Genomic DNA, 72089 nt, shown 5'->3' with positions numbered 1-72089 from the left:
TTTAACATATGCCATTAGTTGGCCCTTAAATGTATTTGTTGACAGCTAGCATTATATGAAATGAAAATAAGAAAGAAGGAAAACTGAAAAAACACCATCAACTAGCTAACATTAATCTGGTGCATATAAGATTACTTGTTTTCTGACTCCTTATGAAATATTGTAAATAGTGTTAGCCCTCGTCTTCTCATGAATTAAATAGTTTGGGGTTTATTTTCAGCTAACTAGCGACAGATTTTAGATATTCTTTTCTTCCACCACATAAGCTAATTATAGCAGGCTAATATTAGGAACCTTGGAAAGTCTTTCACGTTATCATTATATAATATATCTTCTCTATTTTTTCTTTTTTTCTTTTCTCTTTTATATTTATAGATCTTTTACTTAATCCATGATTTCGTAGTGGCTTTCATTTTTTATTGAAAGTTGAATTATGCATATAATGAATTAAAAGAAATGCAATCTTGAATTTTTAGGAAAGTGAAATGCAAGCTTGCTAATTAGGCACGTGAATAGTTAAGGAAGTCATTTATATGTAATGTTAGCTTTCAAATACTTCCACAAATAAGAACCTAAATGTTAGTCTCTAACTAAAAGTAGGACATAAATGAACATACAATATATTGGCAATAGTATGTGGACAAATGACCAGTCTTATTCACATCTGCCTATGCCATTTTTTTTATTCTACAAAGGTATGAATATTATTTATCTGTTAAAGCAACTTTGTTTCTATAACTCAAGGACACCTCTGCTACTAGTGGTAATTACACCCTACACACCAAACGCCTCACACTACAACACCTAACACCTCCCACTACACCCCTTTGATGTGTGTTGTATTTGCTGTCCTGTGCTGTGTTTATTGGATTGTTCCATTATATGTCTTTTATTGTTCTGTCCTCTCTGATTTATGTATTATACTGTGTATTGTACACTGCCCACTTTATCTCTGTCTTTTTTGTTTGTTTGTTTGTTTGTTTTTGGCCCTACAGGTTGCCGAATGCATACACTGCTCTCTTTGCCTATTGTAATGTCACACCATGGCCTTGGAGAGCACTATTTCATGTTCTACTCTACACTTGTATGGCTAGAATGACAATGTAATCAATTAGATCCTTCTCATCGTTAATGTGCTTTATAAACATCATATTTCAGATTTAGTCCAACTTTGAGGTTATAATTAGCTTCATAATAAGCTCTGGGAAGGTTTATTTCTGTGAAGGGGTTTCTGTTCATTCAGCTATAAGAACATTACTGAAGTCAGGCAATAATGTTAGGTGATGAGCCCTGGGGGTGCAGTCAGCATTCCAGTTCATCCCAAAAGTGTTTGCTGGGGTTCTTCAGGGTTCTGCTCAGGCCACTGGAGTTTTTCTACACTAAACTTGGTAAAGCATGTCTTAATGAACATTGTTTGGTGCGCATGGGCATTGTCATTCTAAAACAAGTTTGAGCTTCTTAGTTCTAGTAAAGGAAACATTGAATGCTACAGTATTCAAAGGCATTGTAAAGAACTGTGCACTTCAGACATTTTGAGAAACACTCACATGTATGGTGATGGTCCTGTGTACACATTTTTTGCCTTAGTGTATGGGAAAAGTCAAACAATCTCTAAAGAAATGGGAAAGGCTTGCAGCAACACACATCATTTATGTACAATGTCATGCTGACATTCATGCTACAAATCCGAGTCAAACACTATGATCAAATAAACTGATTTTTCTATTTCTATTAAACGAAATTTTGCTTAGAATTCTGTTTTGTCATTATCTCCGCTTTAATTTTAGTGTGTAAATGATGATTAAATATTCATTTGTGTATTCGTATATAAGCGTGTGCTGCTTTGTCATACAAAATAAACCCATTTATTTACATGCATTATAAGGACAAAATAAAAGTAAATAAAATGGTGCAACTGATTTTATTGTTTAAAATTACATGAATTATTTAACTATTAAATAATTAAATAATAATTATATTTAATTAAGTCTTTAAGCAAACTCAACTGCAAGCTGTGCAAGAGTACCAAATGCATTTCAAGAAAAATAAATTCTTTCATGAGTATTAATCACCTGTGGCTAGGGCATGAACTAGGTTTGAGGGTAGTTCTATGTGTTCTATGTGCGAGAAGTGACTCAAATTGGGTTGGCAGTTTTAGGTGTACAAGGCATTTTTCATGTTTCATACATCTATTATCTAGTAGAGTATCTATAATAGCACTAGAAGTAGGTGTCCATACAAAATTTATTGCCAAAAACCATGTAAGATTAAGTAGATACAAGGATAAACACTGCTTCATTGTTCCTTCAGACATGCACACAGTGATGTATCCACTTTTCTAAATTCTAAACACCAAACCTGTAATACAACAACATCATTATGCTAAATATGTAACTCATTGGCAGGTTTAGTGTGTGGCATTGAAGAGAGTGGGACAGAAATTGAGATTAAAAGTGTGTGTGTGTGTGTGTGTGTGTGTGTGTGTGTGTGTGTGTGTGTGATGGGGGGGGGGGGGGGAGAGAGAGAGAGAAAGAAAAATGGAAGTGTGCATTATGATAGTATGTGTAGAGGGAGTCCTTAGGCTTGGACTCTTGGGGATGCCTGAATTGAATCCTTCTGCCGCTGAAGTGCTAATTCAGCCAGGCTCTAGAGGGAAGATGCCCAAATTGAAACATCTTTGACAAGCCTGACGAGTCTAGTCATTGCCTTGTATGAGTAAAAGAGAGTTATGCCCATAGGTCTAATCTTATATTGATAGAAGGTGTGAATAACACAAATTGAAAGAGAGAAAAAAAAAAAAAAAACACTTTTTAAATCACATTATAGCCAGCTCCAAAATTAGCACGTAAAACTAGAAAGGCAATAATTGATTAGAACAGATAACGCTGGCTAATACTTTTGCACCAGGATAACAAAGAAGAGAGTTTTCAACAAGAAACATGATTGAGAAGCAACAGCAGTCAAAATGGAAAGACAGAAATGTGTCTTTAGGTAAGAAAATTGGACAAGGTCATAATGCTGTTATTTCCTGAGCGGACAAGGCAATTTCATATGGGTAGGGCAGACTGTGTAAAATAAATGAAAAAGGATTGAAAAGCAAGTATCCACCCGACAGACTTCAATAAAACACCTCAGTTATTGAGGGCTTAAAAGCTTTGGCTATACATAAGAAAAATGTATAGAAATATAAGCGTTTTGCTGAAATGTTAGTGCCTGATGGGACAGATACTCAGTACGACTGATGTTTCAATTGGCTCTTTATAGCCTTAACCCCAGTACTCTGCCTTATCACAATATGTCCCAAAAATGCTTTGTAGATTGGGAATATAAAACACTTTAGCAGATCATGCGGACTCATGAAGCTTGACTTTTATACCACCTTTTTCAAATGTGACAGTATAACCCTGCCAAAACAAAACAATTATTTACTATTTTAAATACTATCAGCCACAATTTAAAAGATGGACGTTTGATGATGACCAATTGGGCACACACACACACACACACACACACACACACACACACACACACACACACACACAAAACTAAATTCAGTTGTTTATTTAAGCATTTTTTTCACCTTTTTCACTTTAATTTGTTTGCTGCCAGTTGTCACTCATCAGTCCGCTATTTTTTATTACCCAACAGCTACCAAACCAGAAGGCTGAAGGTTACCCCATGTTTCCTCCAAAACAAGTTAAACTAGCCAACCACTTTTTTGTTTAGTAATGCTGTTTATGCTGCATCAAAAGTTCTATGATTTTATATATATATATATATATATATATATATATATATATATATATATATATATATATATATATATATATATACAGTGAGAAAAATAAGTATTTCAACACCCTGCTTTTTTGCAAGTTCTCCCACTTAGAAATCATGGAGGGGTCTGAAATTGTCATTGTAGGTGCATGTCCACTGTGAGAGACATAATCTAAAAGAAAAAATCCAGAAATCACAATATATGATTTTTAAACTATTAATTTGTATGATACAGCTGCAAATAAGTATTTGAACACCTGTCTATCAGCTAGAATTCTGACCCTCAAAGACCTGTTAGTCTGCCTTTAAAATGTCCACCTCCACTACATTTATTATCCTAAATTAGATGCACCTGTTTGAGGTCGTTAGCTGCATAAAGACACCCGTCCACCCCATACAATCAGTAAGAATCCAACTACTAACATGGCCAAGACCAAAGAGCTGTCCAAAGACACTAGAGACAAAATTGTACACCTCCACAAGGCTGGAAAGGGCTACGGGGAAATTGCCAAGCAGCTTGGTGAAAAAAGTTCCACTGTTGGAGCAATCATTAGAAAATGAAAGAAGCTAAACATGACTGTCAATCTCCCTCGGACTGGGGCTCCATGCAAGATCTCACCTCGTGGGGTCTCAATGATCCTAAGGAAAGTGAGAAATCAGCCCAGAACTACACGGGAGGAGCTGGTCAATGACCTGAAAAGAGCTGGGACCACCGTTTCCAAGGTTACTGTTGGTAATACACTAAGACGTCATGGTTTGAAATCATGCATGGCACGGAAGGTTCCCCTGTTAAAACCAGCACATGTCCAGGCACGTCTTAAGTTTGCCAATGACCATTTGGATGATCCAGAGAAGTCATGGGAGAAAGTCATGTGGTCAGATGAGACCAAAATAGAACTTTTGGGTCATAATTCCACTAAACGTGTTTGAAGGAAGAAGACTGATGAGTACCATCCCAAGAACACCATCCCTACTGTGAAGCATGGGGGTGGTAGCATCATGCTTTGGGGGTGTTTTTCTGCACATGGGACAGGGCGACTGCACTGTATTAAGGAGAGGATGACCGGGGCCATGTATTGCGAGATTTTGGGGAACAACCTCCTTCCCTCAGTTAGAGCATTGAAGATGGGTCGAGGCTGGGTCTTCCAACGTGACAATGACCCGAAGCACACAGCCAGGATAACCAAGGAGTGGCTCTGTAAGAAGCATATCAAGGTTCTGGTGTGGCCTAGCCAGTCTCCAGACCTAAACTCAATAGAGAATATTTGGAGGGAGCTCAAACTCCGTGTTTCTCAGCGACAGGCCAGAAACCTGACTGATCTAGAGAAGATCTGTGTGGAGGAGTGGGCCAAAATCCCTCCTGCAGTGAGTGCAAACCTGGTGAAAAACTACAGGAAACGTTTGACCTCTGTAATTGCAAACAAACAAATATTAACATTGACTTTCTCAGGTGTTCAAATACTTATTTGCAGCTGTATCAAACAAATAAAAAGTAAAAAAATCATACATTGTGATTTCTGGATTTATTTTTTTTAGATTATGTCTCTCACAGTGGACATGCACCTACGATGACAATTTCAGACCCCTGCATGATTTCTAAGTGGGAGAACTTGCAAAATAGCAGGGTGTTCAAATACTTATTTTCCTCACTGTATATATAAAACTTATTACATGCATCTTAATCGCACATTTTAGGAGATAAAGAATATGCCACACACACACCCCTCCCACACCCTTCAGTTCTGCTCTCTTGGCTTCCTGCAATAGATTGCTGTGCTATTGTCAGGATTGAAACTCTAGAAATGGTTGATTTTTCTAAATCACTATAAGGTGCTGTATTCCTAATCACCAAGCTGTAAGAGGTCTGACATTTAGCCACAAAATGAAGCACATAAACTTTATGATAATTAATTCAAACTACATCTTGTGTTCAAACAAATGGTTTGTGTAGCGGCATGTTTAGTAAAAAAAAAATGGGGCTGTATAGAAAGCCACCATGTGCACTAGAAGCATTGTGAATTTCGTAAAACTTGACAGTTTCACAGTACCTGTCTTTTACAAACACAATCATAAATGTACAAATACACCTACTGTCTAACTTAAATAGTCAGAAAGTCAGTCAAATTCACAAATATACATAGTCATAAACAGTTACAACTTCTTTCACAAATAAATGCTTAGTTATTCATATCTTCAGCAAAAATTTTTTAAATGCATAGAATAAAAATACATTTAAGCACATTTCCGAACTATAATGCAATACACAAATACATTATACTGTTTTTTATGCAGTGCAATTGAGGCTCACAGCCCCAAGGAGTTTCGCAAGGGATACGAATTACTTTGCATTTATCTGTGGATTGTGCCGTGACCATTTGTGACTGGATGTACTGTACATTCATGCATTTTGCAAATTTCTTTCTGGAATTTGCTGTCACTGTTTGAGTCTGCATGTTTATTTGTGTGCTTTCCCTTCATGAATTGAATCATAAATCCATTAACAGCAAAAGGTGTTTTTTTTATTTTCCAGAAATGTTAAAATTTGGCCACACATTGATAACCATTCATTTAGATTTCATAAACATTTTGCAATTGTGTCAGATTTTGAAATGTTATAAAAGCATGTGGGGTGACCTTAGGTATGTAAAGGCTCTTGAATAGTGCATGAAGCAGTGATCCTACAAACAGAAACGCTTGTGGGGTTGTTTTTTTTAATCCCATTCTCGGCCACTTCTACAACCACTCTTGTAGCCCTGCAGAGTTTGAGTTTTTTTTATAATCCACTAAATCTAATGGTGACTCTGCACTAAGAGCACAATTCTACAGTATGTCTCCCTTGTTTTAGTATTGGCCACAACATAAACACTGGCAGTAAGTGACACTTGCAAAATTCTAATTGGGCTGAGGATTTACTCCGATGCAACAAAATCTAGTTCTTGAAAATTGTGCTTGTTGTGCTACAAGGCATTTCTTGCTGTTGTTGTCAATTTTTGTCAGACCCGTGTCACTCCGTCTACTTGCCCTGTATATCACTAGGCACACACATATCCCAACCATCCCTTTGGCCCCATTCTGTCAGACCCCCCATGGCTGATGGCAGTTGGCTGTCAGGAGTCGGAAAAAAGGGATCCCTCACCTCCATCTGTCTGACTTCTGCGCAAACTACAGATATATGATGTCACCACTACACACTAGCTGGGTCAAAAAGAAAAGTGTATGTGGCAGCTAGACCTGTGCTGAAGCAACAGGAGTGTAATACATCAACTCTCTGCTTAGGACATGGGCAGTGTTGTAGTTCTGCATTATGCAAGTAATAAAGCATGTTGTTATTGGAACGTAATTAACAAAACATTGCAAAGTGAAGCTATGTTTACCAATTATAAGTACATAAGTGTCTTTTTAAATTTTACAAAGAACAACATGTAGTACTTATGTTTATAATTATGCTTAATGATGTGAACAACCACAAAATAAGTTCCTTTTGTTGTTTTCAATTTTGAAGGTAATAAGACAATATTGTCATATTACAGAGAAACCAAAAAATCCTTCTTCTCACTAAAGACCTGCGTATCAGCAGATACCTACATTTCAGTGTGATTATATTGAAGTTTTGCCATGCAAAGGCCCTGTGTAATTTGTTATTATAGACATGGTTACTTCTTATAATTGTGTGCATTAATTACTGTATATACCTGTGCTTTGCTTTGCAGTCAGAGCTGGTGTTAAAGGTAATGTTAAGAAACTGACCAATCCGATTTGAGCATTTAACAGTGCTTTTGTATAAATATAATGGAGCCTATAACAGTATACATCCTCATGAGGCTACTATTCTAGATATTATTATTATTATTATTATTATTATTATTATTATTATTATTATTATTATTATGCCACTTCTATTTGTGAGATTTAGAATTAGGTTAATCGTTTTATGACTTAAAATGTTGCTTACAGCATATCAATGAACACTATAATGAAAACTGATCAATTTCTCACACATTTCAAACAAAACTGATTTATAGCAGAAATAGCTATAACACCATGATTACTAACACCATGTCCTGTGCACATTTTAAGGATCAGGATCTCAAAGAAAAAGAAAACAGTGTTCAGTGTAATGATATAATGTTGATTATAGATCAAATCTTCTCAAGTATATTCACTACCATAGGGTTCCTGCTTTACAGATTGTGTCACTTTTACTTGTTTATCTTTATTCCAGGAAGAGGAATAAAATAACACAACATGCCAACACAATCTGATTGGTGACATTGATGTGTCATGTTCTTTATTCCTCTTTTTGTGATAAAAATGCTAAATTGGTTACATCTATGCAAATGGCTGCAAAACTAATCTGGTGAGATGAGGTGTAGCCTATCTTCCCAGCTATTTTGCCTTTCATTGAGCTGGATTTGCATATTATAATAGTGTTGATATTGGCTTGTTACTTCCCAATGCACAAAACAATACATGTTAAAACATTTTTGCTTTTTTTTTTTATTATTTAATTTTAGACTTCAGTCGCAACTTAAAAAAAAAGAATAATGGGAAAAAGAAAAGAATATAGTTATTTGAAGAAACCCATCTTATCACCATGTTAAACTAAACTTTAACTAAACCAACCAAATGTGAATTCAGACTTAGTCGTATTAATTGAAACTGATACTTAGGTATATAAATAAATTGTGGCAACCTAAATGCTGTTCTAATCCTTCAATACTGATTAGGTAAAAAATTTGACCAGGGACCCAATTTTGTGACACCTGGAAATAATTTTTAGCTCTAACAGAATGGGTCAAATAAAGAGAAATGGTGGTTTTATGGAAACTGTGAAACTACACAAGCCTGTGCAGATTTTTATAGGAAAGTACAGACAGAACCCCAAGTTTGTAGAACGTTCTTACTTTTTTATTTTCAATCATATATATTTAAATTTTTAAATCATTTTGGCTGCTATTTTTTCTTATGTAATATATAACATGGTTTTGTGTAATCATGGATTTTCTTTGCTTCAGAAACAAGAAACAAAATTTTGCATTCTCTGATCCACTCATTACGAATGAATCAGGTAGGCAATTTAAACATTTTTATGAAATTTGCAGAAAAGGAGACATGTATGATGATGATGTCGACTGAAGGAAAAAGCTAAACAAATGACCACACAGTGATCAATCTAAAGCAAACAAATCTGATTCCTATATACCTGAAATTATGCTGAGTAATTTCTGCCTTACCAAAGTGGATCATAAACTTTAGCTATGTCAGTGATGATCCAAGAGATTGTTTCAGGACTATGCTCATGTTCACGCCCATCACCAAGGCTCTTGTGCAATCTCAGTGGACTCTCTGCAATGGCACACTGTGAGTTTGCTTTTGAGTATGGAATCATTTGACAGCTCTAAAATGGGCTAACGAGGCAAAGCATTTTGTTTAATCATTGAATGGTCAGCATTTTTTTTGGCAGGAACCAGATTCATTATTGTATTCCTGTAAATACAATATGCCTACATCAGCAAAAGTACACAACTTTAAACCGTAGCACGATTCATATCATTGGCTTCTGTGCCCATTATCTCTGAGACACTTCTTGTTATGGCTTAAGGATGTGCTTTTGTTAAAATGTGTACAGTTACACTGTTACAGCCATGGACAATAAGCTTTATGGATCTTTGTTTTCCTTCTCCAAAATCACAGAAGATGGCTCATAGACACAAGCTCATGCACAAGAACATAGAGCACCTTCCTCTCTCAACAGCTGCAGTAAAGCTGCACTAGACACAACACAGTAATGGCCCTCAGGGTCAATTATGCCTCAAGGCTGAATCATGTTTCAAATCTTCTACGGCAATAACGCTGATAAATAACTCTGGCGGAAAGAAATACAGCTTTTCATTAGTGCTGATGGTGTTGAGAGATGTTAAAGAGGGTTCTGTTTACTTACATCATTTATGTGTGTGTTGAATGTCTTAATGCTGTGCTCTGAATTTCATTTCGACAAATATTTAATACTCTAAAAATATCAAGCTTTTGTAATATTTTAGCACATCCAATTTTAACCTTGGTGATTGTCGAGTGTATGTTTGTCTGTTGTTCTAGACAAGTAGGCAAGTGCTTTCTGCTTCACTCTGCAAATTTCTTAGCCTGAAACTCGGAGAAACTTCATGCCAGAAATGCTGCATGTTAAAATTTTGCCCCAATTAAAGTCCCCACTGAGCCCCCAAACTCTGATTAGACTGGGAATTTCATTACAGCGCTCTCACAGAGGCAGTCAGCTGAGAGACAGAGTGTTTGGCGAGTAATGAGAAAACTTGCTCTATTCTCAGTCATGTTATAAACTCAACTTTAAAAAAAATGGCATTATAGGTCATAAATATAAAATTTTCTTTGTCAGTTTGCAAAATCATGATATAACCTAACAAGATATATTTGAAAGAAAACAATATTTCATGTGCACATTTGTGACTAAACTAAAAAACAACTACAAATGAATAAGCTTTAAGTGTCCTCAACACCTTAATTCACCAAATTGTATTTTTTTTAGACATTTCTCTGAGCTTGTGATGCTGGGTGAACACCTCTCTCAAACCTTTCGATCCAACTCCTCCCAGAGCAACAAGATTACGTTAAGGTCGGGTGACTAGGCAGGCCATTTCATTACAGAAAAGCCCCCTTCGTCTCTGAATATCTCTTTCCCAGCTTTGAGGTGCGTTTGGGGTCACCAAAAATCGAACATCACTGTGGAAAAAAAAATAAACTTTCCAAGATTAATGAAGCCCTGACTGCAAAGGGCATCTTATGAATTGTTAAATAGTAAGGCTAACAAGAGCTAGTATTTCTAATGCATAATAGAATTATATGTTTTTCTAGTTACTAGGGTCAGCATTTTCTACTGAAGTTGAGATACTACAGTTTTTATTTATTCAGATTTTTAATTCACACTGACTTTTCTCAAGCTGTAACAATACAAAAGAGTAAAATTCACCAGAAATGTGTGTTGCAGCGTTAATTACATTTGGCTCTTTCTTTTCATATAAGATGCATAAGCACAGTAATGTATAATTCAAGAAACCGTCTTACAACATCAAAACGATTTGAGCACAATGTACTTAATCAGCTTCAATTATTATATCTATAAGCTCCCACCCATTAGTCCCTTATGTGCATGTGATATGCATACTGCACCCTCTAATTTGAAATAAACCCTAATTAATAATGCTGCATATAAAGACAGTTATAGGCTTTTCTTTTTTTCTTTTTTTTTCTTTTTTTTTAAATACATTAATTAAATTAAATACATTTTTAAGATTAATTTAATTGCTGCCTAAGGCCATAATCAGGTTGTTAGCTGTACCATTTTCCAACTTTTACATTTTGTGTTTATTTTATTGGATTCCGATTTACCTTTAATAGTTCAGATTTCAATTTTTCATATTATTCATATTTGATATAAATAGCTTTATAGTTAAGCCCAAAGCCCTAAAAATATTATCTGTCATACATATATATTTCATATATAAATGGCAAATAAATTTCAACAAACTGCATAACTATGCTAAACATTCCTTAAAATCCAGATCCAAATATTTCATTTTCATACATTATCTGCATTTACGATTTCATGCTCATTTCAATTTTCTATAATTATTTTTAATTAAACATATAATTTTTTGACATACCTTCCCGTTTTTGGAATACTTCAGGATGAAGGAGTTTACACTTTCTGGATAATAAGACACAACATTAAATAACACTTTTAATGTGCAATGTGTTATTCCTTAATATATTAAAAAATTTGGCTAACTGTTCTGTGATGAGTGGAATAACACACTTCAAACCATGCTGTCGTATGAAAAAAGGGCTATAATCACACCACCCTGGCATGACTTATTTTTGTATTTCCATGCAATCTGTTATGTGTTAATCTTTTTATTTTAAAACAGAGAATAAACAGAATTTTAAGTGGTGAATGTTTTGCAATCTGCATCTTTCAGGTTTTCTTTCAAAGTATTACTTTTACAATACAAAATGTTTGCATTAATAGAATACCACAGAAAACAAGCTGCATGTTGGCGTCTCAGATTAGCAATTCAGTTTCAGACATTTAAGTAGAATCCAACTTTCAAAAAATAGGTAACAAATGGTGTCATTTTAATTTGCATGTCATCTAAAGCTCACAATTATATGGGTGAGGAGAAAGTTTGATGGTAATTGCTTTTTTTATATTATGCCTGAATTCAGATAAAAGAAAAGCAAGCAAGTGAAAAGCAACATTTTTTCACTCAAGAGATTGTGAGTTCATAATAACTACAGACTACAGCAATAATGTACTTGCTTCCTAAAGTAATTTATGGCTTTCCATTTCAGCCCTGTACATTTAAACACACACACACACACACACACACACACACACACACACACACACACACACACACACACACACATTCTTTTCAAATCAGGTTTACACATTACATGAATGAAGTAAGAAGTTGTTATTCACTGGTATATTGGTTAATGTTGCCTGTGTGAAATGAAGTAAACAAAAAAACAAAAAAATGAAGCTATTTAGACATACAGATGAGGAGAGCAGATTTAATATTGTTCCTGCTGAATGGGAAAAAAAAAAAAAAAAAACAGCACATTTCACAACATGTGCAGACATGTTTATACACTGAATGGGCAAAAGTATGTGGACATCCTGACCATCAGCTATAGGAGCTTGTTGTACATCCTTCCTGCACCACCCACCACACACACATACACCAAACTTTTCTGTCAGACTCCAATATTCTGGTAACACATTGGAGTCAGACTCCAATATTCTGGTAACACATTATTTTTTAAAGTGTGTCTGTGGGAAGTTAAAAGAGCCTTTGTGATGTCAGGCACTGATGGAGGATGAGAAGGCCTGAGTCTCATTTGATGTTCAATTCATCTTGAAGGTGTTCTGGTGTTCTGTGCAGGCCACTTAAGTTCTTCCACACCATACTTGAAAAACCATGTCTTGTTTATAGACTTGATTTGTGCACATGGGCACATGGGAGTCATGCTGGAATATGTGAAGGGGCCTTCACTGATTTGTAAGCATGGTGCGTTTTAAATATTCTTTGTATTAAATGCTGTAGCGTTAACCTTAGCCATCACTGGAACTATGGGGCCCAAATCCTAAAAGCAGCCCCTCTTCACTATCTCTCATTTACCAAGCTTTATTATTGACACATCATGATAGGTCATATTTACCTGGTTTCCACTAGATCAGGATTCATCCCAGCCTGTCTGATGGAAAAGCATGATTTATTACTCCAGAACATGTTTCCACTGCTCCAGCTGATGCTTGGCTTTGCTCAAAGTGCTCCTCAGCTTGTGCGCAGTTGCTGAGCAATAGCACCCTATTACACAAAACTCCTGATGCACAGTTATTGTGCTCACGTTGCTTTCAGAGGCAGCTTAGATCAAACCCAGGCACTCTGTAGACCATTTTCACGTGCTACCCACTTGACCACGCACTGTAAGTTTGAAGCTGACTCCTAATGCTTCTATTTTACAGTAATAGCACTTATAGTCGATTTAAGCAGATCTAGTCGGGCAAACTGATTCATGGTAAAGGTGGCACCTTGTGACAGTGCTATATTTATATAGTCACTGAGCTCTTCTGTATGACACATTTTATTGCTTGGGTCTGTCTAAAAAGATTGCGTGGTAACAGTATGCATCTGAAACCCCTGAACCTAAATATTTGAAGGGGCATCCACATACTTTTGTCCATGTAGTCTAGTAGGTAAAAAAACTATTTAACAATTTTTAATTAAACCAGCTATGCTTTATGACTTGATCTGGTCTTGACATCCACTCCTTATAGCTTTTCTTGAGTTTCAGGAATTCTTTATTTAATCTTAATTTAAAAAAAAAAGATTAACATGCCTATAAACATAAAGCTTTTGACTGGGAAGAAAAGAAAAATAGATGAAAGTGCTAAATTGAGTTATCTGTCTGTGGGTCTCACTGATAACCTTGACATGCCTGAAGATAGAGTGTGTGTGCGTGTGCGTGTGTGTGCGTGTGCGTGCGTGCGTGCGTGCGTGCGTGCGTGTGTGCGTGCGTGCGTGCGTGCGTGCGTGCGTGTGTGTGTGTGTGTGTGTATGTGTGTGTGTGTTCCTCCTGATCTAAGAGGCCTTGCCTGAGACCTTGAGCTTGCCGAAGTATGGGGGCATGGATTGTCTCTTGTCTGGGAGAGTGCGAGACCCTGAGAGATAACATATTTGCAGGCAACAGAGAACACAGCGTCCCAAACCCTCGGCTTCATATCTCCAATCCTCTGGCCCTCTGACGTCCACACCTTAGATAGCACATCATCTGCTCAGGAAATGTGCCTTCAGCATACAAGGGAGTTGGCGCCAGCTCCAGCCAATGCATTATGGCATTGGTGTAAATTCAACAGACGTTGTTTTTTTTTTTAGCAAATTGTTTTGATTGAAGTGTGTATGCGGCTCTAGGGAGTGCAGGTGCTTGTGGAGGCCCAGAAGGAGGAGGAGGGGGGGGGGGGGGTGTGGAGGTGGAGGAAAAAGAGGAGCCAGTGAATAAAAGTTACTCTGTCTTTCTTAAACATCTTCAAGGTCTCTGGGAAGGAATAAATTCCCAAGTGAGAGAGTTTCCTTGGAGAAGACTGCCCTGGCACTTGACTTGGTAAGCTCTGCTTGTTTTTCTGACTTTCTAATGTTTTTACCAATAAATTAAATGCAAGAAAGTACGGCTATGCTGAGTTAATTTAGGTTTAAAAAAATCTAGGTTTACCGAAAAAAATTTATAAGAAGGATTTATATTAATCTATTATATTAAACTGCGATCTCCAATAAGTAATCAAATCTTTGTTTGTTAAATGAGCAATGTGGAACTTAGGTGTGTCTGGGTATGAATTGTTTTCCTGAGTTAATCACAAAGATTAAAGTCTTCTCAATGATGTTAATCCTATATGAATTTGATCTTGTGCTTACGAATAACTTCAAGTCTATCTTTTTTGCTTTGTATCTCCGTCTCTTCAGGGCGAAATCTGACGAGATGACGCCTTGTATCCATGCTCGTTGTTCCTTTTTCCTATGCATATACCTCTTTGAGAAGTAGCATTAAAGAGGCATAGGGCATGGGAAAATGGGGCTGCAGAGGTGTTCCACTGGAGTTTTCAACGAAACCTCATCTACAGAGAAAGGGTTGATTAAACATGCTTTCCTAACCGCCTTCATTATCTGCCACTCTACCCAAAGGAGTGTACAGCTCTTAGCAGCATGATTGTTTTTATTTGCTACATGGGATGCTGTGAGAAAACAGTGATGGTGTGATCTTGTGAAGTGCTGAGTGAGAATTGCAAACCTAGGAAAAGCAATGCTCTGCCTGTCTGTAATTTAATAAAGAAACTGAATTGAATAGCATCCCCAAATGTGTCTGTGTTAAAATTTTCATGCAAGGTCTCTATTTTTCTCTTTCATTAAGTATAACAAAAATTCTTTTTGTTTTTCCTCTGTTTAACAATTCTATTATTTATATATATACACACTACAATTTTATTACTGGGTTTCACTGTCTGAACAGTTATTTATTCTCTATGGGTTTAATAGTTTGAGTAATCATAATTCATCAACAAAAAAATGCACAAAAAATACAGTGAATTTACAGTAGCCTTACTGTAGCACTATAATATGTGTTCCAGCATGGTTAACACATTTCAAATAGAATTTTGTATACACCATTCTACACCATTGTATACAACCATTCTCTCTCTCTCTCTCTCTCTCTCTCTCTCTCTCTCTCTCTCTCTCTCTCTCTCTCTCTCTCTCTCTCTCTCTGTGTGTGTGTGTGTGTTTGTGAAGAGGTCTTTTTGAGTATAAAAGACTATAAGTAGAGCTGTAGACAGACAATAAATGCATATGTCTTGCATGTACTGAGGGATACAAGTCTGGAGTACCATTATATTGAATCAAACCCAACAAGTGCCCACTACCTTCTCTACTGTCCCTGAAGTGCTCATTACTGGGGTAGTATGAAAAAAGAGAAATATTTACACAGCGGCCGTCCTCATCAAATATGGAGCAGGTTGCCTTGATCGATGACGTGTGTAGAGTGGCATGGGTAGTGTACTGGAAAAGAGAGAGACAACATGGTTTCTTTTTCAATGTTTAAAAATTTTAGGTAACCAAAAAAATTATAATAATCTTGCAGCTCAGGCGAATCAACTATAGACAAGATGAAATTTAAATAATTTGTTGTCAAAGCATAATGAACTGGTTATCTATATCTATTGGTGTATTGTAATATAGAGATAAATATTAATAACATTATCCATAAATATCCATCTATCTATCAAAATATAGTCAATGTGTATAATGAAAGATTTTTTTCTGTACAAATATGACGATTGTGAGACACTGATCTCTCTTTATTGCAAACATCTTATTAGCAAAAACAGAGTTTATAAAACAATAGGATAAAGGTGCAGTGAGTCATGACAATGAATGTCCCTGTTTTGTGTCCTTCTAGTGGAAACTCATGCATCCATGTGTCCCCAGTCTGCTGTAATTAGCACAAGGAACTCCACACTTCATTCCTCACATAAACCCTAGGTTCTCGGATCAGCAGCAATCATCCAGAGATTTGGTGGATTAGTTTTTGATGCCTTGGGTAGCCTTGCTTTAGCCCTGCTTGGGTAGCCACCCCATATAGCGTGGCCTCTAGCCTCGTGAAAATGGCTGTTAAAAATCTATTAATGTGTGTTTTAAAAGCACACAGTGCCTCCCTGTGGTGGCAACACACACACACACACACACACACACACACACACACACACACATGAACAAAAGAGATTCATATCAGCAGCGTAGGAAACCCATTGTACTATGTATAAAAGGGAAAGGTAAATGACTTGATTAGTAATTCAGCGTGCACTGAAGCTCAGATGTAGAGAACGTGGCACTGTGTTTTCTCATGCCTTTCAATCGGTTCTAGACCTTCTCTTTTATATCTGCATGGTTGGTTGAGCAGAATGAATTCCTAGACAGTCATTAGATGATACACAAGCCAAGATGGAAGCTTCATTATTGCATATTATCTCAGCCTTCCTTACTTAATTATACACTGACATATTTGGTTGTGTTTTTTTTTTCTTGAGAAACATCTTGACATCTAGGTCAACTGGAACTGGTCATGGTTAAAAATAAAGGAGGGTTTCCAACCACCCATGTACACTATAAGCATTCTAATTAAAACATTGTTTTAAGCACTGATTTCAACACAACCATTTTACTTAATCTGTATTGTCCATCCAGACATGCAATGTTTGTGGTTAGTATGTAAGCTATTAACACTTGGATGTAGCACCAAATTTTTAGGTAATTAAAATGTATATCCTTTTTAATGCTCTACATTTTATCTTATTTTTGTACGTTTACTATTGTTGATGGGCAGCATTTTGGTGCATTGTGTTAACATTTATGACTCACAGCTCCAGGGTTTGACCATGGTTTTGGTATGTGGAGGAAAAGTAATCAGTATGTAATTAGAAAAAAAAAAAAAGATGTAAGATGTAACTGATGATAACTGTAGTAGTCCAAATAGCATGTGTGCATGGTGCTGGGTGATGTACTGCTATCTCACAGGTCTTAGTGATCTTAGTGAAAAGTGGATGGTAAATGAACTCAGTGAAGCAAACATTGACAAGGGATGTATTATATAGCCTATTATCAATGTAAGCACAAAAACATAAATATATGTTTGTGTAGCCTCTGGATATTTATAATCATTCAAATTGTTTAATTTTAGAAGAGGGATCTGAACATACCGGCATTCTAATAACGCGAAAGTAGTTTTATATATCCAGCCTACACAGATGATATTCATTCTGTAAATGCAACATGACAGCAAGCTACTATTTCAAGTACATGCATCATGCACTGTGTAACAAAATGTAGTTTGGGGGAAACTGATCTCTGTATCCCAGACCTGAGACTGACGACTTCCTTCCATTCTGCTTGACAGTGGTGGGCTGTATACCGCGCGCTCTGGCTGCTGGTGGTCAGTGTAGCGGATACAGGTGAGTGGCGGATGGAGCGCGCTAATAGGCGGCCGGCAGACATGACGGCGCCACAGTTTAGCGCCTGTCCAGCGGGTGTGAATCCCAGCGGATTGAAACACAACGGAGCTCAAGTGATCGCGATGATGTGGCCGTTTCAGCCGCTTTGATGTGTCTTTGAGAATGCAAAGAGGTGCAGGATCGCCGTCGCGCCACTGGACGTCCGGCTGAGTGTATTTGCCCACAAACAGAGAAGCACAAAGTGTGAAAACCTGCAGAGACGAACAGGCGGACCAGCTCCCTAAACTATTTAACAACAAAAAATCCCACTCGATTAAACTGTAAATCCCTTTTTTTTTTTTTTTTTTTTTTTTTTTACATTTAGAGACAAAGTAATGGAGAGTGTGTTAGAGAAGTGAAGAAAAGAGTGCAGGCAGGGTGGAGTGGGTGGAGAAGAGTGACAGGAGTGATTGGTGATCGAAGAGTATCTGCAAGAGTGAAAGGGAAAGTTTATAGGACTGTGGTGAGACCTGCGATGTAGGACGTTTTGGTGACAAGGTGAGGGAGGCGAGATTGAGATGGTTTGGACATGAGCAAAGGAGGGACATGAGTTATATTAGTAGGAGAATGCTGAGGATGGAGCCACCAGGTAGGAGGAAAAGAGGAAGGCCAAGAAGGAGGTTCATCGATGTGGTGAGGGAAGACATGCAGGTAGTTGGTGTAAAAGAGGCAGATGTAGAGGACAGGGTGGTATGGAGACGGATGATCCGCTGTGGCGACCCCTAATGGGAGCAGCCGAAAGAAGAAGAAGAAGGAGGGACAAAGTATAGTATGTGTATAAACTGCATCGGCCCCAGAGTACATACTACATGCTCGTTTAGGACCGAAATGTAATTATACATGCCCAAAGATCATATTACCGAACAAGTGTTTTGGTGTTGATTACAGAAGAAAGGCAGTAAACTAATGTTTTCTCTATTTCTGCTGGCGCCTCTGGTCAAATAGGATAAAAACCATATGTGTGGATATGTACCATGTGGTATATAATGTGCATAGTATACTGTAGTGCAAGTATATTGTTCTAAGTCAAAGATATGTAAAACCTTTCTGGCGAATTTTCACTAGATCTTCCATTTCAGTCCTTGATAGTTGAACTACCATGTTATATAATGCCATGCTAATATACCAACCAACAAACAAAAGCTTCAATTAAAATAAAAACTTTTTTATTTTCACATAAAGAAGCATCTTATATATTTACATATACATTTGGTTTTATATAACTAATGATCTGTAATTACCCAAACATTGGGACAATTCAAAATATTCTACACGGTAGCTTATTTTTTCACACAAAAGAGTAATAGAAAATCAAATGGCAAGTTTGTGTTATACATATTGCGCTGAAGTTCTGTAAGTGAGTTCTGATCAGTAATAACAGGAGGAGAGAAGTGTGGGGTGAATGATGTCAGGTTGTGACGTGTGCTGATGCACAGACACTGTACGGTTGATTTGCGGGCTGTAGCGCGGAAACGTGACAGCATGCGCGAGGGCGATTCGCTGTCCAGGGAGAGCGTGGTGCTGAAATGGCGACAGCGGTGGTGGCAACACCAGAGGAGCGAGCAATGCCGGAGTGTAATATTCTACCCGGGTATCCTGTACATCACGTTTCAGCTTCATCCTTCTGTTCTGAAACCAGGTTTTCACCTAAAGATTAGCAAAGCGATAGAGAAATAATATCAGAATGGGTTACGCCTGAAAAACCTTAACAATCTAAATATGTAAAGAGTGGTGCAAAAAAATTAAAAAACAATTGCAGTGCCCCATTATCCATTACATTAATGTAAAGTGAAATTGGCTAGAGCTGGATAACCGCTGCCCGGATGTTATTTGCATTTAAGATTATATTTTCATATATTTTCAAAACGACTTCATATTGATCCATTTATACAACTGAGCAGATGATTGTTAAATGCCTCGCTCAAGGGCTCAGTAGTGGCAGTGGGATTTGAACTAACGACCTTTTTCTTTTCCAAAAAATGAACCACTGCTTTGTAATTTTCTTTTGGATGGTAGGTATGGTATGGTATGGTATGGTATGGTATGGTATGGTATGGTATGCTATGGTATGGTATGGTATGGTATGGTATGGTATGGTATGGTATGGTATGCTATGGTATGGTATGGTATGGTACTCAACACACAAATGACACTGACATAAGATTCTGGAACTCATTGTTTAGTTACATTGTTCAGAGATGAGTCAATATGTACAGTTACAAGGTACTGAACATGTACTTCATATTGAACTGGAAACTAGATGCAACTAGGCCTTACCTGGGTTTCTGAAAGATGCAGCTTTTTTGCTATTTTTCTCCTTTGATTTGCACCGAGGTATTTGTGCTTGTGAAAGGTTTTCTCAAGCCGTGTGATTTGATAGGACGTAAATTTTGTTCTGATCCGACGGCTTGCTACCAGTTCTGCCTCACTGTCATCACCCATCTCACTCTCCGAACCGGAAGTGTAACCACAGCTATCTGATACAGAAAAAGAACACTAATGACAAAACCAGAAACACGCATTTTCTTAAACACATATGATCGTATTACTATGCTTACTGGCTGGCGAGGATGGGATCTTGGTGACGTCCTTGACAGTGTCATCAGAACGTAGGCTCCCTGTGTGAGAAGCGTGTGTGGTTTGGAGTGCGAGCGCCGCCGGGCTGTGAACCTGAGCCACCTCTAACAAGGAGCTGCAGTCGGGCTGAGAGCTCTGCGACAGCCATGCCACAGAAAAGTTCTTGGCCATATTGTGGTTCCTCTTGACACAAAGTAGGGCTAAAACAAACGGTTGTATGATGATCCGCAGCAGTGGTCCATGTTGATAGGACTAGGACTATATGTAGGAGGCACTCAATTGTGTTTGCATGTGCAAAGGGATCTCGACGGAACGATAAGTGTTTGATGGGCGTTGTAATGGAAGTTAATAGATGTCGCAATTGCTGGTTTTCACACTTCGGGTATACTTCTTATATCCAGGCGCCAGTGTGTCTGAGCACTGAAGAGCTTATCGACAGTTGGCTCATGTTATCCCAAAAAAACTAAAGACTTAAAAGAGTGAATAATCAGTGATGTTGAGAGCAAATTGATATAATCATTTATATCGAATAAAAAAAAGCCAGTTGTTCAGAAAGCTCGCCTGATTTGGTCATGAACACTGATATATAACGATTTTTTTGTTTGTTTGTTTCTTCGCAAATTTTTATACAATATGCGAAAAATTCGAAGTTACTGTAAAGTAAAATGCAGCCTAGGTGGACCACTTCATAAAATCGTTGTAAGCCTAATCGATTCATTATACCTCGACTTTTAAATAAAAGCATAAAGGGTGCAAACAACAATGGATGGAATGAGCAGTGATTTTTAGCATTCACACAATATCTAATATTAAATAAAAGTGGGGTGAAGAAGTACTACAGTGGTACATCGTTTATATAAGTTCCATACTAGCATATTGCTTCCAGGTAAAAACAGCCTTTGGAGTCTCATATTAGTATGTTTATTTTTTCAGGTAAAAGTAAACAGTAGTTGGTACTTATTTTATACGTTTGTGTCGTTATACCTGGAAAGTGCATGTGGTGCAACTTTAATTCGATTTGAGCGCAAAGCTTTAAATCAGTACTCATTCATAACTAATGTAGATTAAATTATTTTTAATGAGGAATAATGTTGAACCGTCGAACAGGGCAAATTGCAGTTTGGTGCGTTTCATTCTGAGTGTGTAATCTATACACGCTTTTGTATTTATTCATGTTTTTACATTCCTAAAGGTTGCAGTGTCTAATAAATCATCTGCTCCAGGTTATCATTTGCACACAGGCTATTGTATTCATGAAGAGCCCAGTTGTCTGTCTCGGGCTCAGGTTTTAGCCTCATTGTTTTGCTCGATGGTGAAACCCCAAAGCAATGTAAAGGTGAGAGAGTGCCGTTTGATGTCTCCTAACAGGAGAATCTGAATTAGGCTCTGGCGGCTTATAACTTCAATACCCCAGGCCAGCTTCTTAACTGATAACTCTGGAATGTGGAAAACCAGATTTTGATTTCCCTCATTCAAAACACGTTAGTAGATTTTTTTTTTTCCCCAAGAAGACTGTAGGATATATATATATATATATATATATATATATATATATATATATATATATATATATATATATATATATATATATATATATATATATATAATGTGCTACTGATAATGCTTTAAAGTCAGGTACCGCTGCTTACTATTGCAGCTGAATTAAAATAGATTATTTTTCTGTTTTGTGAAATTCTTGATTCACACCAGCGTTTTGATGCAAACCTGGTTTCTCAATTCTTTTAGTTTCTCGACTAAATACAAATTCTTTGTCGTCACTGTAAGGAGGTCAGTTTTTTTTTTTTTTTCACAATCTCGGTTTCCCCCAAAACAACCACGTATATCCACCTCTTTCTATCCATTTAATTACATTAGCGAGTGATCAAATGCTGAATGGTAATCAAGTATCTTCTAGAGATCAGGCCTTGAATAGCACACAGACTCCAGACTTCATGGAGCCAGTCCCTTAGGCTTTTGTCAAGAGTGTAAACTCATCAATGGTCGGCTTAATTAGGACTAATTGTAGGCCATGATCTACTCGTTAGGTCGCTTTTGAAGTGCGGCTGCAGAGACAAACAGAATTAGGTGAGCTGCATATGAAAGCGCAGTGTGGGATCAGCGCGGATTTGCTCTCTCTCTCTCTCTCTCTCTCTCTCTCTCTCTCTCTCTCTCTCTCTCTCTCTCTCACTCACACACACACACACACACACACACACACACACACACACACACAGGTGCTACTTTAAATAAAACCTAAACACGACACTAACCCACATCCTCCCACATCAATAGTTTTCCACAAACTAGTGTGCTCAAATGTTTATACCCCATATTCTAAAAATATATATAATCCCAATTAAATAAGTTAGAAATTGACTTATCATCGTACCTCGCTAGCCTAAGTAAAAAATAAAATTATGTAATGCAAAGAGTCGCTCCAAGTTTGTTATTTATACATTGATCATACTGCAGGAAGTTTCACTAGGTTTTTATTGTGGCATTTTCTCTGGTTTTGGGACTTATAATATATATTGAGGTTAAGGTTAGACTTAGAGCATCGTCACAACTATTTGAAATCATGAAAAAATACAATTCATGGAAAAACTAAAAACATTACCTTTCATTCTGCCCCACACAGAGAGCATAATTAGATATTTCTACAGCAATCACATACGCCTCTGTAGACATTAGTTCATTTAGTTTTACACTATTTAAAACTCCCCCACTGATTCAATCCTACAATATAATGCCAATTATAATAATAGGCCATAGTTTCATCTTTAGTGAAAAGTTAGACTGAATGTTGCATCATGGTACTGCTTTCTAATCAGTGTCATGCTCTTTGAAGTGCTTGGTAAGTTAGATTATCACTGATCATAAAGATCCTCTTTCTAAGTCCTAAAGACCAGAAGCAATATCATCAACTCAAAGCAGCATGATGGCTGCTGATAAGAGCCTGTGCCTGGTCTGACTGACATTCTAATATGTAGTAACAAATACAACGATGAACACTAAATCCTGCACTAAACTATTATATAGAATTAGAAATCCCTGCATGTCTGGTGTGAACTTAGATACCTAAGCCTGTACTCAGTGAACAGTGAAACAATGATGCCACACACACTACAAAAACGTGCTAGGGTCACATTTTGTACCTTAGACTTTGTTACACAATTGAAGCTTAAGATCAGTAACCCTGCAATGTATATACTTTTGTTGTAGATTGTGGTTGATTGTTTATGATGCTTTAGTAGTTGGTATTTGTGCAAAAAAAAAAAACAAGACAACAGACAGACAACCATTCTGAAATCAAATATATTTAATTATTCTCAATAAATAAACTGTATGCCTTAAAACTCTATACACATTTCTTGATAATTCTCTATACAAAACTGTACATAATGTATATTGCACAATTAAACCAATGATAATAAAAAAGAAGTGTCCACCAGTTTGCACTGGGATTTTGTAAAGTCTAGTAATAATGCTGCACGGGGATCATGTGGTGGCTGTGCTGAGGAAGGAGCTGCTGGTGCGGGATGGCGCGGTGATGAACAGGGATAACGTGCGGGTTTGGCACGTGAAGAGCCGCGGGGAAAGACACGCGCTGTCCGGCGTAATGGAACGGGAGCGAAGGAATCGCTGGCATAAGGACGTGGGGTAAAGCAGGGAGCGTGTATTCGGCCCTCAACTCCTGAACCTCACGCTTCAGCTTCATCCTGCGATTCTGAAACCAGGTTCGGACCTGCATCAGAAACAGAAAGAATGTTGTTAAAAGACATGGACTTCAACGAAACATTGGTTTTTTTATTTAGTGAGGAACCAAATTTAGATGCTGAAACTGAAGATTGCGTCTTACCTGAGTTTCGGATAGGTTGAGTTTCTTTGCGGTTTTAACCCTCTCACTCGCATCCAGGTATTTGTGTTTACTGAAGATTTTCTCCAACTTTTCAATTTGGCCCGGAGTGAATTTGGTGCGGATTCTGCGCTGGGCGCCTCCGTCCCTCTCTCCCTCACTTCCGTCTTCAATGGAGAGACATTCAGACGCAGCGGCCTCGCTTTCATAACCAGAAGAGTAACCACTGTTTTCTGAAGCTGAATAAAAACAAAAGCACATCATTGATTTGAACCTCGGAACAGACTGGTTTGAGTAACTCACAGTTCAAACAACGCAATGATACTTACAGCTTGGAGAGGTGCAGTTTCTCTGAGCTGAGTGCGTAAACACAACGCCTTCCTTCTCCTTCTGGTCCTCTGGACTTGTGATCTCTTGAATCCGGCTACATTTCAGTTTGGGCTGAATGTACACTTTGTCGTAAGATGTTGGAGGCCGTGGCTGAACCAGACAAGGCACGTGACGCCTTACTGGAACATGAGAGGCCTCCACTGGTCCTGAATCATCTTTGGAGTCATGATAGCTCTGGGCAAGCCAGTCCACGGAAAAGTTTTTCACCATGTTTCAGCTCGAGGTGGTCCAAGTGTATCCAGCGAAAGTCCCAAGAGTGTTGTGACGGCCTAGAGGGAACCCTGCGTGTATATATACGCCCCCTCGACTCCAGTCATCATTAACATATGCACGTATGTGTTTTAACGCCTGCTCGACTCGCAATTATTAGGGCTAATGGGTCGTTATTGAAGTCTTTACATATCCTGTGATTGTGTGAAAACCTGGCGCCACTGAGTCTGTGAGAACATCTCCGTAGACATCAGATGTCTGCTTGTCCTTTACACTAATCCAACAGCTGGCAGAGAATAAGTCACATAGGAGATTTTTTGATTAAAAATACCCAATATCAATATTAGCCTAGAAATCGAAGTAAATGGTATATACAATTCTACAATGATGCACGACATATAAACTAGGTCATAGCTGAGATTTGTTTGTAAACGCACATTAATGCAAGATATTTATATTGCATTTAATTAAACCGGATTTTTTCAGTTATTTTTTAAGTTACTATCAAACATGCAAATATGCTGATCTGAAAGATTAATGTAAACAATACTTTCACATTCACTATGGGATCCTGTTTTCATTATACCAGACGGGGAAACGCAAGTGGTCTATAAACTTATACTACTTAAAATATTAAACTTTAAATGTTGCTAAAAGCTGGGTGATATCCCTGGATTTCAGAGAACCGGTGTTGAATCCTTAAACCTGATGTGTTCATACCTGACAAAGTCGACTTGAATGAAAGTGTCAATACAAGGAATGAATGGAAATGTATGTAAAGGACAGCCGTGTAACTATCGAATGTTGGTTAATCTCGCAGGCAATCTCGGTTCTGTGTTTCTAGTTTCCATGAGCACACCTTCCTTTTGTGAAGGACACAATGGAAATGACAATAGAGTTCAAATGACTTTGCAGTAACACGTCGCTGGTCCCCTGGAGAGCCGCTGGCGCCGCTGCCGTTTGGACAGAGAACATCAAACGGATTACAGTAGCAGCACAGTCAGAGCTGCTCGAGACCATTTCACATGCAAACTTCCCAAACAATACACTTCTCACTAGTAGCAATGCAGACAAATCCTAAAGCAATTCAAAAACCTCTGCAGTGCTGATCCGGCTTCATAATTATAACAAGATGCAAAAAACAAAACAAAACCCCGCAGATCTCAACACTCTTATTGCAAGTTTATTTATAATTCTATTAATCGCATTTCTTTTTATTAAACACAGACTTCAACACTTAAACATATAAGTAAGATATGGAATGTGAAATGCATTGGCACACAGACGATGTGACTGCCGGGTTAATCCCACTCATCAGGTTATAGCTCACTGTATGTGTTGACTCTCTGAGTAGTTTAATCCTTTTGAGCGCCAAAGCCGCCGCTGGCTAACAATGCGCTCCTAAAGGGACCGTTTAGCTCAAGTGAAGATGATAACAGCATGCTGGTTGCTTCCTTTATCTCAGATCTGTGCTTAGAGAGGTCGAAGCTCTTCGCCTCCCAATTAAGTGTGTTTATCTGAAGCGCTTTGAAGTGGCGACTACAGAGAAGCATCGACCTCCAGGAGCGCCTGTTTCCTCACCTCCGAGTGAGGGGTGACACACACACACACACACACACACACACACACACACACACACACACACACACACACACACACACACACACACACACACACAGGCAACCCGACAAATTGTAGTCGCATTAATAATAATAATTATAATCATAACAATGATAATAATATCCGCCTATGACTTAAAATGCTTAATTACGTTATTGCTTGACATATATAGAAAATACACTACTATCTGTATGCAGAAAAATATAACCATACCAATATAACCAAGTACAAATATATCTCTGTAGCACTAAATGAGAATTTGCCTACTTGTAATAACTCATAATTTTACACCCAAGCACAGCTACCATGCTCTGCCCGAACTGAGCTACTATGTATGAGTGCAGTCCTTACACCATTTTATAAATGAATGGATTTAAGCAATGGCTGTTTCGGACAGATCATTTCTATTCATGGTGCTGCAGTGGTACTGGTAGTATGAAGAATTAGTAAAATTTTTTACTGGAAGTTTTTTTTCTTGTAGATTATAAAGAATTATTTAAGCATTTTGAAAACCTCTATACACTACATCTACAAAATGAAAACCCAGTTTCTTCAAAATGCACTTATAGTAAAAGCTGGAGTCTTTTTGAACGCCCCAGAATACTTTCTTCACGGTATGGAGACTCTGAGATAATTATTGGGTGTGTTGAGTGCAAATCTATTTTCTGAAGTTTGGAGAATATGGTTGGTAAAACTGATGTTTTTTTAGGTAAATGCTGAATTGGTGAAAAGATGGAATATCACTGAATAAACAAACAAACAAACAAAAAAAAAAAACGAATAACAAAAATGGATGCTCTCTTGGGCCACAGACACTACAAAACCTGAGTGATTCTCACAGTTCCCATTCGTCTTATAACCACAGCCTTGTACTAGATTACAAAAGTTTCATTAAAATCCATGTGCATTAACAGTTTCTGCACTGAGTATATTAGACATGCCTAATTTTCTCTGTCTGGGTGCGCCTGTGTCTGAGCTCTCTCCAGATCACTGGAAGGAGGCTTTGACCCTGCGCAGGGTGTCCTGAATGCGACGTGTGTGCCGCTCTGCAGCAGGCTGGTTAAAGTTGGCATCACTGTCAGCAGCAAGTAGTGACACATCACAAGCACCCAGACGGCTGATCCGGGCCTGAAGATATGACTGTAGTTCTAAATCAGGAATGTACGAATACATGTGCTCTTGGGAAGCATGGACCTGACTTGCCACACGTGCTATACTCCTGCAGAGAAAGAGATGGATGAGAGAAAATAAGAGGGTTAAAATCAATTACATTTTATTGTGTAGTACTTAAGACATTGAAACAAAGCAGCTTTTTAGAACATAGAGTGTCGATGGAGATCCCTGTTTTAGACATGCTCAATGAACAAAATAATTGCTTGTGCTGCAAAATGCATGTAAACAATGTTAAATGGGAGTTCATTCGTATAAGCAATGCTGTGCCATGAGAGAATAAGTGCAAAACTTACACCATACACAAACAAGTAAGACTGCAATAACACATAGCAGTCAGTGGGGGCCGGCTCAGCAGACTTTAAGCTGAACTTCCCCTTGGCTTGGGAAAAGTGTGTGCCCTGATTCCATCAGACAGCTCTGGATGTATAACAACCAGCTGTGTGTCTAACTCTCAGTGCAGCCGCTCAGACCCTGGCATCTGCCAACAACACCCAACCCCTCAGGTACCTGGCACAAACCCATCACCCCAAGCAGACCGTCACCACTGATTCACCATCTGGCTGCACACACTCCTCATGCTTGGTGTACACGATCTTGTGAACACTCGCGACGTGCGAAACGAATGGACACAGCGACATGTGCAGTCACCAGCTGTGTCATTACCACTCGCTTTGAATCTCCGTGACCCCTGATACCCACAGATGTCTACCAGTGTATGTGTGTGTTTTATGGTTTAATTTGAGAATATTTTGGGATGTGTGTAAAGACAGTGACAAGTGTAGCGTCAGTGGACGTGCCACTATAACCTGCATCAATCAAGATTGATTTTTGTCACTTGTGTTAATGTTACCGATATAATACAAAAAGGTAAATATATTAATATATACAAAATAAAGAATATTTACATGCCCAGCAAACGTCTGAACTTAGACTGTCTGAAATTTGACCTCAGCAAGTTTTAGCTACAAAGTGCAAATTGCCCGTTTTTCAGCCAGCCAACATTTTTATCGTTGATCATTAAATATCAATCAATTTAAAGTAGAACTTGCTATAGATCCATCTAATAGTTGTTAAATCTTTGTTGCTGACCAAATAATGTCATTTTCTGTTTGAAGAAAGTAAATGTGTCATAATTTTTCAAGTAGTGAAATGAGCAGCCATGTTGACTTGACATCATATGCTGGACCAAGGGTTTGAGAAGAACAGTGTATTTTCTTTTGCTTTTCCTAGTGTTTCACATTATGAGCTTGCAGCACTATTAGACCAGAAAGTCCAGTTTTAGTGATTGCGTATGCAAATTTGTACAAAAACCCAGGTATTATGTATGCATATGATTCAGAATCTCAAAATGAACAGAGTTTCATAAAAAGATGACTGAATATTACTGCAGGAAAGCTCCTCACCTACTGACTGAGCATTTATGTAGAGCATGTTTAAAATGTAAACAAATCCAATGAAAATTCAATGATGCATTCATCTTGCCTATTTAAAGCATCACACCACCTTTAATCGCTGTACAGTTTTAATCCTCCTGGAGGCTCTTAGAGATCTGATCTTAGCACATCTGTCAAGAGCAAACAGAATGTGCAAAGACCTAATTTATACGTTCCCTTTGTATATTTATGTGGCAAATAGGAGTTCTGTTTGCCTGTTCTCAGAGCAGGAAGTGTGGTAGATCAGACTAGTTTCATGTGTCATTAACAATATCAGAAAATAAATCTCATACATTGCAAATGATGTAATTCACAGAATTATTCTTCACAAATCACCTGGAACAAGCCTACTTCTTTCACATGGAGCAGATCCCATTGCACATGCCCATCTGGGATCTTTTTGAATGCATCTCTATTAAACAAATTTATACAACTAAATAATGGCAGAGTTTCTTACCGTAACTTGGGCCACTTGTACGCTTTGTTAATCAGAGTGAAGGCGCCGATTTCCAGCTGTTGTATGTGCATGGCCAGGATGTGTGCATCTGGTAGTGTGGGCTGCTTCCTTCCCCTTTCTCCCTCCATCAGACACAGGCTGTCACTCTTCAGAAACACCTGCAACAGAAACAGTGTGGATCAGTGTTGATGGCTGCAAAAATTTAGCTGGATTTATTTAATCTAGATCTCTGGAAGCGTGCAGGTAATACCGTAATATGCTATTGGTCAAACTTCAACGCTCTCTCTTACCTGAACTGTCCTGATCTCTTCAAGAACATCCGACATCTTTGCTGGCAGCTGCTTCCAGGCCTGGATAATCAAGCAGTTCAAACCAGTAAAATAGTTTTAATTACCAAACTGAATGAAAATTAGGAATAATTCATTATGCAGTAAATTATGCAGTTTAGCAGAGAGTGTGTGTCTACATGTGGGCTTATAATCCAATTTTTTGATTTGAGCAGTAATCAGTTTTTTGATAAGTGAACAGCATTTTACAGTATCTTAAACTGGATTATAGTCAATACTAGATTTGAAAAAATAATACAAATAAAAAACACACCAGGGCTAAGCTAGTAATAAGTTTATTGTGGACAAGAAAAAAAAAAAAAGGAAAATAGCTAGTCTCAATTTTTACATCAAACCGAAGACAGTTAAAAAAAAAAAATTTGCAAGTATGTGGACTCGTTAGCAGCTTCTATCCTCCAGTCAAATGTGCCTCCAAATATTCGACAAGCAAAAATGTGATGGATTACAAATAAACAATGTGGTATAATTATTAAAATGAAAAAACTACTTGTCAAACATATTTGATCTCTAGGTAGCAAATGAAGCAATCTGCCACTTATACTGCCACTAATGCTGATTGTATTTGTTTTCCCATCACAGAATTAATAAATGCATTTAAACAAATTATTTCTGAAATCTGCTTTTTATTGTTTATATTATTTTGTACATGCAAATAGCATGTTTAACATCTGAGTGAAAATAAATTTAAATATATGGAATGTCTGCTTAATTAATTAAAGAACATAGAGATAAGAAAACGTTTAAAAAATGTTTACCGGTAATTGTCGGACAATCACATTCTCCAGACCTCCAAGAATTTGCATGGCTGTAGCGAAGTTTCTTGTCTCATAACAGTGCTTAGCAATAGACAAAAACTTGCCAAGCAAGGCTGCCTGAACCTAAAAGCAGATGAAGCACAGCTGTTTTTGACTGAAAAAATTATTTAGCTTAGTTCACAAAGTAAGATAAACAACAGGGTTGGAATGGAGACTGGATTAGCAAGAAAAAAAAAAAAACACACCACCTCTTTTTGAGCACAGCATCTGGGGCAAATCTTTATGAAGAATGCTATGGTTTAATGCTATGTACTGAAAAAATGGAGGCGATATGATACAATATTATTGCTACACTTACAAATAGAGTAACATTCTTTTCCTGGCACCTCCTTGTTTTTTAGGAAGCTGGGGTATAAAACATGCGTATGCTATTGAATAGTTTTTTATATCTGAACACAGGCGCACAAACTAAGCCTACTAATAGATCATCAGTATTACTGACTTTGTATTACCTTCACTGAGTCTGTGATGACAATCTCAGCTGAGACCCAGTTACTGATGCTTTCTGCATATCTTAAGAGGTGTTGTAGAGGCCCATCATGCCCTGGCTCATCACCCACAAACAAACTACTGCCCTCTAGTGGAGGTGCATTGGATGCTAAACATCTGGCCAAACAATCAAAATATTAGTAATGTATCTTTAACATTTAAATATGTTTTAGAACATAACATTTTTTGGGGGAATGCTGTAAATAAATGTTAATTTACAGATAGATTTGTGAGTCTCATGTGCATGCATTATTTTATTTCTAAACTTATACTTTAAATACATATTTCAATCATTTCATTCATATTTCAAGGTAAGAATTTTTTACAAAAAAAATTGGCTTCCAGATTTTTTACATTTAAAAATGATAAACTATAGTAATGTAAAAGTAATGGCAAATTACAAAGTTAACATACTAAAACGTTACTGACAAGCTCAAAGAAATATGACATATACATTCTGTAATATCTATTCAAATCATGACTAAAATACACCATATGGACAAGTTTGTGGTCCCCTGACCAAACATTTTAGTGCTTTTTGAATATCCCACTGCACATTTAGCCACAAATGTTACACTTAGATGTTGAAGTGTGCTTGTGGAGATTTGTGCATCAACAAGGTAAGTAAATTTAGCTACTGATGCAGGTGAGGAGGCCTGGGGAGCAGTGAGAGTTTCAACTCATCCCAATAGTTTTCAATAGAGTAGTGGTCAGAGTTTTACAGCAGGCCACTGATGTAAGTTATACATTCATGTAGCTCACTTTATGTACAGAGGCACCATCATGTATGGGTCTCCTAGCTTAACTGAAGGGAAAACTTGATGCTACCACATCCAAGAACATCCTATTTACTATTGAGTGCCTTGAACTTTGTACCATTTTGCGGAAGAACAACATTTGGCTAGAAAGGTCCTAATACTTCCGTCCATATAATGTACATGTAAAAAGAAAATTAATTGCCACATGTATGTATGTATGGAAGTGGAGAACTCTGATCTTCAGGTTTAATATTAGAACATAATATAGCCAAAAGTGCATATTGCTCAATTTGGGCTTCATTTGATTTATGATTGGTATAAGCTGCTCTCTCTCTCTCTCTCTCTCTCTCTCTCTCTCTCTCTCTCTCTCTCTCTCTCTCTCTCTCTCTCTCTCTCTCTCTCTCCTCTTTCTCTCTCTCTCTATGTTACTTATGGTGTATTACTGTTGTTAGCTAATATATTAAATAATGCCAGTTAAGGGATTATTAAAGTAAAGCATAAACCAATTGCTAATGTAATATAAGAAATGAACAGCTGCTTATCCAACACAGTCATGCAGCCAAAACGGGAAGGCTTAAATCAGGATTTCTATGTCACACTTCACTCCATAGCCACATGTCACTGCTGGCTCTTATCCAGCATTCACACATTCCTCCACATACAGAAGGAGTGCCAGTAACAGCTTATGTAGCAGTATTGGCCTTTTTTTCTTAGCCTTATTGCTCTAATCATGAAGCCAGTATGGCTTATTGTGTTTTATGTTCCTTGTTACACTATAGATCCTTAAATGTGACACTACTGAGTTTGAAAAGGTACAAATAAGGTTCAATATACAAAAGAGGTCTAGGCATGTTAATGACAGATGGATTCTGTTTATCCACCTGAGGAAAACTGCTGTTCTGAGACATATTTCAGTTTGCTACTGTAGCCAAAGCAATTATCTTTACTGACCAACATTCTGTCCAACAATCAGGTTAGAAAATCAAAACACAATCATTGAATAAATTTTTTTAAAGCTGGAAACTCGGACAGATTCCTAGTAATATAATAAAGACAGTAAAGGTATAACAATAATTGTTTTGGCTAGAGTAGCAAACTGAAATATGTCTCAGAACAGGAGTTTCGTCAGGGTGCTACATTCACAGAACTGGTGAAATCAAAAGAGTATTTTATGAAGCAGTTTACAGAGCACATGGGGCTCTTTGCTTTGGAAGATTCCACAATAAAAACTTATGTGGCAAATGCAGGCTGTGCAGACTCACTTGGAGATTCTGACAGCCTTTTCCTTCACTCCCTGTGCTCTGGAGTTGAGAAAATGCACGGGGTGACAACCTTGGAAGATTTCCTAAATTAGAGACAAAACAGATTGAGGGATCGAGGCACATATGCTGTTCAGTCAAAACAAACTTAATAAAACAATGAAACAATAAAGACATTGTGGGAAAGAGAGCCTATCTCCCTCTAGTGGTTAAGTTTAGAAGAGTGTAACATCAATAAACGGGAAAGGCCGCAAACCAGTGTTTTTATGTCCAAAACTACAGTGGAGAACATCTGGAGCATCTGCAGTGTCTAAATTATGTAGAAAATACCAAATACCCATACTTTTCTTTAAAGCCAAAATACAGTAACTGAACCAACAAAGAAAGAAAGGAATATGACTCCCAAGTAAATATCCAAATGTTGTGAGTATGACAGTTTAACAAAAAGTCTAAATTTTTTTCCGCATTTTGTAAAAAGAAAAGGGAAAAGTGGGAGAGAGCACTGATCTACATTATGCTTAATTCTTAATTCTTATTTCAGATGATTTCTTAGTAGAATGACCACCATTGTCAGAGAACAGACACATATAAATGCAAAAAATGCTTTAAAAAAGAAATGACTAAAATTCTATATAATTGTTTTAATAAAAGGGAAGTAATTAAAAAGTTTATAAACGTGTACAGTTATGCATCACTGCATATCCAAACATATGAGCTGCCCCACATCCTTATATCTCTAGTGCTATTTTTTATCAATTCCAGAAAAAATGTGACAGGAAAAATAAATAAAAAAACAAACCAAACAAAAAAGAACATAATCATGATGGTGCACAATGATGTCATTTTAATTATCCATCATGAAAAAATTTCCAAAAAAGAATTGTGTTTTACTTATGTTCCTGTTCTGTCCTTTTAATTAGATACACTGAAATTAGTGATAACAAAACAGCATAGTGTAAGCAGTCTAAATGTAAATGGTAGATACTGTAGAATTGCATATAAATTGTTGCCAGCATTGGCTAATATACTATTATTTCCTGTTGGACTCATGTTAAACTGTAATTTACAGTTTTCTGCTACCAAATGCTTCGTTAGTTTTGTGCAGAACTGATAAAACCCTCTAAGGCAGCCCAAAGCAACAGTGAAAGACCAAAGCCAAGTGAGTGAAAAAGAAGAGAGCTCCTTGCTCTCTTGGTACCTGTTGGAGCAGTGTGAGCTGTTGTGCTGTATTCAGGGGAGTGTGCTCTGTATGACTAAATGCCACTCTCTCCTCATGCCTCAAAGACACATTGGTTAGCTGACTCAGCAGGGAACTGTAGCAGGGTCGGGGCAGTGCTGATGCGATTGAATACACCTTCTCCTTTGGTTGGGGCTCCACCACACGGGATACACGCCACTGAAAACTCTGTGTGTAAAACAAGTGCACGAGTGCTAATAAATGTATTAATAATTAAGAATAACAGGCTTTACGGATCTGGCGCTACTAATAGAAAGAATAATAGAATATATAAAAACAATGAGTTGACAAAAGCAAAGAGGAATCACATATTATTCCTGTACAAAATTAATAATTCCATTTACTATGACAGCATTGTTTACGTGTTGAAATTTGAATAAATAAATAAATAAATAAATAAATAAATAAATAAATAAATAAATAAATAAATCCATCCTGCTGACCTTCTTTGCTGGATCATCAACAGAATATTTCCTGCCAAAGGACTGAAATGATTGGACATCAAAATCCTCCAAACCGCTGGTTGGACTCTCACCCTGAATTGACACCCCAAAGCCCCGCCTTTTTTTCGGACTGTTTTGTAGCATTGTGAGAAGACTTTCTCCACGACTGTCTACTGGAGCTACCTGGAGCAACAACACAACAGCAAATCGCATTGGTAATTTTCAAACAATGTGTTAATATTAGGCTACGGACAAAAGAGTCCATGAAAGCTTGCTGTGATTCAACATTAAAATATAAGTGATACAGCCCTGAAATACCTCCGATGTGAGGAAGTTGTCAAGGGTTCGTTGCACGTGGGAGTTGGAGGTAAAATCCACTGATCGGCTGTCTTCTATCCAGCACTCTAACAGGTCCAGAGTGCGATGGTACACCTTAGCGTCACTAGCGACGTCTTTGTTTGATCTTTATGCATATTTTATAACACAACAGGATAGTGAATGTTAGTAATTACCTATTAAATAACAGCTCTCAAAATAAATGTACTGGTATGCTATGATGCTTACACTACAGAGCTGATAAATTTGTCCATTAGAAACTGAAGGAATTCCTCGGGAGTACAGAAATAGCGGTAGGTATAAAGGAAATGCTGGATGTATCCTTCCATAAGAGCATTTCTGTCAGTGAAGAAAGAAAACGTGTTATTTATGACTTGGTACCAAACACAGCATTTGACTAAAGGTTGTATACTATCATTTTAATCCTCTGACAAGGAAAACCAAAAAGAATTAAAGAAGAATTTCATTTGGAATTACTCAGGACAATTTCCTCAACCTCTTCAAGGGACATCAAATTAGTATACCACTTCTTACTTTTTAATGGGTTATGCTGTATATACAGTAGTCTATAGAATTAGCTTTAGCTCAATCAACAGACCAACATTTTAGCTTATTAAATATATAGCACTGACTGTACATTTAGCTGTTTTAAGAAGGTAAAATCTTCTTCTTCTTCTTCTTCTTCTTCTTCTTCTTCTTCTTTCGGCTTCTCTCATTAGGGGTCGCCACAGAGGATCATTCATCTCCATACCTCCTGTCCTCTACATCTGCCTTTTTTAAACCAACAACCTGCATGTCTTCCCTTACCACATCCAAAAACCTCCTTCTTGGCCTTCCTCTTTTGCTCCTTTCTTTCCTTGGCTTTTGCCACGTCCCTCTTTACATGCTGCCGCATCACCTTGTACTCCTGCATACTTTTCTCATCACTTTGTCAATCCCAATTCTGTTTTGCCAACCTCTTTCTCCTTATGCTCTCCTGCACTTCCTCATTCCACCAACACGTCTCTTTGTCTTCCTTTCTATTTCCAGCAGTCATGCCAGGTACCTTTCTAGCTGCCTCTCTTATCACTTCTGCAGTAGTTGCTCAATCATCCAGCACCTCTTCACCACAACCGAGCCCCTGTCTGACCTCTTCCCTGATTCTCACACTACAGTTTTTCTCCTTCAGTTTCCACATTTTTTTTCTTAATTTGGTCCTCACTCCCCTACTCGTATTCTTTACCTCCAAAACCATCCTACAGACCACCATCTGATGCTGTCTAGCTACACTGTCCCCTGCCAACACCTTACAGTCTCCAATCTCCTTCAGGAACATAGTCCACCTCTGTGCACCTTCCTCCACTCTTATACATCACCCTATGTTTCTTCTTCTTCTTAAAATAAGTATTTACCACTGCTATTTCCATCCTTTTAGCAAAATCTACCTAATCTATCTAAATCTATCTAATCTCTGTTCCCTTCACCTTCTTGTTTATTAAAGTCTGCCCCAATCACCAATCTTTTATTTCTAGATACACCTTCTACCATTTAAACTCATAAGCAGGTAAATTCATATGACCAAGACGCACATAGAGGCATCTGTGTTTTCCCCCCACATTTTGTAGCTTGAAAGCACACGAAAGGATGAAAACAATTCTGCCATTTCTGTCTTCCTACTTCCAAGGTTAGTCAAATGATGATTTATTCCTGTTGTACTATAGTCAAATACATTTTAAATATGCATAGTATGTTGGAAAATATGTATAGTGAAATACTTATTGCTAGAGTCAGTTAAATTGGTTATGTGTACACATACCATCTTAAACAAATGGTCCACACATGTATGTTAAACATTTGACTATTATACCCATGTGCTTGTTCAGCAATCTAGTCCAGATTTTAAGACGGCTTTCTACTAGATTTTGTGGGAATTTGGTTAACAACAACATTGAGGTTCACGTAAGAAGATTATATACACAGCCAGCATTGCAATTCCTCCCAAAAGTTAAGTAGGGTTGAGGTCAGGGATCTGTGCAGGCTTCTTCCATGTTTTCCTGGCCAACCTTGGCAACCAATGTCTTTATGGACCTTTGTTTGTGCTCAGGGACATGGTCAGGTTCAGGGACAGGTTCGCTTAATCTAAAGCATTCAAACACATTCTATACAATTGTGCGCTTACAACTTCACAGCAGGAGTTTGCAAAATTAGTGATGGTCAGGTGTCCAAATGCTTTTAGTCATATTGTGTACAACAACAAAATAAATACAATATAAATAAACTGGTTTTTGGTGCACACAAGACAAAGTTTTGCATTGTGCAAAAGTAAGGCGAAAAGTGATAAACTGAAAAGGTACAATATATACGGAAAATAAAACTAAAATTACACAGGGACATTAAGAACAGGAATTCAATGACTTACAGGCTATTTATTTTTATTTTTTATTTTTATATATATTTTTGAACCTGAACCTTCAAAACTATAAATTCTTCTGATATCAATAAAATGTTATGAGCATTTGTCAAACACTGTTTAATTGATGCCCTTTATAACTACGTCTGCTGTCTGTGATGCGTTCGGCTGTTCACTGCTTTCTCAATAGCCTTATGGTTGTGGGCATAGCAACTGCCACCTTATATAGTGATGCAACCAGTCATGATGCTCTCTATGGTATAGTGGTAGAAGTTAGTGAGGATGTTAAGGAACTCCAAACTTCTTGAGCTGCCACAGGAAATTGGGTCTCTCTGACAGGCAGACCTAATCATAGTCTCAGTGTGATGTGTACAGAGAGAAACTTGAAGTTACTGACTCCTTCGATGACAACTCTGTTGATGTGCGTGGGGGTGTCTACTTCACCCAGCAACTCCCTTTGGTCCACTATCAGTGTACAGTGCACCATTAGGGGACAGAGGACTGAACCAATGTAATGTTATGAGAGACCGTATCGGGGAAATCTTATTTATATAAACACAAAGAAAGTATATAGTAGAACACATACGGTATTTAGCAGGCAATATTTTATCATAGCATAGTATCAGAATATATCAATACAGCTTCCCGTCCACAATAACAAGCTCCATCCCTTTTATTTTTATTTTTTTTTACTATTAAAAACTGCCTGAACATCCAGGTCTAATTGACCCGTTTTGTTTCAATAGTTCAGATAATAATACAGATAACAGAGACACAATTCTATCGTTAATGAGCACGTTTGTCAAAGAAATGACCATAATCAATATTTTTGCCTGGAGTCTTTTATGATCACCAGATGATAAAAAGATACTATAAACTATAAATATAACAAATGCTTCTTTAAAACATGATAACACAAAGTGATATAGACAGTTTAATAAAAAAAAATATGAATAACTGTATACAAAAAAGGGAACATAAAGTGTAATATATTACAAATACAAGAACTATTTGAATGAGGCAACTAACTCAATAATTTTGTACCCTACCTGGAATATAAATAAGCCATCAGGCCTTTGGGTGTTCCTGACAGTAGGGGACAGCAACCTCTCGTTCTGCGCTGCTCACACACCAGGCTCAATATAGCTGGATCTTCACAAGCTCGGAGGTCTACTGTAGAAGATCCAGATGAAGCCAGAGAGGGCAGTAGAGAGAGAGGCAAACCCCACTGATCTACATACAACACCTGACAAGCAAAAAGACATCAATCTTTAGAATGGTAAATGCCTGGGCCGGACTCTACTACATTAACTGGGGGCACACATCCATAAATAAAGTTAAGTGGATGTAGGGTTTTAATTATTTCCCGTTATACACATGATGAAATTGCTGAACGTGCTGAAGAATGCATTTCAAAATGTACTGGTGAAATAAAGGCATGGTAACATCCTGACTTAAATGCCTTAGTACCTCATTTGTCAGCAATATGTATTTATTCTTGAAAATGAAATATGACTATGCTTTTTATCAGAAAGTTACAGACAAACAAATTTGCAATAGAATTGGTGGTTCTAAGATGGATCACATTTTGGAGTATGGTTAAGTTGTAAAACAGAGTAAAAGCTAATATTTTACATAATTCATGTCACATAAGTTATAGCTCTTTCAAAAACAAACAAAAAATAGTTACAATTATATTTAGACATGTAAATTACAGGGGTTTCCTAAGATTGTACCCATGTAAAATGTTTATAACACAATATACTGTTAGCACAATACTGTTGAATCTGATTGGTTTGAATGTTTTAGTAAAAAAAAGAAAGTTCAAAGTTTCAGCTGTGATTCAAATCATGAGTTTATATAATTATGCTTGTTTTAACACTAATAATTTCTATAGTAAAACTTATTTTAAGGGATTTAATCTAGAGCTAATAATAAACATAATTTTCTGTCCAATTAACATCAATAAAGAGAAAAATTATTGCTAAAAGAATAAATGTAAGTAAGTGCTACAATGTGTTAATAGGAAATAACATTCTGCGAGTGAATGTGGTAAAAAAGGACATAAAACATTTTGGAACTTAGAAAATTTTTTTTGGGGGAAGTTAATGACCCTGCTAAAGCAGAACTTTATATCCAAAGTTTACAATTTCATTTCTTTCAGTGTTGTGAAATATCCTAAAGAACCAATTTTCTTTTCTTTAAGATATTTGGTTTTATATGACATATAAGGCTTCCCGTGGGCTCACCACCTGCAGGAGGGACCGTAAGGGACGGTGCTGTGAGGATTGGGCAGCAGTCGAAGGCCTGCTTAGACTGCTGCCCCCGCGACCCGAATTACGGATAAGCGGGAGAAAATGAATGAATGACATATAAGAAATATAAAGTGGCATCTGATCGTCCTCTTCTAACAGGCTTTTTGGCATCATTGTGTTTTTCAAAAGTGTATCTTTGAATATTTGATCTATTCTTGATTATTAACTAAATCTGTAAAAACCCACCTGAAGATATTGCCTTACAGAGTCAAGAAACTCTACTTTAGTTCTAAGTTCATCAAACTGGGCCCTTAGTTTTGAAAGCATCACTTTTGCTTCAGAACCTGCAAAAAAAAAAAAAAAAAAAGGACATACATACACACATATGCGTCATGTACAAAATAGATAATCATATACATTGTTGAATTTTTTTTCTTTGTACTTGCCGAACCTTTATTTTTCCTCTCTTGCTGAATTAGCTTGTGATAAAAATTCCTGGTCTTCTTTAAATTTCTGCTCTCAATCATAAGCTGTTGCTGAAGTTCCTGCAGGAAACAACACATCAAAGATAGCAGTTTGGTCCATAAGGTCAAGCAGAGCTCTGAAAAAACAGTCAGAGTACAGAGCTGGATAAGAAAAAACAATGCTGGCATTAAAAAGATCCACAGTGGTCCCAAAAAAACAGGACAAGAAGCATGACGTGTTTGCAGGTACTGGTATTTTACTAGGTCGGGAGTTCTGATTCAGTGTTTTATGCTTTGGTGTGTCTGCATCCTTCACTATGGTAACATCATTGATGGTTAGTTCTTTGAAGCAGGGGGTGTGTGTGGAGCTCAGTTGTAGCTTCTGTCCTCCCGTAGAGTTCTTACTGTCTGACTGGTGGGCCATTCAAAGCTCTTTTCATACTAATCAAAGCTCTCAGCTCTTTTAGTAACGGCACACAAATGATATCATGTATATCACAGAAATACTTGCATGTCCACAGTAAAGCTGTGTGAAAGTTCCTGGAAAATTTGATTTGCAATATTAGCACTTAAAAAATAAATAATAAATAATTGAGCTAACATACTGTGGCCTTAGTATTACAAGAATAATATATGAAGGGCAAGAATCTATAATACTAAGGTCATAACGTGCAAAGGAAGCAAATCATTTTTATTTGAGCGAACTATTTTTCTTTTTTTATTAAATAAAACATACCTGGTAAAATTCTTGGTTTAAGAATGGTGGTTCCTTTTAGTACAGTTAGCATTAAGCAAACATTGGAAATAAAGATTAGCGCACATTTAGGACAGAGGATATAGCCAGCAAGCAAATTCTTCACAAAAACACAAATGGACAGCTGTAACTCCTACCTGTGATTTATCTTCAAGGCTTGGTGAGACAGTATGGCTGCCCAGTTTGTAAGCATACTCCACCACTTCTTGGCTGAAGAAGTCTTCTCCGTACAGAGCCAAGGCCCATGTGGGCCGGGACAAAGGGCCCTGAAAGCCTGAGTGGGAGGACACTGTCCTGTTTGAGGTCACTGAGTCAGAATCGTCCATTTCTGCATCTGAGCAGTCCAGGGAAAGCTGGGTCTCTATACTCTCCCCCAGTTCAGAATGCTGGCACAAAGACTCATCACTACACACAAACGCTTCAGCTCCATCTACTGGGGAGCTGCTGCTTTGAATGTCCATACCGAGTCCACTCAACACTAGGAACACAGAGTTCCTGGATTAGTATGCATGAGAGTATAGAAACAACTGGAAGCATGCACATTTTAAAGTGAGAAATAAAACATGCCAGGGTGGTATGATGTCCTAAAACATAGTTTTCAAACATGTATGTGTTTTGCTACACTTATATCACTTCAGTTATCTTATTATCTCCCTGATACAACTAATGAAAACATAAATGCTAGTGTGTTTATGAAAACATGACCGAAAAATAAAAGGGGGTGGAGAAAAAAAGAGAAGGAAAGTTTCTAAATGTTTCCAAAGCAACTTTTATTAACACAGAAGTATTGAGGCTACTCTGTGTGTGTCTGTCAGTGGTGAAAACATTTCACCCATTATTAGTTCCTCCAACAGAACATTGCTGCATTCATAGCTTCAACTCTACAGTCCAAATTACAAAAATGTAAATACATCCTCTCTACAAAAAAAATAAAAATACAAAAAAAAACTCTTCAGTTGACCTATAGAAACTTTAAGTCCTGGCCACACCTACCTGTGCTGTCATGACGATGTTTTGTAAACGTGACTGGTTGAGTCTCTTTCTGCATGTTCCTGATCTCATTAGCTGTATTTCTATTTCCTTCTTCTGTTCTTATGGATTCTTGTTTGTCTTTAGTCTCTCCTTGGGTTTGTTGCCTAGTTGCTTTCTGTTCTCTCCCTTCTGGAGCATGGCACTTGTTTGCGTTGTGGTCAAGCTGACCATGCGCACTGTTCCCTCCCTCCTCCCCCTCACTCCTCTTGGCATCCGAGAGGGATGTCAGTGCTCCTTCCTCCAGCTCTGATGCAGGATCTTCAACACATGCTCTGATTAAAAGAAAAACAAGTAACCAGAGAGTAAAATGAAACAACAGTTCTAGTTTCTTTCCCCATCTCCTGCAGGCCATATGTCCCAGACCAGTCATGGAAGTCAAAATCCACACCAAATTTAAGCAGGCTGATATAACCATTCAACTCCTCATAACAGATACAAAGTTCTGTACTTATATTTAAAACAATTAAATGTTTTTGCAATAATTTTTACTGAAGCAGAATAGTCTCTAGAAATCTTGCTTCAAGGCTAGCATCAGTTATTTTACCAGATCTACTACTTAACGGACTGTAATAAAGAAAGTTAAATCAAGCAAAACTGGCATTCCATAACTATAAGTTCCTGGCCATGCACACCAGATCATTAGAATCAGACATCCAGTTCTGAAAAAAAAAACTCAATCCACTGCCATACATGTTCCTTTCTATAAAGAAAACCTCAGTCCTATTATTTAGTTCCCTTATAAGCAGCCCAGGATCAACAGTGGCAAGGAAAATCTGTGATAGCAGAAGGAACAAAGCCTGGAAGAAACCGGGCTCTTCTGGTCAGCAATGGGTAGTTATATAGTAAATACAGTACATCTAACTTGTTTAAACATATAAAATAAGGTCATTGTTAATAATGTAAAGATGTTAAACATAGGTAAAGTAGACAGCAATGGAAAAGGTTTACTTGACAAATATGCTAATGACAGAATCAGCATGGAGACAAGGCCAGAAGGCCAGAATCACATCAAAAGCACATTGTAAAACAAAACCATATGTCTTATACTCCAAACAGTGCTTGCAACAGCACTGAATGACATGAGGGATAATCAGCGACAATAATATTGCCATATAAACAAAAACATCTTCTCAGATGGACAGTAAAGCACTTTTTTATATCATAGAAGACAATAAATAGAGATTAATTTCCAAAGGTCTGGTGAATATAAATGAAAGTTGTCTTTAGTTTGTCACCGATTTCTAATTTGTCATTATTTTCTACTAAAAGGTCTACTAAAAGAATTAAGCTTATAGTCAACTACAAAGATATAACTTTAGGAAGATCAGAACATTTTGCAAATACAAAATGCTGACTCATGTAATAAGCCTTTCCATATTTTACTGGTTCTATACAAGTGCTTATATCAAGCTGAAGCCAAACTAATGAGTAACTAATAAAACTTTTATGGAGTCAGTTCATTCTGACTTATGAAGAGTGCATGGGTATAGATTCCCGAACAACATTAATAAAATAGTTTTTTTATATAAAACTTCCACACTGATGTTGCAATAATTTCAGTCCTCTCTTTCAAAAGCGACATTGTCTAATGTGATATCTTTACAACTGTTTTCCTGCCAAAATTTCTTGCAAAAACTTCTGTATTATTACCAAATATCAAGGGAGCACCAAGCAGAATTTGAAATATAATATAGTATGTATAGTATTCTTACTTTATCCTTTTTGTTGTTAAGATCTTGGATCACTGGATCACTCAGTTTCTTTTACAATTAGATCATAGTTACTGAATACAATAAAGCACGGTTTTGTCAAAGTAGCTAAAAAAAATTGCAAATAACTGCAATATTTTTGACTCACTAGATGCTTCAGTTATAATTCTACCTACTACTTAATGTATATCCTAAACAATTCTACCACAAGTAATAGAAGCAAAAAGAATAACAACCGAATGAGAACAGCTGATCACGAGTCAAAACAGCAGTACGTACCAGTTGAAAGGTAGTCAGTTGGAACGAAAGTAACCTGCCATTGACAATTCTCCTGGCATCTTTCCTATATGCCTAGAAAATTCTATTCAACAGTCAATAGTTTTATTGAGAAATATAACTGTAACTTTCTTTCTCTCTTTCCATCATCACATCATCCCAGCCCTCTAAGCCCACACAGAGAAGGGACTGAGTGTCATGTGATTCATCCAGCAGAAAGGGTTCATTGTGTCTGACTATGCTCTATCCACCATGCTGTACACCCTCCTTTGCAACTCTTCTTCGTCATGTGACCCCTCTGGAAACCAAAACAAAGAAAGGAGTGGCATCATCTGCAAGGCTTTCTCTCGACTGTTTACACATCTGGCTTCCAATGTGCATACAACTGTCTCCTCCAGGCCTCTCCAAGCCTTGAAAAAACTCAAGTGTCTTCTTGTCAGTCCCAAACCCAGGCTCTTCTGTTACCATAGGGACCCATCAGCCTCTAGAAGGACTGGGCAAGGGGCTGCTTTTGAAATGCTTCTAGTATGAATGCTAATCATGAGTAGAAAAGGATAGTAGATTGTATCTTAAGAGGGTATTGTGAATGCCTCATTAAAAATACATTAAAATTCAAAGTGTACCATCCAGCTGACTGATTTTGACCGATTTCCAGAAAAAGAATTTAAGTGTGTTGCTCATTGCTGACCTAAATATGATGGCTGTAATCAAATAATAGTTTAATCATAGTTATTGGAATCAAAGACTGATATTTCAGAGGAATGTCTTTAAAGGCGAAATGTGCAAGTGGGTACAGACAAGATGCTACATGCTACTTACAGCAAACAGGGGTCATGATTGACAAGACAATGCAGCAATCCTAGTAAGTCTTTATCCCAGTGGAGATTGCTGAACTTCTCCACTACTGCTTTACAGAAGGTCTCAAAGTGCAGGCTTGTTAAAGAAAGGATGTACTTTCCTAGAAAAAGGAGAACAGAAAAATTAGTCATATACACAACAAAAGTTACAAAGGAGTCATTTAATCTTTAAAGTCATATTTTAAATATGATGATAGATAGATAGATAGATAGATAGATAGATAGATAGATAGATAGATAGATTGATAGATAGATAGATAGATAGATAGATAGATAGATAGATAGATAGATAGATAGATAGATAGATAGATAGATAGAGGAAAATAATTTGAAAATTAGATAATATGCAGTAATTCCAATTACCTACATTAATTCCCATTTTGTAATGTAATTATACTATAATTAATGGTATAATTACAGCTTAATTAAATAGATGCTTAATCAGCATACTGTGCTTGAGAAAAACCAATTTTCCTTTAAAGCAATAAAAAGGATATTATGCCCAAGCATCTAATGCCCTAATCTAATTTCCACAGCAATGCACAAGAGAGCACTCTGTCCTGAAATATTAGGTCTGTTATCAAACAAGAACATTCTCAGCATTTGTATGCAGAAACCGCTGACTTAATCAAAATAGCATAATTCAATTACCCATTACAAGCTCCTCTGCTCCTTTTTCCAGATAACAGTCAAAGGCAAACTCCTCTCTGATAAGACCAATGACCTGCTGCAGGATGAGCTGTCTTTGTTGTATAGTGCTCAATACCCTGGTTTGTTGGGGAGGATCAGTGATATTCAGGTGAGCGCTATAATTTGGAATGCTGCTTTTGCTGTTTTTGTGGTAGGAGGATGTGAAATGGTGATCAGATTCTCCATTCTTGGTATTTTGTTTTACATTATTCTCTGTGGTTGGGGTTCCTGAGTCAGTCTCTGAATCTGCCCTCAATGGAAGGTTAAGATCTAGGCCAGGGATTGGCTGAGAAACAGCTATGTGAATAGGAAGCAGTGTCAAACGGCCACTCTGAGGGTCATGTTGCAGGAGGAAATTGTTGTAAACGCCAGTAGAGCATGAGCTGTTAGGATAGGCTGGTGAAGACTGGCTATTCGAGTCTGGACAGGTTATTTGGAGGTTGGTTTGAGGTGAAGAGGTAAGACCAGTTGTGCTACTGGACAAGGATGAGCACTGGTCTTCCTCTTGCTCTTCCTGCATCCAGTTTTCTTTCATTTGTGGTGTTTCTGCAGTCAGGTCCTCATTTCCTATTTCAGTTTCACTAGGTTTTTTAAACACAGTGAACAGAACAGAATTAAATTTTAAGAGCGCTTATCAAGTTGATAGTAGGATTGACTTAGGAATAGAATCAATTAGTTTCAAATCACTAAATGAAGCTTATTCATTTCTTTCACAACAGACAGTAATAAACAATGCACCTGCCGATCCTTAGCTGAGGGATAGAGATTTCGTCTTCCTTGACATTCTCTTGAGCCACTACAATAGGAGTAAAGTGGGTTGCTAAAGAAGTGAAAGCCTCAGGCAGCCTTGCTGTCATAGAGAGAGAGTTGCTCTGGGGAAGTGGACCAGATACAGGGGCCAACGTGACATCATGCCCCACAGGGATGAAACCTGTACACACCAACACAAAAAATAGCACACAAACATTTAAACAAACAAAATAATTGTTTATGTTTAAAATAAAGTAAAACACTAATGTTAAAATGATGTATTAAACATTAAATTTTAACAATTATACATTTATCTATTACATATAATTTCGAAGATCAACATTCTTGCAGGGTTCCAACCCTAATTTACTAAAACTTGATCAAAGTAATTTGGGTCGTCCGAAGCATTAGGATGTTTTTAAGATTACAGGTAGCAACTACGCATAGCAAAAAGGATTTAAAACTCCAAGAATGGGATTAGCCACTCTTCATCTACTAATGCAGAATGTAATGAGCTGTAATTAGTAAAAAAAAGATTTAAAAAAATGTACCAGTTTTCCTCTCAGGTGTAGCTGAGTGTTTAAATGAGCCCACATCATGGAAATGTTCTTCTTCTTCCTCATTAGTCCTATTTGATGCCTTAAATTATATAAAATTGAAATAACAGTTTTACACTTTGATTAGGGAAAAAATAAGAACATTTCTCCCAAAATGAAAATATTTTCTATTGTACTATACTTTACATTTCGATAACAATATATATTTGATAATACTGTGCTAACATTAAATGGTACACACCAAGAGGCCACTTCAATATTTTCTACATTCAAACAAGTAAGTAATAACATGAAAGCTACTAGTTTATATAGTTTCTAGTTGTACGACAGCTTTATAAGGAAATCCTGTAAGATTTAATATTTCCTTGGATCTGTTTTCGCACAGTATCTCAATAACCCCATATGCTAACGTATACCTTATGAAGTCTATTGATTAGCCGTGTCCACACAGTCTCAGCATCAGTCCCCTGATAAGACAGGTAATCACGGCATCTCTGAAGTAGTGTGAAAGAAATTTGCTTATTCATGTGTCTCTAATTGTACATTAGGGTTCATCAGTAAGATATGTGGACATAATTATATAAAACCCCTACAATGTAACACTGAGGTTTATATATGAACATATGAACAAAAATATACCCAACACATGCAATTAACGTAGCTCTGCTTTTATTGCTTATCTGTTTATTACCTTTTTTGCCATAACAATAGATGGCCTTTCAATAGGAGTTTTTTTGGCCATCTCAAGCAGGAGCCTTTTGAGTTTTCTTGGCATAGCTAACTTTTGATTAGGGGACAAATGAAATTTAGCTACAGCCCACAAAATTGCTGCCACTCCATATATGCAGGCCTAAAAAGGAAGAAAAACACAGTTTTATTGCAAAGTCAAGTATTTAAATGTCTACACAAAGCATAAGCTGATAATTCACTAAAAAAAATAGGGTTACCAGTGAGTGGCTCACCTTTTCTGTTAAAATACCATGTTCCTGGAATTCAGGCGCTACATAAAAGGCATCGCTGGATCCTACAAATAATGACAAAAAAGTCGGTCTGTAGCAATAAACATGTGACTTGAAAATATACACTCTGTACTAGTACTGAATTGTGGTATTAAATTGGGGGGAATGGTATTGTATGTTCTGGAATGGTAATGTATAGTATAGCACATTATGGTATGGTATGATATAGTATGGTATTGCATCAGGTGTTTAAATGGGGTAGGCAATTCGAAGAGTAGTTCAAGGAGAGAAATAGTTCCAATGTTGTCATAATTCATCTGCTTTAACACTAGAGGTCTAAACTTGAGTAAGTTCAACTAATACACACAAATCTATTTTAAACAATGCTGTTCCATTAAAGATGCTGATTTCAACCCTGCAAGTTATTTGAATGTGGTTGGCGACTGTCATGTTGATCATCTTCAACATTTCTTATCTTTTTGCTGGATATTACACAATCATGGAAAGCAATTATCATTAACACGAGCATCTACCCATAACAAGCATTATAACAAGAAACTGTAACAGTTGTCATTGTCAGTCACAGGTATCTTTTTTCTGCAAATGCAACACATTCTATGGTGCTGATTAAGTTACAGAATGTGCATGTTTTCCCCCATAGTTTAGTGATGTTTTAAAAACCCCTCTTTCAATGGGCATGCTTGTAATTTTGATGAGCTTTGTGCTATGTGAATGATGCACTAATTTGATGTTGTGCTACTATGAAAACACATCATATTGAAGTGCTGGTTGGCTGATCCTGTCCATCTTTGATACATTATTAATGATTACATTTTATTAATTTTTTTATTAAAAACTGCTAATTGCAAATGTAAATAAAGGTTATTGTGATTAAATTATAATTGCATTCGAATTTCAATGAGATTTTTAAAGTTTTTCCTCCATGGATTTGCATGTTCAGTGTGTTGTGCACAGCAGTACCTGTGTTTTTTGGCATTAGGAACAGCAGCTCTCCATCACAGCTGACATAAACAGAGTCCAGGCACAGGTAAGCTTTTAAAACAAAGGCCAAAAGCATTTCACTCAAAATCATAAAGCGCTGTTCAGGTGTTCTAGTACAGTTCTGCTAGAGATCCCAAGAAAATTGCCATAGTATAAATTGGTGCTGTGAGAATGTACCTTAAAACTTAATAAACTTGACTGTGGAGAAAACAAAAGAAATGGAGGAAACACACATTGACATGTGGAGAACCAGCACCACTCTCTGTAAAGATTCTGCTATGTTTTTCCCATATTCACGTGAGTTACCCCAGTTTCTCTGATTTTCTTCCACTCTCCAAAACCATACCAGCATGCAGAATGACAAAGATCAATTGCCACAAAGTATAAATATGTGTGACTGTGATGTTCTGTGATGAACCATCCAGGGTGTAGACTGCGTCGACTGCGTCACTGTTCCTGCCGTAGGATCTAATTTCACCATTGTGCTACCTAGGATTACTGCTAAATATTACATTGGTGGGCTTTTAATTTTAGGAGCATTGTTCTTCTGTATAGGACTGACCTGGGAAATCAGTGTAGGATTGCAGTGTGGTCAGGCAGGTGTAACACAAGGCCCACAACTCATTCACAGACAATGGCCATGTACAGTGTGACAGCAGCTCCCGCAAAGAGACCCACTGCGAATGGAAGCCAAAAGAGCATTTATCTGAATGTGCAATAATAAAACGCTTAGCACTTCATCTAACAAACTGCAAAGGAGAGGAAAGATTAATCTCTTTATAATTCACAAAAGCTGAATCTACATCTTACCTCATCCTGAGATTCCTCATTGAGGCACAGCATGCTTTTGGTCATATGATTAGAAGAGCGCAGGTTGCTATTCTTTATCCCCTCATCTATATGTGTGAAGAGCACAGGGGTTTCCTCCCTTACAACTTCACTTTGATCTGTGTATTCTGGATCTACATTGGTGGTGACACGAGTCGGGGTGTCATTACTTATTCTGTTTACAGATTCTACTGAGTGGCTGAGAACCTCATCTGTTCCATCGGAATCTTCATCCAGTGCAGACTTCTTGCTTGTTTCCTTCAGCATATGGTCTTCCCATTGCATCATAATATTCTCATCTCCCCCAATCTCTGACAAGTCTGCTACCATCATGCTTAGGTTTGTGTGTGATGGAGAGGAAAACACAGGGGGGTTGTTGGAGTCAGGAATGGAGCAGGAGCGGTTTAGGGCACTCCGTGATCTTCTCCACCTCACCTCTTGATTCATTTTAAGAACGGTGGAGCTATTCTGAGACGGGTAAAAGGAGTTTACATCTCGGAGTGGCATTGGACCTCCGTGATATCCATCCACACTCCCGGAGCGGAATGAACCATTGCAGACTCTTCTCCTAGGTTTAACTAGATGCTCCTCGTCTTCATGAGAATCTGAAGAATAATGTCTGGCCATGCGCTGGTCATATGTATGATTCTCAACTGAGCTTGACCGTGAGCTTTTATATTCCATTAAGTGATGATATGATTTGTCCCATTCATCTATGAACAAAATTTTAAATCAGAGTTAAGACAATAGAACTAGTAGAAACTTTACAATCTGAAAGGAGATGATGATAAAACCTTGGAAAGGTGCCACCGATTCTATGGATAGCACTCTTCTTCCGATGGCAGAGAGCTTTCGGCACACCGCTGTGGATATTGTGTCTCTGAGTTTGGTGTCTGCTAGAGACAGAATGACCTGCGAAGAGAAAGAAGTTAACACTAAGATGAACTGCATATTGGTGTGTACCATATGAAGTGCATCAATAAAGCAAGCTAAAAAAAAAAACACCAAGAGATCTGTTTGAAAATGAGTTTAGATCCATATACACATGCTAGAGACTTTTAGGTATGCAAATTCTCAGGGTTCTCATCAAACAGGGGTAACATGTAGAAACAAGATTTGCTATTTGTTGTGAATATTGGCTTGCTGTTATTTTTCTATACATGGTTTCTCTGAGGTTAAACAAGTATAATGCAGGACTTTTCAATAACCAGGTTGAACACACTGATTTTATCCCAATTTGCCCCTCATCCTCTGTACACTGCTCTCTTTTTCCACTCCACTTTCTTTATATGGCTAATGTTTCCGGTTCTCATTACCCCGTTGTCATGGTAGTTATTTATTCAGATCCGGTGTTCGCTAGTTTATTTACTTACGCCTGTCTGGCTTGACCATTTAAAAGCTTTTGTGTTTCCACTGTGGCTTTCTGTTCTGTTTCTCTTGTGTCCTTTCTGGTTTTTATGCCCCTCTGTATCTTGCACATGTTTTTCCACAACATCTTTTAAAAAGAGGAATTCTGCCTTTTCTTTGCCTTTCATTGCTTCGTGGATAATAGCATGTTAAATATAATTCTTTTCTAGAGGCTTTGTTCTTGTTTCAAAGAGTTCTGCATAGACAGAATCTTACCATATGGTAAACTCAGGGTAACAATCACACATCAGTGAGACAGAAGACAGAAAGCATCACAATTAAGAGTTAAAGTGGTTTATTTGAGCTGGAACTTGATGCTGAGGTCATATGAAAAGCAAAGCTGTCTTTCAGCACGTCATTAAAAGGAAAATTCTCTGTTCTCAGCAAAGCTCTCGCAATTAAAAGCACTATAGCTGAAGCATCAGCAATGCGCTTGAAAACTTGCTTTTTTTCTTTCTTTTGCATTTCTTTAGGGTTATTCTCATGTTAACACTCATAGTTCAGCTTAAACCAGCACATAGACCAGCTTCACTAATACAAAGTCACAATGTGAAGTCTACACCAGGCCATACTTTGAAAGTAGTCCATTAAAGCTAGTGTTATTATACAGTCATGAGAAAAATATCATGAGAGCAACATTTTGTCATGGACCCTTGGGTTGGATGAATTGCATTACTCTCTCCTGTCAATCATAGAAATACTAGGCGTTTGTGGGCATTGTGTAAGCACCAATATGAGAAAGATATCAAATACTGCTTTACTCTGTGTGTTGTAGAAGGAACTAAAAAAAGATTAGGTCAGCTTCAAGTTTCTCAGAGGAAGCATGTGTTTGCCTTGCTGGCTAGTATCTGTAGCATAATAGGGGAGAGATAGTGTAGGTAGTGAGTAGGAATGAAGTGTGAAGTGTTTGGACTTGTGTGTGTGCGTGTCTGTGTGTGTGTGTGTGTGTGTGTGTGTGTGTGTGTGTGTGTGTGTGTGTGTGTGTGTGTGTGTGTAGAAGGGGGTGGAGGGCGAGGGATATGATAGAGGTTATTAGACAGTTTTTATAATTAAATATGTTCCTCTAAAGCACATTTCATAGCCATTCTTCTCCTACTCAGTGAGCTATCTGTAATGTCAGGGTGGGGGAGGTAGAAGAGGGCCAGCATAACATTTTCTATCCACAAAGGATCCTAGTCTAAAAAGGTCTTTGAACAGAAACAAAGGAAAAGTTAAACTGAAAAAAGGTGTTTACAGTGGATGCTGCACTGTATCTATCTAGATGTGGATCTAAGTGGAAAATAATAGTTGTGAAAGTATGTTAAAACTACGTTGTTTGGTGCAACTATTTATATTGTAGTATATCATAGCATATTCACAAAGTCTGTATTAAGCTATACTCATAACAATTATTTAACTGGAATCAGCATTATACCAAATGTATTTCTTTGTAAGTTAGTAGCAAATAATTTATTTCCAATAGTCAAGTCAAGTCAAGTTTATTTCTATAGCGCTTTTTACAACAGACATTGTCTCAAAGCAGCTAATACCATTGCCAATACCATAACAAAATATTTAAAAGAATTAATAGAAAAATAAAATGTCAAATGTGTATACTGCAAAGTGTTCACACCTTTGGAGAAGGCCTGTCTCCTGGCTTTTCCTCTTGCATTTGTTCAAGCAACCTAAGAGTATCAACCCCGAACTCTGCTTCGGTCTCAGGTTCTCCATCATAGCCCAGAGCAGCTAAAAGTGTGGAGCCAAGCGAGAACACATGACCCTAAAGCAGGGGAAAAGTTAAAGAATGTAAAGATGCCAGCAAAAAATAAGACATTGTACAGATCCCTTTGTCTAAGTGGTGTTAATGGTTATAGAAGTGACATACACCGATCAGGTAGAACATCTGCTTGACCACCTGCTTAATATTGTGTTGGTCCCCATTTTGCTGACAAAACACTCAACATCCGTCGAGCATTAAAAGCATTAACTTCTTCAGCAATTTGAGCTACAGGAGCTTGTCTGTTGGATAGGGCTAACCGTCGCTCCCCACGTTCATCAGTGAACCTTGGCTGCCAATGACCCTGTTGCCGGTTCACCACTGTTCCTTCCTTGGACCACTTTTAATAGATACTGAGTACTGCAGACCAGAAGCAGCCCACAAGAGCTGCAGTTTTAGAGATGCTCTGACCCAGCCGTCTAGCCAACAATTTTTTCTTACAGGTGCCATGATGAAGAAATAATCAGTGTTATTCACTTTACCGATCATAATGTTATAATGTAATAATGTTATGCCTGATCGGTGTATAGAGTTATAGTAATAGCAGTGACAAGTAATAATAATTATAGAGCAACTGAGTTCTTACAGTTACCTGCAAGTCAGTTTCCTCTATCAAGATATATTGAATTTTTTTTTTTGTCCAATTACTCTAATAATAACTGTTCAGATATTAGTGTCAATATGATATTAAAAGTGTGAAACTTAGTCATGCCTGGATGAAACTAGACCTCCCACACAAGATTCTGTTTTGGTTATGTAATCCTGCTATTCCTAAAGCCATTTAGTATTGAGCACAGACAAATACAGATGAAAGTGAACAGTGTCATCCATTTTCCTGCCTGCAGCCAGTCCAGGAAATATCCATCATCTGTGGCAGGTCATGCACTCTCTCATTTAGGCTAACAAATGAGTCCTTATCTACACCCTTTGCTTGACCAGAACATTATACACGATCGCCTGTATCCGTGTCAGGGGGACCAGTCTTTTCCAGGAATTTTGTTGTGTGAAAAGATTCATTTATGCTCTAAATAAAATAGATATTTGAATGCTGTATTAAAGACCGCTGACTTCCTCTGTAATGTCTGTTTACAATCCATAACAAACATAACAAATGAGTTTCTACAGTGGGGTGCATCAGTCTGTAATAATCAATTGTAACAATTATCATCACAAATGGACAAATGCACAATCTTTTTTTCTATAATTTTTTCCTTTATGGTTTAATAACAGTGTGCACTGTCCACAAGTTTGTGTAAAGCCTGATGATCCATGTTAGATCATCAACATGACATTTGAACATGTGCTTCAACAGAAGGCATAGGATTCGTAGAAAATCTGACATTCTCTACAAAAGTAAATATGGTCACTCATTTGATTACATTTAAATAGTGAGCCAGAAATTGTGCTACATCTTGAATCCTGAAGCAATATGTTTCAAATTACTTTCAGAATTTTCTGTTTATTTCTAAACATAAACCAACTTTTGGAACCCATTGTAAATATGTGATAAAAAAAATGTGTCTTGTATGTAGTTCTTGTTTTTTTGTTACACTAATAAGTTGCTCCATTTTACCTTTGGTTGCATACCACATACCACCATCCATATTCAAACACCAAATAAAGGAATTTCTTTTATTATGTTGTCATGATTCTGTGGTTGTACACGAGTGCAAACCCAGTAATAATTCACCTCAATTGTGTTCCCAGTCTTGTCAAACTCTGGTGGTACAAAGGTGCCTTCAGGGTCATCTGGTGAAAAATGGTGAGAAAAAGAAAATAATTACTGCAATTTCAAATACGGTAATCCCCCGTTTATAAAATAAAAACCATGATAAACAGATGCCAACCCAAAAATGCTATTTTATGTATACAGTACTGTATAAAAATCTTACTTCATTTTATAAATAATAATTATATATTTTTTAATAAATGTCATTAGTTTTACATAAAACTACATAAAAAACAATTCCCTATACGTTTTTTTTTGGTCTATTGTGCTATCTGCGAGAGACCACGAAAATCAGGTTAACAAATTAGTTATGTGGCAAATGTAATTCCATGATAAAACGGGTGCACAAGATTCGAACCGCAGTAAAGCAGAGGATTACAGTAATGCCAAAAGCTCAAAATCAAAAATTGCTGTTAAACTTCTGCTTTACAGAATCATCCATTTTTGTTAAAACAATTTTATTCACACACACACACACACACACACACACACACACACACACACACACACACACACACACACACACACAGACACACACACACACACACATATAGACTTTTCAAGAAAAGCTGGACATTGTGATGAATGGACAACCAAAACAGTTGAAAATATTTGTTAAGCTTTTTCATGAACTCTTTTTATTTTTGCGTTTTCTTTCATGTAGAATTTGCACAAACACAAAAAACAATTCGCCTTAATTTTTAATCCTCAATGAATGCACAGAAAAAATGCACAAAAATGCATTAAAACCACACAGCCAATTTATGAGGTTAATATTGATGCTTCTGCTACACATGATTTGTGAAATGAGACTTGTAATGACTGAAGGCCTGGGTGTATACAGTATACACCAGGGGTCACCAGCCTTTTTGAAACTGAGAGCTACTTCTTGAGTACCGATTAATGTGAAGGCCTACCAGTTTGATACACACTTCTGAAATAACAAATTTGCTCAATTTACCTTTTATTATATGTTATTATTAATATCTATATCTAGTCATCTATATTTAAATATTGTCATTTTTTAATTCACATCAATGCAAGTGTTATTTAAAAAAGAATAGCAACAAAAAAATTAGATGCAGCTCACTGGTAAGTGGCGCTATGTTGAGCTATTTTTAAAAAAAAGCTGTTGGTGACCCCTGATATACACTATATGGAAAAAGGTACTGGGCACCTGATTTTCCCAGCTTTATTTGGTGCTTTTCCAAACTGTTGGGAACAATTGTATAGGGCGTCTTTGGATGCAGTAGCATGAAAATGTCCCTTTACTTGAACTAGGAGACCCAAACCTGTTCCAGCATGGCAAAGCCCATGTGCACAAGGCTCCATGAAGGTTTCCTTTGCATGGTTTAAGTGGAAGATACAGATGATATAGAGCTCTGACCTCAACCCTACTCAACACATTTGGGATGAATTGGACTGCAGACTGCACCCCAGGCTTCATCACCTCACCTACATCAGTACTTGACTTAACTAATACACTTATGTCCCAATGAGCACAAATCTCCACAAGCACTAATCTAGTGGAACATCTTCCCATAAGAGTGGAGGGAACTTTAAGAGCAAACTGGGACCAAATGTGGAATGCAATGTTAAAAAAGCACATACTATGACCAGATGTCTGCAAACCTTTGGCAATATATTGTATATAAATGGTGCTTTCACAATACATTTATCAATTCAATTACTGTCTAATAACCTGGGTTTATAGGACCATATCAAACAGTACACCATTGCGAATTAGTTCATAGTAGTACAAAAAGGATAATATCGTTCAAGTGGTTGTCCAGAGCGCAAGCTGTTGTGGAGCTTGCCGCAGCATTGCTGCTTCTAAGTAGGCCAAAGATGCTGAGGATCCCCAGCCTCAGGAATATTCTGCAGAGCTGGGGGAGTTTTATAGGTCACATTCCTTTCTACTCTCTATTCTATGTGCACTGTATTACAAATTCCCAACTATAAGAGATAGAACAACTATGAAAGACAAAGCAAACTGCAGGAAGTCTTTATTGGCCACATCAAAAGAGCCTTGAAAGAGATACATATATTATTAATATAGTTAGTAATAATACAGCATGTTTGTAGGTGAATATCCTGTGTGATGTAGCAGAGTGGCTAAAAGAGAGACCCGTGCATGATGCAGAAACTAGTTACCCTACTGCAGGGGTCGCCAACTGGCAAACTTCGAATGGCAAATGGTGCCCGGCCGGACCGCAAAGCCTTTTCACATAATGCAATTAATATTTGCCAAACAATATTTTCTAATAAATCCACATTTATATCAGGCACATCAAGGTGGGCTCAGTATAGCTGTTTGGGTCTGAAGAGATCTGTGCTCATTCAGCCACAAGATTGAGGCACAGAAGTACCCGATGTAGGGTGAATATACCGATATGGGTTTTTCTCTGGCCGATGTCGATGTCCATATTTAGAAATCAGGGCAACCGATGGCCGATATATGATGCCTTTTTTGTTGGCCGATTTTCTTTTTTATCTTCTTCATGACGAAAAAAAATCTTAATGAATAAAACATGATACAGAAAATTGCTTAACTTAAACATTTATTGAACAACACTGGTTGAAGGCTCACTAACAATACAGTTCTGAATGTAATTCACATTCTCTCTCCAAACGTTATACATAAACCGGTCGGGTCGGGTTTAGGTTTTTTCGCACCGTTGGCTCTGGTCGGATGGCATCAGCAGTTTTTCGGTCGATTCTGAGGCGAAACTTGTCGTTGAGAAAAAGAATCCGATTGGCTATTTAGCTAAGCGAATGAGCACACGAAAAAAAAACCTGGAACACAATTGTTGTCATTCTTGCTTTTGTCTTTGTAACTTAGCAGACATGACTGAAAAATGGTACATCTGTTAGTAATGATCGCGGCAGCTATTAAACCTGCATGCTTTATATATTCACAGTTGTAGCTCTTCTGGTTTCCCTGTTTGTATGCCGAATACAGACTACTGCCACCTGCTGGTATCAGAGAGTTATGTTCTCACACGTGAGGGCAGAACATACAGGCGCGGTTTGGCGTGTCAGATGCAACTGCCATATATTCTGCACAATTTGCAGCACAATCTGCCGATGCCGATTAATAAAAAAATACATTTTAATAAAAAAACTACATTCGTAACTACATTCGTAGTTTTTCGGCCTCCAGAGGAGACCTGGGTTGCACTCAGCTCTCCAGTTCATGCTGGAACAGGCTTGGGGCTGAAGTTCGTGATAAAGTTTGAGGAAAAACCCAAATATAACTGGAAAAGTCACAATACTTTTGTTTATATAGTGTATTTTTATATTACTACTATTCATTATTCATATACTATTTATTATTACTATACAGTAATAATAAATAGAGAAGCCCAATTCATATTTGCATTATTAATAGTTACTCGTAATTTATACAGTACTGCAAAACTAATTTGAAGGAAACAGGGTGGAAATAAAAGTCAATGTCGTACTAAAAAAAAGATTTTAATGTGTTCATTTGCAAGTAGTTAAAGCCTCAAACATATAAATTGCTGTGCTTACATATATATATATATATATATATATATATATATATATATATATATATATATATATATATATATATATATATATATATATACAGTGAGGAAAATAAGTATTTGAACACCCTGCTATTTTGCAAGTTCTCCCACTTAGAAATCATGGCGGGGTCTAAAATTGTCATCGTAGGTGCATGTCCACTGTGAGAGACATAATCTAAAAAATCCAGAAATCACAATATATGATTTTTAAACTATTTATTTGTATGATACAGCTGCAAATAAGTATTTGAACACCTGTCTATCAGCTAGATTTCTGACCCTTATAGACCTGTTAGTCTGCCTTTAAAATGTCCACCTCCACTACATTTATTATCCTAAATTAGATGCACCTGTTTGAGGTCGTTAGCTGCATAAAGACACCTGTCCACCCCGTACAATCAGTAAGAATCCCACTACTAACATGGCCAAGACCAAAGAGCTGTCCAAAAACACTAGAGACAAAATTGTACACCTCCACAAGGCTGGAAAGGGCTATGGGGAAATTGCCAAGAAGCTTGGTGAAAAAAGATCCACTGTTGGAGCAATCATTAGAAAATGGAAGAAGCTAAACATGACTGTCAATCTCCCTCGGACTGGGGCTCCATGCAAGATCTCACCTCGTGGGGTCTCAATGATCCTAAGGAAGGTGAGAAATCAGCCCAGAACTACACGGGAGAAGCTGGTCAATGACCTGAAAAGAGCTGGGACCTCCGTTTCCAAGGTTACTGTTGGTAATACACTAAGACGTCATGGTTTAAAATCATGCATGGCACGGAAGGTTCCCCTGCTTAAACCAGCACATGTCCAGGCACGTCTTAAGTTTGCCAATGACCACTTGGATGATCCAGAGGAGTCATGGGAGAAAGTCATGTGGTCAGATGAGACCAAAATAGAACTTTTGGGTCATAATTTCACTAAACGTGTTTGGAGGAAGAAGATTGATGAGTGCCATCCCAAGAACACCATCCCTACAGTGAAGCATGGGGGTGGTAGCATCATGCTTTGGGGGTGTTTTTCTGCACATGGGACAGGGCAACTGCACTGTATTAAGGAGAGGATGACCGGGCCATGTATTGCGATATTTTGGGGAACAACCTCCTTCCCCTTAGTTAGAGCATTGAAGATGGGCCGAGGCTGGGTCTTCCAACATGACAATGACCCGAAGCACACAGCCAGGATAACCAAGGAGTGGCTCTGTAAGAAGCATATCAAGGTTCTGGCGTGGCCTAGCCAGTCTCCAGACCTAAACCCAATAGAGAATCTTTGGAGGGAGCTCAAACTCCGTGTTTCTCAGCGACAGGCCAGAAACCTGACTGATCGAGAGAAGATCTGTATGGAGGAGTGGGCCAAAATCCCTCCTGCAGTGTGTGCAAACCTGGTGAAAAACTACAGGAAACGTTTGACCTCTGTAATTGCAAACAAAGGCTACTGTACAAAATATTAACATTGACTTTCTCAGGTGTTCAAATACTTATTTGCAGCTGTATCATACAAATAAATTGTTAAAAAATCATACATTGTGATTTCTGGATTTTTTTTTTTTAGATTATGTCTCTCACAGTGGACATGCACCTACGATGACAATTTCAGACCCCTGCATGATTTCTAAGTGGGAGAACTTGCAAAATAGCAGGGTGTTCAAATACTTATTTTCCTCACTGTATATATATATACTGTGAAATCCAAACATGAACATATGTTCTCTGCATATATTGTTATATATCAGATTTCCATACTGTAGAGGCATTTTTATATATAAAGTAAACCATTACTGTTTGCTTTTTAAACATTTTACATTTAGGAAATATTTTTTTTTCTGGGAATTGTATTATAAATTTAAACAAATATTCGGTTCCAGTATGGATCGTCCAATATAAATGTGAATAACCTAATCATCTGCAGTATGACAGAGCAGTAAAACAATAGTATCACTGTGCAATGTAAGCAGTAATTCAGGGATATATTAGGATGTGAATCAGGAAGTCAGACATCTGTGGCCCCGCACACTGTTTGAGTGCTTTGTCCTTCAGCTACACAATTTCTTCATTCATGAGACATGTTTCCACAGAACCGTTTTAGCTTCTACCCATGGCCAATTTCAATTCCGGATTTTGTTACAGTAAGCATCATAGAAATTAAGTTAAACCAACAAGCGAATAAAAAAACATATTTTATATCAGATATTAAAAATCATATAGAAAGTATAATAGTCCTGATAATCCTGACCCTAGAGAACCAGATTTAGTTTTAATCCTAACCCCTGGGTTCTGACCTGCTTCCAGATCTTCCTGAAGACCCTGTTAAATAGCAATCTAACTTAGAAACTCAATCAACAAACCAAAACAGAATGATTAATATCTAACCGTTACTGTGCACTTTTAAAACTGCAAATTATGTCCATTTTTTTTTAGATCGTACAAACACTACAGAACAGCCTCCAGGCTTTGTAGAGTATAATTTGCAAGGGCAACAGTTTTAAAGAAGAAGACACCCCCTACATCCAGATCATCAAATCTAGGACCCTATACAACCAAACAAAATTGCAGACAGTGAAGCTGTCTGCAGGCGGCATGTTAAATACACACACATAGTGGTGAACGTAAAGAATACTGACCACTGAGCTGTTCCATGAAGCACACGTTGCCGTGGGCATTAAAGGCAAGCGTGTCTGGTGTAATGCAGAGAGTGTAAAAGAGTGGAGAGCAGGAAATGCTCTGCAGCGAGCGCACACACTCAGCACACACTGCCCACACCTCCTGCTCGGACAGGCAGCTGTCTCTCAGGCACAGGATATCTGCCAAAGACACGTTCTCCTGAGAAGAGAGAATTATGAAAGATTTAGGATGATAAAAGAGTTTGATTTTACATTCAGAACACACTGCCATTTACATTTAAAGAAACAGAATTTTTATAGACTTGACATTTGAGATGAAGCCTAACCACCACAAATACAAATTTGATTCTTAACTTATCATTAGAGTTTTGAGCCACCCAGTTTAACCACTTTTGACCTTCTCTGTTGACAATGTTTCTAAGACATTGTGCCTGCTCATCTCAAGCATTCAATGTGTATTTAATCACTTTAAAGCCAGTCTGGTTGCTGATTTTAGGATATAAATGGAATATCATTCAGCCTCCTGCCCTTAGTGATGAAGGTTCAGCAGGATTATTTCTAGACGTGAAAGACACCATTCAAGCCCAGAAGAGTCATGATGTCATCTGTAAATCTGACCTAGTTGTTAACTCATATACAGTCTATTCAGTATTCATTCCCTGTGACCTTTTCTTTTTGTTACCTTCATTTTCATTTTTTCCCTCAGAAAACACTTCATACTGAAAAAACAGTTTGTCACAGTTTTGCAAATTGCTGGATATAGAAAAAAAAACACTAATTCGATTTAGATAAGTATTTAAACCCTTAATTTATCAAACCACTATTTTCAAAGCTCTCTGTTGAGCAGCTTCAACTCCAGTCTCCATTTGTCTCTGGTCAAGGATTTGAACATATTTGCCTTAAAAGTACTTCTATGTAGCCTTGGCTGTGTGTTTCAGGTCTTCGTTCCTGCTGTTAGATGAACCCTCATCCCAATCTGAGGTCCTTAGGACCCTTGAGATGTCAGTACTCTGCCACCACCTGGCTTTACCAGGATGGAATTCACAGGAGGTCAGTGCTGCTTTGTTTTCTTCAGATATAGTCTTCTGCATTCAGGTCGGAATGTTCCATTTTGCTGTAATTAGAGCATACAATATTGTTGCTCATGGGCTGAGAATTCTTTTGGTGCCTTTTGGCAAACTGTAAGCAAAAAAGTAATGTGGCCTTCACTCAGAATAGCTTCCATCTGGGTACGTTACCAGTAATTGGTTGAGTGCTGCACAGCATGTTGTCCTTCAGGCAGGTTCTTCCATTTCAACACAGGATTTCTGGAGTACCATTAGAGTGACCTTTGGATTTTTACTCATCTCCTTGACTAAAACCCTTCTCTCTGATTGCTAAACACAAAGTCAGCGTGTTTTTTCCCCTCCCAATTTTGTCTCAGGCAGTTTCATTCGCTCCATGGCATGTTTTTGCACTGTTAGCTGTAGGGCTTTATATAGACAAGTGTATCTTTCCAAATCATGTCCAATTAACTGGACTTATCATAGGTGAACTTTAATCAAGCTAAACAAAAATCTGTTTATGGATCACTTTTGAAAATGGGAGGAAAATTAGCCGGTGTATGCAAATGTGATCTTTCACATTTGTATTCTTAATACATACAAAACTTTATAAAAAACCTGTGTATGCTTCACAGTTGAGGAACAGAAATATTTTAGAGCAAGTCTGTAATGTAACATAATGTAAACAATAAACGACTATCTTCTATAACACAAGGTATTTGTTGTGTGATATTTCTCTGAAAAAAAAAGAAAGAAAAATGCAAAGAAAAGCAGAACTAATTTCTCCGAAGTCTTGCTTCTGCTGACTCTCACTTCACAAACCTTAAACTGACTAGAAACTTTTGTTCTACATCTCCAGATCCCTAAATAGAGCTCTAGTTCCCCTTTCCCAATACGCAAGAAAATGTCTTGCTGTAATGATGTAATGCACTGTGAAAGAGCACAATGTCTTGTATCTACAGACATTCATTGTTCTGTTCAGTTTGACTGGAAACTACTATTCATTGCAAACCCGAGAAGACACAAGAGTTGTTTAGTGTGATTAAATTTAAAATTTCTGTTTAATCAACATTCTCCCTGATTAAGAAACATCATAGGTCTATTGAACGGAAAGCATCTTCAAGGTGAAAAACAGTCTCACGTGGTCAGCACTGGAAGGGAACAAACCAGACCCAGAAAAGCTGCAGTATAAAACACAGAGCAGGAAAGTGCTACAGCAAAAGTGCACCCCATAAATAGACAAACTCCTACGGGAGAAGTGCAGAGAAACATTCTCTCTCTCTCTCTCTCTCCCTCTCTCTCTCTCTCTCTCTCTCTCTCTCTCTCTCTCTCTCTCTCTCTCTCTCTCTCTCTCCACAAATCGGCCTAGATATGTTTTTGGCTTTTCATAATTATGTTCTGTACACTGATGTCAAAGCTGACATGGAATCTCTCCAACCATATCCATCATCCCACTAAGATTATACCTGAAGACAAAACTGCCAATTTGCTCCACTGCGAAAAAAAAGAAGAAAAATAGGTTGAATCATACACTCCGGGGCAAACAACACAAAACTGTGCTAAGCTCCAAAATGAATCACTGGTCAAAAAATAATCAATAAGAATTGTATTAAATAGTGTAGATCAGGGGTCACCAACATGGTGCCCGCGGACACCAGGTAGCCTGCAAGGACCACATGAGTAGCCTGTGGGCCTTTCCTAAAAATAGCTGTTTTCTACTTTGTTAATTATTATGAGAAATCATTAACATGATCAGTGTCTTCACATAGATGAATATCATTAATTATTAATAATAACATATAATAAAAGGTAAATTGAGAAAATGTGTTATTTCAGATCAAACTGAAAACCCTTCACATTAACCCAAGAAGTAGCTCTCAGTTTCCAAAAGGTTGGTGACCCCTGGTGTAGATCTCTCTATCAAGTATAGATCTTACCCTGCTCTATCAATCCTGGCTCCATTTATATGAGCTTGTTATCAATACTACTCTTAAAATAATCCTTTTTGGGAGATTTTGTACAGCCAGACATGTTTATGTTTTTTTAAACTCAATTAGATTTTATATTTGTATAGCACTTTTTTACAATGGACATTGTCTCAAAGCAGCTTTTCGCAGATAAAGCGTTAATAAGGTTATATGAAAGAATGTGTTTTGCCTATAAGTTTACAGTAGTCCCTTATAATTGTTTATCCCTGATGAGCAAGCCAGTGGTGACTATGGCAAATAAAAACTCCCTGAGATGGTATGAGGAAGAAACTTGCGAGGAACCAGACTCAAAAAGGAGGTTGTTTTTTTTTTTTACTTTTTAATCATGTTTATGATTGTACCCTCAATAAATTAAAAAAATGTGAATTTCCATGTTTACAGTTAACAGTAACAGTTAACTCCGGAAAAATTAATCAAGAAACAATGGGTCATGAGCTCTCCGTAGTGCAGCTGTTTCATTCTTTGTTGAATTTTATTAACCATTGATTTGTTTTTAAGACTAATAAATGGTCATATTTGTCTCTGCTTTAACTCTAGGAGCATTTATCAATCAGGATCTGGATATACTGACTAACGATGGATGTGATTGAAAGATGTTCCGCCATAATGTTATAATGTAAATTACTATTGCTTTTACGATCGATTTTTCATGTTTGATGTCTGAACATTTTCCTCAGACAGAATTTCTGTGCTTGAAACATCTGTTTGACCCAAACCTTCGAAAGAAATTAGACTGGAAATTAAACCTCGTCTACATTTTAGTAAATCACTGATTTTAGCTTGTTATACAAAATGAAGAGTACCCTACCTAAATGTGATCTACAAACCGCAACAAAGTTAAAATAACAGTGAATTATATATTTATTATTCTAGTTTAAATCACAGCATTGTTTATTGAACATCTTCCACTAATCCCCTAAAACCGCACCTCTCTAACACTGCACAAGTGACATTAATGAGGACAGCCTCACACCAAAAACTAAAATGTTTTAGTAAGCTGATAGGATTCTCGGTTCAACCCAAACACTGGTATCAGGGACACTAATCCATCACTGGAATGCTCTCCCAAATAAAATCCAAGTCATTTTCTACTACAGAGCTGATCATGTATGAGTCATAGTTAGAGATATGATATATTAACACCACAGAACAACCGAGACGCTTCTGCATCAGACGATAAACACCCTCTGCTCATGCTTCCTGATATAAATAGCAGACTGGTGCAGATCCACAACCCAAAAATGTCAATTATTTGCATGTTTATTTATTTAGATGTGCTTTCTTCAGTCCCAGTGCTAACAGTATTTATGTGCTATATATAAGCAATGCAAAAGGTCATTCAAATGGTACAAATTCAAGAATGCACGTCTTAAGCTCTACTATTTTTGTAGCCTGGGGATCAGTCTACCATTTCTCTCATTGATGTTTGCGCATTACACCGACTCGAAGTTAACACACTGGGTAATGCCATGTAGGAAATTAGAAGTAAATATAAGAAAATTTAGCCCACACAGTAATGTAATGTCAGTGCTTCAAGAATGAAATCATAGACTGTGCAAATGATCTAAGATATAATTAAGTGGTGACAGACATTTTGAAGTGTTGTCAAGTCTGTAATTCCTACAAAATAAAACATGGCTGAGTGGGAAAAAAAAAAGATCAACCTTAAAACTTCTTTCTTTAAATAAGAAATACTGTTTGGAAGGATTTGTATTGAATACCCCTCGCTTCCCCAAAAAAACAATCAGTGTTCTGGAGCTGATGTATTTATTTATTATTTATTTATTCATTTATTTGTTTGTTTATTTATTAACAGGAATCCTCACGTTAGAAAAAAAATCACATCATTCTTGTTTTTCAGTATGAATTATGATATGTATACTTCTGAATACGTCTTAACAAGAAATCATCGGGCTGAAAAAGATCAAGAATGAAATAAATAGTGTGGATATCTTCATATCTCTGAATCCTGGCTCCAGTCATAACCCTGCAATCAGGCCCTTGATGAGCTGCATCAGGTGTAGCTTTGCAGGAGTTTTGAAAAGTTTTGTACATCCAGACATGTGCTTAAAAAGATTTCTGTGGTTAGTTTTTACATCAAACTTTTTTTTTTCATTAAATTATTATCATGATTTTACTGTTATGTACAAGCAGACTGTAGAAATCAATGCCTCGGTTTCTACCTTCTCCATAGAAATGGTGGCACAGGAGGTCACAAAAGTGCATTCATGTAATTCTTGCTCTTTTTTCGACCAATGAAAACTTCATATTTGTTTTTTTGCCCATTATTTTTTCAGTACAGTTGCATTTTGTGGATGCTTAATGCTTCTATAAACTACTACTTCTAACTTAAAAACACTATTGAAGTTTCCTAGTAAACTTTAACCCACAATAACAAGCCATTAAACCATATCATTCTCAGACTGAACTGTTTTTTAAAATCAAATCCCATTAAAAAATAAACAACAACACAAGTCCATGTGAAACTGTTCACAGCATTAAGACAAGTATGGACCTGAACATTTCTCACCTCGTCTTCCAGCAGCGGGGGCAAAGACGCAACTTTCGCCTTGTCTTCCTCCTCCTCTGCCTCCTCCTCAGCCCGCAGAGCAGCTACACCTCCTTCAAACATCTCCATCTCCACTCGGCTTTCTGTTAGCACTTAAATCATGCTGGAGGCCAAAACGAGTGAAGGAAAGGTCAGCGCTAGTGCTGCGTGACTCCTCTCATTTTACTGATTTATTTATTTTATTTCTCTCTATCGAGCCCTCCGCCGTATGGAACGGAAGCAGGACACGGGTCCGCCACTGTAAAGCCTAGCTGGATTTTAATGCGCCCCCCCCAAAAAAAATACCCCAAAATAAGTGAGAGGAAGAACACAGAGCTGTGTGTCCAGACTCGCTGCGGCTGTTAATGAGCGCACGGCAACAGGGCAGTTTGCTAACTCTGCTGTCATGGCAACGACCGGCGCCGCGCGCCTCCACTCGGCCAGCGCACGCGGAAAGAGGGCTTGCCAGATTGATCGCAATAACACAAAAAACCCACAACACATCATTAACGAAGAGAGATCTAAGTTCAACAACTATGATCTAAAACACATCACTATCTTCCAGGTTTCCTTCTGAAAAAGACTAATCTATCTATCTATCTATCTATCTATCTATCTATCTATCTATCTATCTATCTATCTATCTATCTATCTATCTATCTATCTATCTATCTATCTATCTATCTATCTATCAACATTTTAATGTGCCAAGTTTTTAATCAAACACCAAAAACTGCATCATGCATTTTAATCGATTGGCAGTATTTTATAAAACGGTATTAATTGCATTTTATTGCTATGTACCTGTACTTTGCAACAACAATAAAGTTTTTTATCTATCTATCTATCTATCTATCTATCTATCTATCTATCTATCTATCTATCTATCTATCTATCTATCTATCTATCTATATATCTATCTATCTATCTATCTATCTATCTAAATTAAGCATAAGCACATCACTTATTATAAAGCATTCATAATAACTTCAGTGCAACATGTTTTGGCGAAAACTGTAACCAATTTTTAATGCATTGCATTACAATATTTTGTTACTTGATGTGGTTACAATTGAAAACAAATTTCACCAATAATAAGCAAACATCCACAATCCCTGGTCAAAAGTAATAAAATACCACAATTGCTAACAATATCAATAACAAATTTAACCCAATCTGGCAACCTCGTCTAGGCAAGCGCAAGCGCAGTACAACGTGAGCGAGACTGGCTTTGAAAATGCTCACAAATTATTGACGTTCTTCAGACATGACGCAGGCGAAACACGCGGCTGACGTCATGGACCCCAATCTATTGTGTATGCTGCCCATTAAAAAAAAAATCCATCCAAAACACATCCAAGAGTTAGTTCATGGGTTGGGTGCTGATTTGTTTTTGAAGCTGCAAAGTGGCACAAATGCACAGAAGAGCTGTAATTAAAATGAGATCAGGGGCAACATCGCCTACCACCAACATGACATTATTCCTGCACAGTTTCAGTGTACATAGTGTCTAAGGTTCGTCTGTGAGCGGAGAGGCGTCAGAGGTTTGGTAAAAAAAAAAAAAAATTCTCTTAAAATATAACTCCTCTCCAAATGGCATTTTTTGTCAAAGGCCAGGATTAACTTGTGTGGCCTTGTGTGTCAACATACTATTATCTAATGTTCAAAGACTGCAACATAACAAAGAGGACACCTATTTTTTAAGAAAAAAAATCTAAAGGCTGCTGTCATGTTTATCCAGTTAATAATAATGCTTCTATAATGGTAAACATACTGAAATAGTTGTGCCGCATATAGTGTCACTGCTATAGTGTTATCACAGTTCCAGAGTACCTGAATTTCTGTCTTTCTTCAGGGTTCTCTGTTTTCTTCCCACCTCCATAAAAATGTGCTGGTAGCAGTATTAGATATAATATGATGTATTTATCTCCAATTCATTTCAAGTTTTCCCAACGCTGGTGTTATCCTCTATGACCCGGTGCTAGTGCTAGTAGACATTTCAGTCTGGGAATCAACCCTGCCATCACCTTAATTTCATTTATTTTCTCCCGTTTATCCGTAATTCGGGTCGGGGGGGCAGCAGTCTAAGCAGGCCCCCGCCTTCGACTGCTGCCCAATCCTCACAGCAACGTCCCTTACGGTCCCTCCTGCAGGTGGTGAGCCCACGGGAAGGCGGCCCCACGTCATTCCGACGTCACGGACCTTGATATTTCCCTCGTAAGGGACCCCCGGAGCATAGAGGGTTAAGGGCCTTGCTCAAGGGCCCAAGAGTGGCAGCTTGGTGATACCGGGGGTTGAACCCCAGACCTTCCGATCGGCAACCCAGCGCCTTAACCGCTGGAGCCACCACTCCCCCTATCACCTTGAATTGGGTTAGTTAACTCTTTCTGCTTTAAACAAATAGTATCAGTAATGAAAATAGGGTCAGCTATGTGTTTCCATTGCAATTTGCCTCACAGGCAGCAGAGGACTCTAATAGTGACTCATTGCTCTTTAACAGAGCTTGAATATAGTGTGGATAAAGATATAAATAATGATTGTGTTCCTAGTTAGCATGGGAAAAAGGATGTTATGATACGTGTTAGTTATCTCATCCTGATATATTTTTTTAAATTAAAATTTGCCCTTACTAAATGATTTGGGATAATTCAGACATACTATTTGATGTAAACATGGCTCCTAGCAAATAAGGGCATGACAGGTATTGTAATGGGATCTCATTAACAGTCTGGTGCTGCTGGCTGACCTTGAGATGTATTTTTATGACACCCACAAGTGAATAATTGTGCGAATTATTGGTATGCAATAAATAAATAAAAAAATTATATTGAAACAGATATGATCAGATAACTGATCTCACACCTGGGGTCAAATATTCACAGAAAATCCAAATTTATTTTACAATGTAGGCAGACCTTTTCTGATGCAAAGACAAGTTTTTTTAAGCTTTGTAATTTTCTGACACTGACTCACATTGACTCACAGTTTTTCTATTAGTAAGCAGTGTCAAGTAGGTGACATGCTACAGGACACAAGGGGATTACGACAGGAAGCTGACAGAATGGTATAAGGACATGGTTGGTGCAGTGATTTTAGTGAGCTTGTCTTTCTCCCACATTCCCTTTGGGACTGTAGTATAGTGGGTCTCAATGTAGAACATGGCAAATGTCTTGCAGAATGATGACAGTCGGTCTAGAAGCATTTTAAGAATAGAGAGTCAGACAGGGGTCACTAATAAATATGAGAGCGAAGAAAAAGATAAAAGAACAGTGGGTTAATAATCTTATTAAACACAAACACAAATACTTCTTAAAAATTAAGACTTTATCACACTGATAGTTTTAAACCCACTTTTAACCAAAGCATTTTACCACATGTTGTTCTCTGTATGAATGTGACATATAAAATTATAATTAGGATTTGACTTGGACTTTATTGTTCTTGTTGGATTGAACCCTCTCTCAGCATTATCTGGACAGGATTTTCTACACTCTGCGCTGTTTCAACTGGTACTGATTTTTGTTAACAAGGTCGAGAGTGTTTCCTACACTTCACCACACACACGGTAATTGCTGAACCTGCTAGATTACTTAAATTCTCTAGGACTAAATTTCCCTGTTCATCCTTTATTCTCGCTGCTGTGTTCCTGCTTCAGTGTTTTTCCACATCCTCGGACCTCTCACTAAATAGTGGGTCAGTGGCTGCATTATGTAACACTGTTTGGGTGGCTTTCCCTCGCTATTGCATGCTAATGGGTTAGCTGGGTTTGCACTACTTTGCAGCTTTGAGAATGAAGTCATTTCTGAAACCAGTGACCTAATGCTTGCAAAGTTAAATATGGACACCCACTTTGTGCTTTTTATCTTGCAATTCATAGCATGGACGCCTATGTTGACTGGGCAGTGATGCATGAATCCTGATTCAAAGTTGGATCTGATGCAAATGCTTTAACTTAAACAGCGTGCAAGTCACAAATGCTCATGTACTACAACAGAAGCAGAGAGTCTGAGTCAGTTTCTAGGCATATGGATGACCTCAGGGGTACCCATGGCTCAGTTGAAATTCTTGATTCAGGAACTCATGTGGAAGTTTGTGTCTTTTGTGTCATTTCTCCAATCTTCCTCCCCTTCCCTTGTCTAATAATGACCCAGCAGTTTACCTGTCATTAAACCTCCTCAGGATTATCTAAAAAAGTATAGATTTACCTCTGCCAGCTCACATATATAATTGGTGGCTCTAATCTAGCTTCTCAGAAAGTGTGGTTGGACAGGGATATACAGATTACATCACCAGGTAGAATTCATACTGCTTTAAAAAGGGTTTGGACTGGCAATTGACATTGTCCTGGCTCTCTGACACACAATCTAGGTAGTATGATGGATTTAAAGCAAGTTGGCCTGAATCGTGTGATGCCTGTAATGTGTGTTGGTTTGTCTCGCCAGACAAAGCAGTGCAATATCCTTGCATTCATTGTATATACACTGAAGACGTTCTAGATAGAACATATAATTTTAAGTGCATATGGCACACGTATTAAAACGTGTTCACTTCAACCCACAAATGTTGATTTCTCAGTATGGGAGCTAATCAACACCTCACTTCTAGCAGTGAAACATCCAAGATGTGGAGCTCAATTTGGTTAATGAATGGCACCAAATGCAGTCTCCTTTGCCAGACATGTGTAAATCAGCCAAGCTAAATCTTTTTGATCCTGCCACCAGTGAAATCCTGAAGACAAGAGTACAGGTTTCAGATTCATAAACCGTCATGCAAAATGATACCCATTAAGGTTCCCTCAGCTGCGCACAAGCCCTAGACAGAAGGAACTATGCACTCAGGCCTCTAGCAAGCACCTGAACTGTTTTGACATTCCAAAACTCATTTCCCCACCACAAAGGGATCCCAAGAAGCTTGATCTTTGAAAACAGAGACGGATGAAAGCCAAAAACAATGAGTGACTACATTAAAATGATTGTACATGGACACAAACACTTCCAGTTTTGATGTTGGCCATAAACTTTGTAAAGTCTCAAGGCCTTATTGCTAGCAGACTATAGCAAGGCTGTCGTTTTGACCCAAAGATTTTGTTCTCTCTTGGGCAAAAAAAAAAGGATAAAAACTGTGGACTGCATTGTTCCAAGCAAAGAGCATCATAATGTGTGTGGCACTGGTATAAATGTTTTAAATGCTTTAATATTTCTGGATCTGACACAGATAGAGGATAGAAGAATAATAACCCACAACCTTTCATGGACATATAAGGAAAATATAGTTTCTAGTTAACTAAAGGTCGACCAATATAAGATTTTCTCTGGCCGATGCTGATATTTAGAAATGAGGGCAGCTGATGGCTATTTAGCTTAGTGAATGAGCATAAAAAAAAAAAACTGAAACTGACGAACTGTCATTCTTGCCATTTGTCCCTGAAACTTAGCAGACATGATTTAAAAATAAGATACATTAAGCTAAAAATAAGCTAAAAATAAGCTGGGTTAGTCGTGGCATTTTTTGGTGTAAAGGCTGCATGCTTTATACAGTATATTTACAGTTGTAGCGGTTCCGTTTTTCCTGATTTGATGCCGAAAACAGACTACTGCCACCTGCTGGTATGAGAGAGTTATGACGGTTTGGTGTGTCA

The 72089-nt window shown here is 37.5% G+C and overlaps 3 protein-coding genes and 2 long non-coding RNA genes across 5 annotated transcripts; 1 reads left to right on the top strand and 4 right to left on the bottom strand.

Annotated features, from left to right (window-relative positions):
- Nucleotides 1-14051: 14051 nt before the first annotated feature.
- Nucleotides 14052-15197, top strand: LOC310725402. Its single transcript, XR_014533350.1, has 2 exons — nt 14052-14457; nt 14814-15197. It is a non-coding gene; the product is annotated as an uncharacterized lncRNA (long non-coding RNA).
- Nucleotides 15198-19095: 3898 nt separating this feature from the next.
- Nucleotides 19096-20731, bottom strand: vent (ventral expressed homeobox). Its single transcript, XM_083540367.1, has 3 exons — nt 20449-20731; nt 20168-20367; nt 19096-19537 (listed from the first exon to the last, which is right to left on the bottom strand). The coding sequence occupies exons 1-3, from the start codon at nt 20636-20638 to the stop codon at nt 19259-19261; spliced, it is 669 nt and encodes a 222-aa protein (XP_083396493.1). The 5' UTR covers nt 20639-20731; the 3' UTR covers nt 19096-19258.
- Nucleotides 20732-23768: 3037 nt separating this feature from the next.
- Nucleotides 23769-25983, bottom strand: vox (ventral homeobox). The gene is made up of 3 exons (XM_083538468.1): nt 24653-25983; nt 24327-24562; nt 23769-24212 (listed from the first exon to the last, which is right to left on the bottom strand). Exons 1-3 carry the CDS (start codon nt 24921-24923, stop codon nt 23943-23945), a joined length of 777 nt encoding a protein of 258 aa, XP_083394594.1. The 5' UTR covers nt 24924-25983; the 3' UTR covers nt 23769-23942.
- A 103-nt stretch (nt 25984-26086) lies between these two features.
- On the bottom strand, nt 26087-66857 carry kndc1 (kinase non-catalytic C-lobe domain containing 1). Its single transcript, XM_083538281.1, has 30 exons — nt 66434-66857; nt 60873-61071; nt 54666-54724; nt 52832-52978; nt 50607-50724; nt 49795-50525; nt 49547-49661; nt 48964-49035; nt 47986-48047; nt 47715-47873; nt 47440-47517; nt 47018-47105; nt 46455-46647; nt 45678-46297; nt 44989-45127; nt 42146-42456; nt 41290-41630; nt 40386-40479; nt 40181-40278; nt 38729-38925; nt 35519-35629; nt 35273-35417; nt 34955-35137; nt 34473-34679; nt 33278-33360; nt 31221-31374; nt 30709-30831; nt 29897-29956; nt 29607-29764; nt 26087-27762 (listed from the first exon to the last, which is right to left on the bottom strand). The coding sequence occupies exons 1-30, from the start codon at nt 66539-66541 to the stop codon at nt 27531-27533; spliced, it is 5385 nt and encodes a 1794-aa protein (XP_083394407.1). The 5' UTR covers nt 66542-66857; the 3' UTR covers nt 26087-27530.
- LOC310724442 lies at nt 35836-36702 on the bottom strand. The gene is made up of 2 exons (XR_014533062.1): nt 36247-36702; nt 35836-36197 (listed from the first exon to the last, which is right to left on the bottom strand). It is a non-coding gene; the product is annotated as an uncharacterized lncRNA (long non-coding RNA).
- Nucleotides 66858-72089: the final 5232 nt, after the last annotated feature.

Source organism: Silurus aristotelis, assembly GCF_946808225.1.
Source record: "Silurus aristotelis genome assembly, chromosome: 4".
NCBI lineage: Eukaryota > Metazoa > Chordata > Actinopteri > Siluriformes > Siluridae > Silurus > Silurus aristotelis.
Note: the sequence above shows the minus strand (reverse complement) of the source record. Positions and strands in the feature narration are given on the sequence as shown.

Coding starts and splice junctions, on each gene's coding strand:
- kndc1 (XM_083538281.1), bottom strand. CDS start 66,541: ATGGAGATGTTTGAAGGAGGTGTAGCTGCTCTGCGGGCTGAGGAGGAG. Junction 52,979..54,665: donor AGACTGGGAACACAATTGAG/GTGAATTATTAC, acceptor CCCCTGCTTTAG/GGTCATGTGTTCTCGCTTGG. Junction 47,518..47,714: donor CTATTGTTATGGCAAAAAAG/GTAATAAACAGA, acceptor ACACTACTTCAG/AGATGCCGTGATTACCTGTC.
- vent (XM_083540367.1), bottom strand. CDS start 20,638: ATGGCCAAGAACTTTTCTGTGGCATGGCTGTCGCAGAGCTCTCAGCCC. Junction 20,368..20,448: donor GATCCCATCCTCGCCAGCCA/GTAAGCATAGTA, acceptor TTTCTGTATCAG/ATAGCTGTGGTTACACTTCC. Junction 19,538..20,167: donor TGCATCTTTCAGAAACCCAG/GTAAGGCCTAGT, acceptor GCTAATCTTTAG/GTGAAAACCTGGTTTCAGAA.
- vox (XM_083538468.1), bottom strand. CDS start 24,923: ATGGTGAAAAACTTTTCCGTGGACTGGCTTGCCCAGAGCTATCATGAC. Junction 24,563..24,652: donor AAACTGCACCTCTCCAAGCT/GTAAGTATCATT, acceptor GTTTTTATTCAG/CTTCAGAAAACAGTGGTTAC. Junction 24,213..24,326: donor TCAACCTATCCGAAACTCAG/GTAAGACGCAAT, acceptor TTTCTGATGCAG/GTCCGAACCTGGTTTCAGAA.